Source organism: Lissotriton vulgaris, chromosome 9, assembly GCF_964263255.1.
Source record: "Lissotriton vulgaris chromosome 9, aLisVul1.2, whole genome shotgun sequence".
In the NCBI taxonomy this organism is placed as follows: Eukaryota; Metazoa; Chordata; class Amphibia; order Caudata; family Salamandridae; genus Lissotriton; species Lissotriton vulgaris.
The window spans coordinates 295,185,329-295,257,417 of NC_141697.1; positions in this window are offsets into that span (position 1 = coordinate 295,185,329).

Here is a 72,089-nt window from a genome sequence, read left to right on the forward strand (position 1 = left end):
TATTTTTCCTCGACCTTGGATCCCTGTAGCTAGAGCATTGCCGAGTTGCCTCAGAGCAACAGCGGCAGCTGCGGTGTCCATCCGACAATCAGCAGGCTTGGTCATGGATAATATGCTTACGGTGATGGTTCCGCATGCAGTTGACACTCTTTTGAATCGTACGAAAACTCAGCACTTGACGAGTGCGAGGTTGTCTGGGTACGAGTTGACGCTTTTGGCAAGTCATATTCAGATAAAACGTTGCAATGTTCTGAACCCGGCGACTTTGTTACCAATTAGCACGGAGTCAGATGAAGTAGCAGAACATGACTGTTATTTAAGGACTGAGGAGGAAACAAAAGGTTGAGTGGACCTTAAAAACACTCCTTTGGAAGATCCAGATGGAACTTTGTATGTGGATGGTTCATGTTTTAAATTGCCAAATGGTGATGTGACTACTGCGTATGCTGTTGTAACTTTGAATACTGTTGTGGAAGCTGCAAGATTAAATCAGAACTCTGCCCAAGCTGCAGAACTGATTGCCCTAACTAGAGCGTGCGTGTTGGCGAAAGGGAAACGTGTGAATGTGTTTACCGACAGCCAATATGCTTTTGGCGTCGCTCATAGCTTTGGACGATTGTGGAGAGAGAGAGGTTTTATGACGTCGCATGGCACGAAGATTCAGCATGGCCAGCTTGTGAATGATCTTTTGGATGCACTTACGTTGCCTAAGCAGGTAGCGATTGTTAAATGTAGTGCACATCGCAAGGTGACGGATGATGTTGGTCGTGGTAATGCATTTACGGATGAGACTGCTAAGGAGACTGCCCGGAACCTTAGCACTAGAATGTATGTGACGAGTTCGGTTAGGTGGCCTACAGAGACTGGTATGTGTGAGGACACTATCGAGAGTGTGAAGGCAATTCAGAATGAGGCCACTGAGACTGAAAAGACGAAGTGGAAAGAGAGTACGGGAAAGTTGGATGCGAATGGTTGTTGGGTTGATTTGTTGGAGCATAAAAGATGGATGTTGCCAGATGCGTATGTGCTAGCTGTTGTGACGATGGCACATGGGTTAGCACATATTAGTGCGAAAGGTATTTGTAAGTTACTGTCCCCTGTGTGGAAGAATGATGGTATCACGAAATGTGCTGAAAGATTGGTTAAAAATTGCATGGTATGTATGTTGTACAATCCTGGTAAGGGAACCCCAACACCTCCTGGCCATTTTGCTCCCCCTTCATGTCCTTTTGAGGTGATTCAACTAGACTTCATCCATATGGAGCGATGCAATAACCTGAAATACGTTTTAGTTGTGGTTTGCGCGTTCTCCCGATGGATTGAAGCCTACCCTCTCAAAGACAACACTGCCCTGTCGACTGCGAAAATCCTACTGAAGGAATACTTTCCTCGGTATGGAATGCCTCGGATTGTATGGTCTGATAACGGAAGTGAGTTTGTGGGGAGTGTGATGAAGAGTGTGTGTAAGGGCCTTGGAATTAATCAAAAATTCCATAGCGCCAATCATCCCCAGTCAGCAGGTTTGGTTGAAGGGTATAATGGCACCCTTAAACTTAAGTTAGCGAAGATCCAGGCTACGACTGGTCTTTCGTGGCCTGACGCCTTACCCTTAGCTTTACTGTCAACAAGGGCGACCGTACACTCCCGAGTAGGGCTCAGTCCCTATGAAATAGTGTTCGGCCGTCCTGCGAATGTTTGGGGGGTCCCTAGACCGGGTGTGTTTTCTAATCTTGAGTACCCAATGTTGATTGATTATCTTCATGATCTGACTGCTAAACTGAGGTTAATTCACCAACAGGTTTACGAAGCACTGCCGACGCAGACGGAGGGTCCAGGCCACCAGCTCCAACCGGGAGACTGGGTGGTTACTCGCAATTTTGCCCGCAAGAAGAACCTTGAAGCCCGGTTTTCTGGACCCTTCCAGGTCCTCCTTGCCACGAGAACTGCCGTTCGTTTGGAAGGGCGTAAAAATTGGGTGCATGCCACTCATACTAAAAAGGTTCCTATACCTTTACCGGCAGACTCGTGGGTGAGGAAGGGCATTGCTTCAGCTGAAACCGAAGGATTGCAGGCTTTCGTACCTTTTAGTGACGCACAACCTGTCGGAGAATCCTCAGTGCAGCAGAAAGACATTGTTGAACATTTGTCATCACAAGACTCAAGACTTGAACATTCGACTGATCAGCAGAACTCTGTTCCCCCATCGGATCCTTTGTTTGACGAACAGACACGTCCTGGGAAAACTCAATACTTTTTGCGATCCAGCACCAGAGACTAATAAAGAAAATTTCGTTTTGTCCCTCGACAATTGCATTATCCCGTTTGCCACGATCAGTCTGAACACCCGTATCATTGTGATTATTTTTGTAAATATTGAGTTTCGTTCCACATGTGTTTTTGCTTCCACAGCTGAGAGACTTTTGTATATACATTGTGAATAAGACCGCGTGTACTTCCTTCTGGTTAGTAGGTCTTGACGCTAGGTTAAAGACCGTCGGTTCCTGGGAACTCCTAGGGATTGACTACTGCTACACAGAACGAAGTGCGTCAAGAAACGTTGCGGACGGTCATAGGGGATGGCGTTTTCAAAGCTGATGGACTTGGAAGAAGCTCAGGCGCAAAGATTCAAACTGCAACAACTTATTCGTACCAAATGTTTTTTGTTTCAAGTGTTCCTATTGTTTTTGACTGTTTCTGCATTATTGGCAGTTGGGGTGTATTACATGATGTCGTACTTCTCACCTTCTGCCATACCTACTCCTACTTCTGACCCTAAACTTACCTCCACTGCATCCCCTCATTCTTTCCATATCCTACCTGAACACGAACAGGCTAGACGTGCAGAATTCCGAAATAATTCCTTTATTCAGCTCCTTCATCAGCACCAGTTAGTGGTTAACACTACAAATTGTTGGGTGTGTGGGTTAATGCCACATACCACGGATAAGGGAATTCCATATCTGGTCCTACCTTATAGTTCCCAGGGTTCAGCTCGAGCATTCCAAACAATGTTTCGAAGCGCACTAGATTCTTACCCCAGTCGAGAGCCACGTTCTCCCTAATTTGGTCCCGGCTCGTATCAAAAGCCTTTGTCTATAGCGATAGAGGATCTAGATAGAGATATCTATGAGCCGTCGCTCATCCCAGAGGAAGAGGTAAAAGCCTATAGGGTCCTGAGTAAGGTCGAGTATAGTGCGCTCACGAGTGAAAAACAGCTTAGAAGCTCGCCCCCGATATGGGTCGTACCCCACCTTGGTAATTTCTGTTTATTGGGTCGTGGCCGAAGATCGAGAGCTCGTCTTGGAGAGAGTGCTTGCTCCGAGACTTATATCTTGCCAATGCTCTCGTCCCCTGTGTTTCTGGCTGCCAAGGGTACATACTTTGTCTGCCATGATCGTGCGTATACATGGTTGCCCTCCGACTTTGTGGGCTCATGTTTTATCGCAAATCTGTTGCCTCCGACGTTCACTGTAGACGCAGACTATCACAAGACTAGAGTTGTGAGAGGCGTAATTAGTGAAGAGGACACTGCCGGTCAAGAGGCAGGAGACTTTTTCAAGGGTTTCCTCCCGTTTTGGGGACCTATGGTTAATAGTAGGAACCTGAGACAGTTGACTCGAGTGGTGGAATCAACAGCTAATATTACTGCCAGTGCCCTTGGTAATATCACCACAGAACTTCAGGCGGATAGGCTTATGACGTTACAAAACCGTATGGTTTTAGACGTGGTCTTAGCAGATCGAGGTGGAGTATGTAAGGTGATCCATTCGAGCTGCTGTATTTTCATTCCAGATAACGCTCCGACTGTCTATCAAGCCATCTCAAAGTTGCATAAGATCTCTGAATCCATACACGTGGATGTAGGGGATTGGACGCTACTTGGGTGGTTTTGGGGCCTGATGTCGACTTGGGGTTGGAAGATTCTGATGATCATCGGAGTTGTTGTGGCGTTCCTGTTCACGTGTTGCCTTTGTGTGCAGTGTGGTCCTGCCTTATGTGGCCTCTGTGCTACGACGTGTATAAGACAGCCGCCTGTTACCAAAGGAGCTCGGTTGGACAGAGCTATTTTACAGCAACATCTAGATGGTCTGATGAATATCGAGTATGATTCTGACTAGTGCTTGCCTACATGAGGGCAAAAGGAGCGTCTGAGGTTCCGTGACGATTGTAAGTGGTGTTTTCGACTCGCACGAATATGGTCGAGTCTGGTATCTATGAAACGCAAATGACGAGTTTAGTGGGTGTACGCAGTTTCGCTGTACTAGCCTAAACCGTTCGTTTGTTTCGTGGGTTTATCTATCTGTACCCACGGGTTCCATCTTAGATACGGCATCCATTTTGTCTCTTGCCCTCAAGTAGTCAGCGAACAGACGTTGTCCGCTTCGCGACCCTGGGATTCCCAAGACATTTGCGGAAGACACATTTCCTTTGAAAGTGTCTTTATGATGAGGGGGATGATACAGTAAGGCAGATGGCCCCGCTCGAGGCGCATCTTGCCGTGCCGGTCTATTGTCTTAGCCGTGCATCTCATTAGGCACGTCCCTTTGATGCCTGTAGCTCGTGTTTCCCGATACCTCCCCCTTTACACCCTTTCCGATCTCCCCACTGTTTCCATCTTCCTCTGCACCTGTCCTTGTTCCTTCTTCGATCTGTTTACTGCCGATTGGAATGTACTAATGGTGGGAAGATGGGTTTTTACAGTTGGGAACCGCCAAATGTTTCTGTACTTATGTTCCGGACCTTGAATACATCAAAGCAACCCCTCTCAGGGATAATTATGGGAACCAAATCGTAAACCTTTGTGTACCATGTTAGGCTATGAGAGAAATGTGTATAAAAGGAGCGATCCACAGTAGCAAATTGAATCAGATCCCGCGAACTTGCATTCTATGTACTTCACGTGACTTCTGTGTTCCCTGCAGTAAATAAACCTCGAATCTTTGACGCCGAAGGAAGTGTCCCGTGTCTCTGTCACTTGTACACCGGAACAGGTTACCCACGAAGGTTTCAGGTGTTGTCCCCTGGCACCGCTGGGTCTTAAATAACCCAGTCCTTCAAAACCTTCCCTTTCTGTACACATTGGTCACCCCTATGGAAGACCCAAGGTACCCCCTTGGGCAAGGTGCAGTGTATGTGAAAGGTAGAGCATGTACTAGTGCAGGTGACCTGCTCTGGTAGTGAATTACAGCCATTTACGTTTTTCACTATTGTAAGGCTATCTTGCCCATAGGCTATCATGGGGCATGCTGGCTACAGTGGCTACCTGCATATCTCCCCATAGGAGCAAGATAGGACATACAAGTCTGGTATCCCTGTACTCAGATTTTAGTACCACATCTTTTAGGAAAGGTGCTTTTTTAAATCCTGTGTTTGAGAACAGCACTTTTAGAGAGTTGCATCTAGAGTGGTGGCAGGGGGTAGCACCTGTGCCTGAATAGGGATGTTCCTGCCTTCCAGAATGCTGGCTCCACCTCCTGCTGGGCGGCTGATGACCCTGCCCCTCTCTCTGAAAGGTAAAGGAGAGGCCAGGAAAACAAAGTGCTCAAGGAACACCCAGAACTGGTTCAGACCAGGCTCAGAGCCTGCACTGGAGATCGTCGCCACCCCGAAGATTCTCGCATCGTACCTTTTGCGAGCTGCTTCTACTGAATCCTGTGCACCGGAATCCACGCAAGGTATCGTATCCCTCCCCGTACAGACCGGAGTCACCGCAACACGCCCGCTATATCGAGCGGGGTTGTCGCGTCGCCTCGCCAGGGTCTCAGGCATGACGCATCCCTTGCTTTTCACCGCTACAGCTTTTCACTGGGAAGTTTTGTCGCAACTAAAGGTACTGTGAGCTAAAGCGTGACGCAACTTTGAACAATTTTTACGCAACCTTGAGAACTTTTTTGAAACCACATTCTTGAACTGGCGACGCTTTGCTGAGACTGCTCTGAGAGGACGCTGGGCTACGAGGCTTTGTGTTTTAATCCGCCACTTCTCGCGGAACCTGCTGCGCGGGTCCCGCTTCGCTGGATTGCCAGCTCAACTACCTGGACTCCTGTGTGATTGCTCCTGGGGTTTGCCGAGGGTAAGGCAGGGCTGCGAGCAGAGTGCTAGCGCCGGCCAGGGACTACCTGTCCCAGAAGCACCGGCGGCCGGATCAACTGCACCTGGGCTGCTCTCCCCGCCTGCCCCTCCCCATCTGGTTTAAAACCTGTGCAGTTCATTCTTCGTTGGGACGCTTTGCTGAGACTGCTCTGAGAGGACGCTGGGCTGCGAGGCTTTGTGTTTTAATCCGCCACTTCTCGCGGAACCCGCTGCGCGGGTCCCGCTTCGCTGGATTGCCAGCTCAACTACCTGGACTCCTGTGTGATTGCTCCTGGGGTTTGCCGAGGGTAAGGCAGGGCTGCGAGCAGAGTGTTAGCACCGGCCAGGGACTACCTGTCCCAGAAGCACCGGCGGCCGGATCAACTGCACCTGGGCTGCTCTCCCCGCCTGCCCCTCCCCATCTGGTTTAAAACCTGTGCAGTTCATGCTTCGTTGGGACGCTTTGCTGAGACTGCTCTGAGAGGACGCTGGGCTGCGAGGCTTTGTGTTTTAATCCGCCATTTCTCGCGGAACCCGCTGCGCGGGTCCCGCTTCGCTGGATTGCCAGCTCAACTACCTGGACTCCTGTGTGATTGCTCCTGGGGTTTGCCGAGGGTAAGGCAGGGCTGCGAGCAGAGTGCTAGCGCCGGCCAGGGACTACCTGTCCCAGAAGCACCGGCGGCCGGATCAACTGCACCTGGGCTGCTCTCCCCGCCTGCCCCTCCCCATTACCCATAGTCCTATAAATTCCTTAGAGTAACCCCGCTGCGCGGGAGCGAGCAGGAGCGACCGGAAGAAGCCCGGGACAAGGGCGGGACAGTCTGCGACTGGCAGAGACTGGACTGGGCCAAGAACGCTGTTAAAAATACTTGTGAGTTAATCCGTTATTAACGGTAGCTCATGACATCTCAGTAATTACTGAAGGATATAAGGGGAGGTTCCATACACTTTTGATAGTAGCAGCTCCTGGAACATAGGCTTGTTGTACATCTTGGGTCATTGTGTGTATCCATAGTCGTTACCAGTATGTCTAAACAAAAACAAAGTACACTACCTGCAAACACAATAGATAATTACTTATTTCAAGTGGTCACCAAGATTAATAACGATAGAAGGTCCTCTCTGGGACTGAGCCCAACCTCTAGCACCAATCCAATCGAACTATCTCGAACTAACCTCATTGATTCAGAAAATATTAGTGAAACATTGGTGCTCTCCCAAAACATGTCTGACAGCCCCGCTGATAATGTGACTCCACCTACCACTTCTAGTAATACTGATGAGGTTGTTCAAGCTGGTGTTGACCTGGACCTACAAATTGTGGAGGATAATACCTTAACTCTGGTACCTGTCCCTGCGCCCAGGGTGACCAAAGGGCCCACTAAGGGCCAACCCAGGCGCGGTGGACTCCGTTCTAGTAAGAATAGACCCGCAACTCCACCTCGGAAGAATAGTGCAGAGGACACAGGGGGTGAGGACGAAGGCACTATGCTATGGGACGAAGCCAATATTAAGAAACTATTGGGAATGTTTGATCAAAAAATGAGGGGCATAATAAAGCCACTCTTATCTAAGATTGACCATCTTACAGATAAGGTTAATAAGCTTGAGGGCCTCTTGTTGAATACTAATGAATGCTTGGGGGAACTGCCAAACAAGGTAATAGATAAAATAGAGCAAACAAATCATAGGGAAGATGGAACTAGAGGAAATGGGGATACCCTGGTCCTGACTCAACCACTCATCCCTACCTCTTGCTTGGCAACGAACAGCAACCTCCCTACAGACCCATTAATTAGTACCGAGACTAACGAAGATCCTCTTGCGGAATCTGGACCAATGGAACTAGTTGTTGAAGCTTCCCCATTGATCCTTGTCCTAGCTAATGTACCAACTTTGAAGTACGGACAGATAGAGTCTCCCCAATCACTCTTAAGTAAAGCCCTATACTGGCTAACTAACAATATGCATATCTCCAACTGGGGCAAACAAAAACTGTCAGAGGAACTACTAACTGCCAGAAGGGTAAAAAGGATAGGTAATAGCCCAAAAAGATTTGCAGGCGACTGTGTTGTACTTAATTTTAGAGGACCGGAAGTGTTGCCTGAAATCCTACCCAATCTTCCGCCCCCACAACGTAGAACAGCGGAAATTATCCCTCTTACTCTTGACTTCTTCTATAGTAGGAGAGGTTTTATTGCTAGACCCAGTGTCCTGAGGACCAAATGGACCACAGTGTCACATAGAAGGGGTGGGGGTGGGAGCGGGGGCGGGGTTGGAGATGCCCGAAGATGTGACTGGGGTACAAACCTCGAAAACAGATTCACCGCCCTATCAAACTTAAACGAGTGCGATTGACTCATTCATCAACATAATATGTTAGGACACCCCAACCCTGTGAAAATAGATAATGGTAACATTAGTAAGGAGGGTCCTTTAGCTCTGATACATTTAGACAATAGTAAGCTAACATCTGATAGTAGGAAAAGTGTGGGGAGATTATTAAATCTGGAAGGGCATACTAAATCAGCCCGGGGTAACGACAGTGATCCAACAATTGTATTGCACCTGGATGAAGCACGGGTTGGCCCCTTAAAATCGCCAGCCACAAATATCTCATCACGGAATCCAACTGTAAGCGATCTCCCAAGATCTGTCCAAACAGGGTCTACAGGAGATAATCAATCACTGTCCTTCATTTCCTGGAATATTGCAGGGATAGCGAGCAAAGTTACATCACCTGATTGGTGTGCCTTCACTGACCTGTATGATATTATATTACTCCAAGAAACATGGTCACTAAGTCCTGTGCACCGGGTGGGGTACCTCAACTTTTTCATCCCTGCAGTGGCAAATGGTAAAGGTAGACCTTCAGGTGGTATGCTGATCTGGATTCGTCAATCATTGAATTGTACGATTAAAAAAAAATGCTTCCTACTGGGGATATTCTGTCAGTCATCATTAGATGGAACAATGGTGAAGGCCTAGCCCTTTTTAATATATATGCTAGGGGGGTTAAAGGGGAAAGACCTCAGAAGTAATAAAGGTCCTTGAACAGGAGCTGGAATCCCTGCCTATAGAACAGTTTATTATCATTGGGGGGATCTAAACACTACTTTCGAACCCCTGGGACAGGAGGATAAATTTCTCGCTGAGGAAGAGGACAGTAAATGGGGCATCCCCCAGCTTGAGATTGCTGCAGTCAAAAGATGGAGTACGGTGGCTATTCAAGTGAAGAGCCTCTGTCTAGCCAGAGGGCGCAGAGCCGCAAATGGTTGCACACTCTCTGATCGTGCTGGAAACAACACGTTTGATAATGGGCGGGCATGCAGTAGAATTGATTATTTCCTGATAGATATCAGGGCTTGGAATAAACTGATAGACATGTCCGTAGTGAAAAGAATGGAAAGCGATCATAATCCGCTGTGCATGATCTTCAAGCCCTACATAGAGGAAAGGGGGAAAGTCCAGAAGATGAAAGGGTGACCCTGGATCTAGTAAGTTCAAATAATCAGCGCCATCTAAAATGGGGAAAGCTAGTAGAGGATGAGGGGAAGCTAGATGAACTTAAGAAAGTAGTAGGAGAGGAAGTAAACAGCCTAAACTCACTCTCACGTAACACCAACTTCCGAGACATTGTGATGGAGGCCCACAACAAACTTTTTCTTACACTTCAAACATTCTTTTTAAAACCAGCAAGTAGTAACAAGGGTAAAAAACACCAAAGTTGTCAGGGGTGGTATGATAAAAGCTGTAGACAGGCACGGCACAAACTTAGTAGAGCACTCAAATTGGGGAATGCTGCTGCTAGGGACGTCTACAGATGTACACAAAAGCAAACAAAGAAGCGGTGGGACGAGGAATTATGGTGCGAGCTTAAACTTGCATGTGCGGCCAAAGACTCAAAGGTATTTTGTCTAAGGTAAAGTGGGGTAGGGGAGGGTCGGCTGCCTCTCCCCAAAACCATGTTGCTGTCGATGATTGGTTAGAATTTTTTAAACCACAATATGCTCGTAATCAATCGCTAGCTTGTGAAGCCCTGCCACCAACTGTTTATTTCAAGTATAATGTATTTAATGAAGAGGATGTAAGCCTTGCCCTTGACTGTGTAACGGGGGGAAGAGCGCCTGGCATGGATGGTATACCGGCAGATGTTTACTTAAATGATAGAAATGCATGGTGTAAATACTTTTCTTGGCTTGCCAATGCTTTGGCAATGGGTGGTGAAGTTCCCCTGTCCTGGAAGGGAGCGGAAATTATACCTGTTTTTAAAAAAGGGGATAAATCCCTTCCCTGTAACTATAGACCTATCAGTCTTATAGATTCTGGCCAGAAACTGATGGGTCGTATGGTTCAGAACAAGCTTCAAGTATGGATTGATGAAAATAATATTCTGTCTCCATACCAAGCAGGGTTCCATCCTTTGACAAGCTCCATAGACCAGGTTTTTTACTTTATTGCTTTGTATTGGAGGAATGTCACCCTAAAAAATGGTCCTTTGTATGCTGTCTTTGTGGACCTAAAGTCAGCTTTTCACTTGGTCCCTAGGGACAAGCTTTGGAAAGTCTTAGCCGACGCAGGGATTAGCCAGGAACTCCTCACACTCATTATTCGATTGCATGAAAACAACTATGCCAAAATTAGATGGGGGTCGCAGGGAGAAGTAACTGAGCCCTTCCCGGTAGAGCGCGGGGGTGAGGCAAGGTTGCGTACTAGCGCCCACACTGTTCTCGATATACATAAATGGCATAGTGGACTTTCTGAGAATGTCCCCCTCTGATGCCCCAACAATAGCTGGCTTGTGTGTTCCCGTCCTTATGTTTGCGGACGACACGCTTATTTTATCACGCACACCAAGCGGTCTCCAAAAGGCGGTAAATGCATTTGGGGAGTTCTGTGACTTGTGAGGTTTAGAATTAAACACTAGCAAGACAAAGTTTATGTGCATGAACTGCCGGACACTATTTAAGGGTACAATTACCTATAAAGGCACACCCCTTGAGCAAGTAGATGCTTTTACCTACCTTGGAATAACTATTCAGGGGAACATGAAATGGAAGACTCACACTGATACTACAGTACTAAAGTTTAGTCAAATAGTAGGAGCATTACTTTTAAAACACAGAGCTTCTCTAACTAAACCGGTAAATTGTGTGCTTGAGATCTATCAAATGAAAGCAATAAGTGCCAGTTTATACGGTTCAGAGTTATGGGGATTTAGTAACCTAGAAAACCTGACTACAGCAGAAAATAAGTTTCTTAGGGGTTTGATAGGGGTGCCACAAAGTACGCCTACTATTCCCTTAAAACTGGATCTTGGTAGGAAAAATATTGCGGACCTAGCAAGGTTGCGTCCACTGTTATATTGGAGGCGGTTAATGGTGACCCCAGAGCTAGCCCACTATGCCACAGCGTTGACAGATGTGGATTCATTTGACCAGTTTCATAAAATAGCCTGGTTGAAAGAACTACGAGGGTTATTGACAGAGCTAAAACTAGACCACCTGTGGGGTAACCAAGATGTGTCTTGTTTTCCCTCAAAGACCGAGCTAAAACAGATGTATTGGGAGATGGTGAATTTTAGAACTTTTGCCAAAGGTACTAGCTGTTCGATGTCGAGACTTTTTTCTGGACTTAAAAATGTCTCCTCTGTGTGAAGCATATTGGGACTTGATTGAGAAGCCCCATGACAGAAAACTGTACTTTCAGTTTAGAGGTGGATCTCTCCCAGTTAACGTGTTTAAAAAGAAATGGTCTACATCTTGGGATGAGCATTGTTACCACTGCAAAGATAAAGTTGAGCATGTCTCCCATATATTGTTTTGTTGTCCTTTATATGCAAACCCACGGCATAAATGGATAAGACCGGTCTGCCTTAATATGGGGACACGTAACCAAGCGACAGCACTTAGAATTCTGGAGACTGATTGTTCTCCATTGTTCGTAATTGCTGTTGCAAAGTTCTTGTCCTGGGCTTGGATGATCCGAACACGCACTTTACTAGGAAAAAAACCGTGATGTATTGTATTGATGACTATATTTTTTAATAGAGTTTTTATTTGTGAGTAAAGATCAATGTTGAACTTAATAATGTTCAAAAGCATATTGTATTCGACTTATAAACGTTTAATTCTTGTTTTAATTCTTTTGTATGTAGATTAGTATTTATTGTATAGTGATAGGGTGCAAACGCTTTTATGACTGATGTTGAATAAAGCTTTGAAATTTGAATTTGTGTATGTTGGATTTTTGTCATTTTTGTCTTGTGCAGTTTAGAATAAATACCTTTATTTTTCTAAACTGTTGTGAAGTCAGTTTGTGGAGTTTTCACTGTGTTTACTGAGAGTGTTGGTACAAATACGTTGCACATTGCCTTCAATAAGCCTGACTGCCCATGCCAAGCTACCAAAGGGGGCAGCAGGGGATATCTGAAGAGTGTTTTCCCCTTACCCTGACTAGAAGCAAGGGTCCTTATTTGGACAGTGATACCTACCTCCGCCAACTAGAGACCCCCAGTTCTAACAGCCTCCTAATCTTTCAACAAATCCAAAATTCGTTTTTCCATGTTAGTGGCTTACTTCCTTAACGAGGACTCGATTGGCGCACAGGAAAACCATTTCTCATACTTATCTGTATTACAAATTATTGGGTCATTCACAAAGGCCTTCCTGAGTATGTGAAGTAGTTCTCCAATGTTTCTGCTTCACTGTACTCATAAAGAACTTTGTGAATTGGTCAAAGCTTTCTTGATGGATGCATTTGTATCTGAAGCTGGCAGCCTGGTGAAGTAAAAGTCTCATATATTAAATGAACCAACTTGAATTTGGAACAATTTTTCCCTTCCAAAAACCAAAACGTGCTATGTAAATTCAATATTTACCATACTGGTGAAAATTACCTATTTATTTTTAAATCCAAGCAATTCAAATCACCATTCATAGTCAACGGACTATGTTGGGTAATAGTGGGCATGTTTCATTGTGGTATCAGAAATAATACCCAGAATATTATCTGACGTAAATATGGTATCCTAAATATTGCGTACAATATAGTCCCATTGGAGTTAGCAATAGAACAATTACATGCAATGCTCCTATATTTTTGAGAATAATATTTAGGGCAGAATATTTATGTCTGACTATATGCCTAACAACAATATTCTGAAATACAACCCATTTTAATCAGAGACACATCAAGATTCTCTGATATAGGACCACAAGCCACTAAGGGCCAGATGTAGGTAATCACATATTACCGATAATCGGTAAATGTGATGTAGTTAATGATTCGGTAAATGTTAACGAATCGGTAATATTCGGTACTTACTGATTCGGTATTTACCGAATCAGTACTTCCCATTTATTCCTATGAGCCTGGAGGCCCATAGGAATGAATGGGAATTACCAATTCGGTAAATACTGAATCGGAAATAGGGGGAAGACTTACAAGGGTGGCAGGGTGTTACATTGAGACCCTGTTGCACCCCTGAATAGTGCATGGGTGACCATGTGGCACACATACATGCCCTAAGGGCATGTATGTCTGCCACATGGCACTTTTAAAAAAGCACAAAATTGCTTTTTTAAAGGTTTTTGATATTTACCACCAACTTGTAGTTGGCTGTAAATAACGAATCCTTAAATGAAAAATGCACACACTTGAGTGCTCCCTACATTAAGGATTCTGTATTTTACCGAATCGGTATTTAAATTACCGTTCGTTAAATTACTGAATCCTTGAACCTGCCTCCTACATCTCAAACCCTAAATACCGGTCCGTAACGGCCGAAATTCGGTAATTTCGGCTGTTACCGGCCGGATTGTCCTACCTACATATGGCTCAATAATCTGTGAGCAGTTTTGTCTGAAAACAGGTCAAGAGCATTGGGGCATATAAGCAAGGGCGATAAAGCCAATTTAGCAGGACTTTTCCCCTCGAAAGCGGCAATATTTTTATCACCCTATTAGCAAGCTGTCGCTAACAGCAGTTAGCGACAGCTTGTAGGCGATAGCTACAGGTTTGGGACCCGCTTTGCATGTCAGCGATATTTATCTCTAATGACATGCAACGTGGGAGTACCCAACCTGTTAGCGACTGAAAGTAGTCGCTAACACCGCTATCGCCTATGAGCAAGGCAGGCGAAGCGATAAGAAAACTCACGCTACGCGCGATTATCGCCGAAACCTAACGCCTGCTCAGACCACTAGTTAACCTGTATATCCAACTGGAGGTGGATATTCAGGTTAAGTCCCCATTAGCGATGATGCCTGAATATCGCTGGATTTCCAGCGATATTCACGCATTGAGCCGCTATCGCCGGATATTTTATCGCTTTGGAGATAAACGTTGCTAATAGCATGTTATCTGTGCGATAATATCCGGCGATAGCCGGAGATAAAAAAAATGCGCTAAGCACATTTAGCGATAATTATCGCTATTTGTTGCTAATATGCCCCATTCTTTCCTAAGCAGGTACCTAACATCGCCAAAAGGAGCATACAACTGGTTACACTCTAATTTCACAGAAAACTCTAAATGATTTCTGAACTGTACACCATGCTCAATTTAATTCAATATTTTCCTACATATGAGCTAAATGGAAACATACATGTCTTTTAATTTTTATAATTCGTTGCATAAATACAGTAGAAATGTGAGACATATACAAGAAATTAAAAGAGAGAAAAGTGAAGGCTTTCACCTCTGTAGAGTATGAGCACAAATACTTCATAAGTGCATCTTCAAATATTGAACACAGTCTCAAAATCATTATACATAATTTGAAATTTACTTTGCTAAAGGAGATGTATTTTCTCTCAATTTAATTACATCACAGTTATTTCATGCCCTTAGTGATCTGTCATACCTCGAAATTTCATTCATCATTCGTGTTTCAAAATGTTATATGATGATCATTTCTGTTCTCCAATCAATATATTCTGAGGGATTTGGGTAGTTTGGATTCCTCGCCCTTAGCATTCTTCCATTATTATTATTGCAAAATAATATTGTGACAATATAGACTACTGTACATGTTATTTCTGTTTAATAAACGCATGTTGGAAGTGGTAGTAAATTCAACCACATCCAAATCTGCCACTTCCTTAGAATATGATGAGATTATTTTCTTGCAGAAATCCATACGACTTGATCAAGTGGCAAACATATGAGCTTTGTCTTCATCAATTTGCCCACAAATAAGATAACTCACCTTTGTATTGCTGCAGTTTATTCCACTGAGGCATTATCTGGAAGTTCATGTATAAAATAGTCGATTCTTAAAGGTTTGATTTTTGCACTATTCTACGATGTACCCTAAATGCACTAGGTTAATTGAGTAATTAATAATATGTTCATTAACTATATTTCCCAACCAGATTGTCCATTTCACTGTGCAGTGAGAAATATCACCTTGAATGGTTTCTGAATACAGTAGGTAATAATCTTTAATTCTAATCAGTTTGGTGCATAGTAAAATCCAATCCAGCCTTTCTAGAAACACATCCCTTTATATCCCTCATCAGCAGGTTTTTGTGAAGAAATCCTGAAGTAGTAGATATCTGCACACTTGCTGATTGATAACAACAAATACATGTTTCAGATTGTCACAATTCATAAGTTTGGAATATTTGATGACATGAGCCCAAACCATTGCAGGAGAAAATTACATATTGGGGTTCATGTCATGCTCCTCAAGTGCTGGTCGTTTTTCTTTCTGTTCAATAGTGGCAGCGCAGCATCCCCCTTCCATTAATATTCATTCTTAACTCCTCGTGCTTGTTTTTGAGGAAAATGTGAATGAGATTTTTTCAGCAATCTGATGTCCCTCAACTCTGATTGCTGGAGGACATCAGGTCTAATGGGTTTCTAGAGTTGGTTTAATCTTTGAAATGTAAACTACTGGGTGAATCTTCAGTGGTTTAGGCAACCTCAGCTACACTTCAGCAGAGCCTACCAATCATTCAATTAAGTTTGAAGCCACAAATATAGGGACAATCTAGGGATGAGTTACCAGGATGAATAAATGTACATTAGAAAACCAAACCAAATTCTCATGACATAAACAGGTGAAGGTATTTTGAGTCTAACTGCACATTTCTTGTGGCATTGCAGCTATTGGGTATCCATAGGTATGATATAAGGGCAGTTACAGTGCTATATGGGCCATTATTGGACACCTGTGCTGCACCCTTGACTGCACGAAAGAACAAATGGGCCATCCTTATCAATCAATCAATCAATCAATCAATCAGTGACACTTATAGGGTCTCAAGGCGCTGGGGGGGGGGGGGGGGGGTGCCGCTACTGCTCGAACAGCCAGGTCTTCAGCTTCTTCCTGAAGGAGAGGTGGTCTTGGGTCAGGCGCAGGTCGGGAGGGAGGGAGTTCCAGGTCTTGGCGGCCAGGTAGGAGAAGGACCTTCCTCCTGTAGTCGCTCTTCGGATGCGGGGGACGGCGGCGAGGGCGTGGTTGGCTGATCGGAGGTGGCATTTGGGAGCGTAGAAGTTGATCCGGCTGTTGAGGTAGCTCGGGCCTTGGTCGTGTAGGGCTTTGTGTGCGTGGGTGAGGAGGCGGAAGGTGATTCTTTTGTTGACGGGGAGCCAGTGAAGGTCTCTCAGATGTCCGGCGATGTGGCTGGTTCGTGGGATGTCGAGGATGAGTCTGGCTGAGGCGTTCTGGATCCGCTGGAGTCTCTTCTGGAGCTTGGCGGTGGTACCGGCGTAGAGGGCGTTGCAGTAGTCCAGTCAGCTGGTGACGAGGGCCTGGGTGACGGTCTTCCTGGTCTCGGTGGGGATCCACCAGAAGATCTTCCGTAGCATGCGTAGGATGTTGAAGCACGCCGAGGAGACGTTGTTGACTTGCCTGGTCATGGAGAGGGAGGAGTCCAGGATGAAGCCCAGGTTGCGTGCATGGTCTGTCGGTTTGGGTGCGGTGCCAAGGGCAGGAGGCCACCAGGAGTCGTCCCAGGCGGAGGGTGAGGAGCCCAGGATGAGGACCTCCGTCTTGTCCGAGTTCAGTTTCAGGCGGCTGGTCGTCATCCACTCGGCTACCTCTTTCATCCCTTCGTGCAGGTTGGCTCTGGCGGAGGCGGGGTCGTTGGTCAGGGAGAGGATCAGCTGGGTGTCGTCGGCGTAGGAGATTATGCTGAGGTTGTGTTTGCGTACGATGGCCGCGAGGGGGCTCATGTAGACGTTGAAGAGGGTGGGGCTCAGAGATGATCCTTGAGGGACGCCGCAGATGACTTCGGAGGCCTCTGACTTGTACGGTGGTAGGCGGACTCTCTGTGTTCTTCCGTCGAGGAAGGAGATGATCCATTCCAGCGCCTTGTCCTGGATTCCGATGTTGCTGAGGCGCTGTACTAGGGTGCGGTGGCAGACCGTGTCGAATGCCGCGGAGAGGTCTAGGAGGATGAGGGCCGCTGTTTCTCCATTGTCCATCAGGGCTCGGATGTCATCGGTGGCGGCAATGAGGGCAGTCTCGGTGCTGTGATTGGCTCGGAAGCTGGACTGTGAGGGGTCGAGGGATCCGTTCGTCTCGAGGAAGGCGGCCATCTGCTTGTTGACGGTCTTCTCGATGACTTTGGCTGGAAACGGGAGGAGCGAGATGGGGCGGTAGTTCTTGAGTTCGGTGGGGTCCGCTGTTGGTTTCTTGAGTAGAGCGCTGAGTTCGGCGTGTTTCCAGCTCTCAGGGAAGGTGGCGGTGTCGAAGGATGTGTTGATGATGTCTCGCAGTTGGGGTGCGATGACAGCGTCGGCCTTGTTGAAGACTTGGTGAGGGCAGGGGTCGGTCGGTGATCCGGAGTGGATGGAGTTCATCGTGCGGATGGTGTCATCGGTGCTGATCGGGGTCCAGGCGTGGAGGGTGGTGGTGGGGGGTGGATGTTTGGTCATGGTGTGCGTTGGTTGGTTGTTGAAGCTGTTGTGTATGTCCGCGATCTTGTTGTGGAAGTATGAAGCGAGGGAGTTGCAGAGGTCTTGCGATGGGGTGATGTCGTTGTTTCCTGCGCTGGGGTTGGAAAGCTCTTTAACGATGTTGAAGAGTTCCTTGCAGTTGTGTGCGTTGTTGTCCAACCGGTCCTTGAATGCTGTTTTCTTGGCGGCGCGGATCAGCTGGTGGTGCTTCCGGGTGGCAAGCTTGAAGGAGGTCCTGTTGTCCGGTGTAGGTTCCCTTCTCCAGGCTTTCTCGAGGGCTCAGCAGTTCTTCTTGGAGCTCTTGAGTTCGTCGGTGAACCACGGGGCTTTCTTGCTGCCGGGTCTGCTGGGCGGGGTCCTCAGCGGGGCGAGCTCGTCCGCGCAGATGCTGATCCACTTCGTGAGGTTGTCGGCGGCTTGGCTGGGGTTCGCTGAGCTGGCAGGAGGGTGCTGGCTCAGGGAGGTGGCGAGCTGGTCTGCTGTGATCTTGTTCCAGCTTCTGCGGGCGGCCTGTTGCTGGTGGTGGTGGGTCGTCGTTCTCTTGAAGGTGAAGTGGACGCAGCTGTGGTCCGTCCATTGAAGCTCTGTGGCGTGGCTGAAGTCGATGTCTGTGCTGGAAGAGAAGACTGCGTTGAGTGTGTGTCCGGCGAGGTGGGTGGGGGTGGACACCAGCTGCTTGAGTCCAAGATTGGCGAGGTTGTCGTACAAGACTTCACAGACAGGCAATGAACTTTAGCATTAGAACAAGTCCATAGAGTGTTCTAAAATCCCAGTCTGTAATATACCCAATTCAATTGCTTGCATTAGAAATGTCTTACTCCTTGACAGGTATACTGGATGTTCCCTGGATTGATTTCAAAAGGCCCAAAATGCATGTGTCAGGAAGTGCACTTTTGCACATGGTGTGGGCCAGCCCAGAGATCAGGATCCTGTCAATGGAGGCTGTACCTAGTTTATCAGAAATCACAGGTCAACACTTACCCGGGTAAGAATAAATACACTAGGGGCGTGGCTACGGCGCTCAGATAAGATGGCGGACCCAGTGTGAACTCCGCCGCTTTGCGGGACTCGCTTTCACTTTTAAAGCCTCGTATCCCGTTGTTGCAAGCGTTGAGTGACAGCAATGTTCATTTGAAGATGCAGTGATTCTGACAACAGCTTCCTGAATCCTGTCATACCTCCGCTGACTCACTTTCACTTTTCAGTGATTTTGTCATGTCAGAAACGCGAGCTACGCTCACGTCTCACGTCTCACTGGAGGTCACAATTCTGCCGTTTATTTTCCTTTTTTGCTGACGAGCATGATAAATTGTAATTTACTGTTGATTTTTCAATCCTCTTTGTTTATAATGAATGAAGCAACATTCTCCTGGCCTTTTCTAGCGGATTTGGACCACTAATGACACTATATATATGTTTTTCTCTCCTCATTTTTCCCCAGGCTATCTTCTTTGTTCATAATGACTGAGGCAACCTTTTCCTGCATTTTCAAGCAGATTTGGACCACTAATGACACTTTATATATTTTTCTCTACTCAATCGTCCCTACTCTACAGCTTTTTTCATGTGCTAGAAGGGAAGAAGTCTCCCTGCTAATACTTATTTTCTGAGGTTATTTTTATGTTGTTCATTCATTCTTATTGCATTTTTGGAGGAATCTTTCAGTATGACTTCACACAGCCCATAAGGGTCATCATAACTATACTTATTTTGGGCTTTTCTTTGGCAATTGTTGCAAATATTTTATTTGTACTTCAGCACATGATTTGCTGTGCAAATTATAATGGCTTGTGACGTTCACACCGTTTGATCTTCTATATCTGGGACAAAACCAAAAAGACATAAAAATGACCCCCCTTCACCCATTCACTCTTCTCAGAATCCTGTTTTGGACTCTATATTAGACGAAGTCCGTGGTCTTCAATCAATTATGTCCATGACTAATGAAAAGTTAAAACAGATTGAGGAGAGATGGATTATTATGGAAGGTAAGGTTCTGGAACTGGAACAACGTGTTAGCAACCCACAGGATATTTCTTCAAAGGTCCCTATGCTAGAACAGGAAATTCATAAGCTAAAAATCCATACTGATGACCTTGAAAATCGAAACCGTGGAAATAATTTACCCCTTTATGGACTTCCGTAAAATATTGAGTTTCCAGATATGGTATCGTTTTTACAGAAACTCCTTCCAGAGCTTCTAGATCTTCAAGTGACAACAAATTCCTTCGACATACAAAGAGTTCATCGTCTGGGACCTCTAAACCCTAACGCTATCAAGCCACGTGGAATCATAATGCTTTTTCTAAAATTTACTGAGCTGATTCATGTGTTGAAGGCTGTAAGACTTAAACGTCGTCTCATCTGGTCTGGCCACAATCTATTTGTATTTCAGGATATCTCCAATGCAAAAAATGCACATCGGAAAGAATTTCTTGCTTTACATCCTCAAATGAGACATCTCAATATTCAATATGGAATACTCCATCCTTGTCTTTGCAAGATTACACATGGTGGTCGCTCACGCTCATTTGATCACCCGGAAAAACTCAAAATCTATCTTCAGAATTTTTCTTCTAATGGAATGGATACCAATACTTGACTTTTCTCTTCCTTAGGAATACTGCTTTAAATCCAAATGTATATGTTCATTTAATGTTCTCAAGTTATTCGTTTTTCCTGATCTTCTAGAGGCTCTTTATTCTCTCCATTTCCTTTATACCTATTACTGTGGTCCGTGCTCTATGGCGTCACTATGCTCCTCTTTTTTTTACTTCTTTCCCTTATAGAGATCTGGCTGTTATGCCTTGATTTGCTTGCTTGCTTCGTTCCTCTGCTTCTTTTTTCTTCTCTCTTCTTGCTCCTCTTTTCTTTTTTTCTCCATCTCACTTTTTGTTTCCATCTTTGATAAATATGTTACTTCAAGACATACGTCACATTATATCTCAGTCTTTCTCTTGTTATTTAATACCTTTTTTATATTTCACTTTATGTCCTTTTTTCACATATTGAACATTGTCTTTCCATTTTCTTTTCTGTTATTTATGCAGTTTTGTATCCCTGTTTCCATGTCTACCTTTTTCTCACACATCATGGTTAATGTGGTCTCGTGGAATTCCGTGGTCTTGGTCATCCAGTCAAGTGTCAAAAGGTATTGTCTCATTTAGCTAAACTTAATATTCAAATAGCTTTTTTACAGGAAACCCTTCGTAATGATAAAGAATCTCTTAAACTCAAACGCCAATGGGTTAATCAAATTGTTTTTTCTCCTGCGATTGATCGTCATGGTGGTGTTGCTATATTGTTTCATAAATCTACTAATGCACAGATTTTATTATCAGACTGTGATCCTTCAGGTCGTTGGGTAATGGTTGACACTGTCATTAATAAAAGACAAATTACCTTTTTGAATATCTGTGGGCCTTGTAAACCGGATCCAGGTTTTTGGCATTCTATTAAATTAAAACTACTATCTATCTCCAATTCTGATATTGTGATTGGTGGTGATTTTAACAACTGGTTGGATCCGTTTTCTGACAGACAAACCAAATTTAAATTTAAACCAGATAACACTCACAAATCATTTCAATCAGCCATTTCCTCCCGTCCCCTGTTTGATACATGGAAAACGTGTAATCCAGATACCACAGAATGTACTTTCTTTTCTCTTGTGCACCATACCAGATCTCGTAATGATTATATATTAGTTTCCAAATCATTGTTACCTTGTCTACAATCATCTGAAATCGGTTGTATTTTTATTTCTGACCATGCTACTGTCTCTACCCTTATTGACTTGTCTATCACCCCTTGCAAACAAGGCCGATGGCGATTTAATAATCACCTCTTAACCTCTTCGCCGCTAATGACAAGGGTAACTCGTCATGGAGTTTCCATTGATTTCAATGGAAATTACATTGAAGTTCAAGCAGAAGCATAGCATCGAAGTGGTTAACAGACCGTACCTTCATATCAGAAGCCAGAGCTTTCATCAAGGAGTTTTATGTATTTAATATTTCATCAGACACCTCATTACAAAATAATTGGGTTGCTTTTAATGCATTCTTTAGAGCCTTCACTATTGCTTACTCCTCTAGGAAAAAAAAGTTGCTAAATGCTAAATATAAAGAAACATTAACTCTTCTTAAAACATTAGAACATAATTACTACTCATCCAAATCCCCATCCTCATTTCAAGAGCTCATTAAAGCTAAGTCCACCCTTAATAAAATAGTTACTACGGATGCTTGCAGCATTCTCCTCAAGATTAAATCAAAATACCACGGAGGCCAAAATAAAGCAGGAAAAATGCTAGCAAGCTATTTAAAGATCAAATCAGAATGTAAAACTGTCTTCCCTATCCATTCAGAATTGAATACTACCCTCCTTACTTCTGATTCTGATATTATTACTACATTTTAATCATATTATAATCTTTTATACACAGAAACTACTAAACCTTCTGAAGAAGACTTTACATCTTTTTTCAAAATATTCCCAAACCCACAACTTCCCCGGATATTTTTAAACACATGGAGGAGGATATTTCTCTTCAAGAATTATCTGATGCTCTCAAATCCTTGAAAAAAGCAAAGGCTCCTGGCCCTGATGACTTTTCAGTTGAACTATTGTTAGCCTTCTCTTCAATTATTACCCCTAAATTGCTAGAACTTTTTAATTCTTTTATATCCAATTCCAAAGCCTGCGGTTCTTTTTTGGAAGCTCTTATTATTGTAATCCCTAAACCAGATAAAGACGCCTCCTTTTGCAAAAATTTCCGTCCTATATCACTAATCAACTATGACTGTAAGATTTTTCAAAAATATTAGCATCTTGCCTTGACAAAGTTATACCCTGTATTATTAATCCTGACCAAGTTGGTTTCATTAAAGGTCGTCTGGCTTCTGATAATGCCAGCATGTTTTCTAATATTCTTGCTCTTAGCAAATGATACTCCTCCCCATTAACTGCATTATCTTTAGATGCTGAAAAAGCAATTGACCGAATTAATTGTGACTATAATGGTTTGGTTTTGGTCCAAAGTGTATTTCTTTTGTTAAATTATTATATACAAATCCAAAAGCTTGTGTTTTTGTTAATGGTCTTTTTTCTCCATATTTTTCTCTCCAAAGAGGTACTCGTCAAGGTTATCCTCTTTCCCCTCTACTTTTTTTGTTATGCTTAGAACCTTTATTGGAATGCATTAGAAATAATCCTCCAATTTCTGGTTTTAAAATAAATTAAATTATATGCATATGCTGATGATGTTCTTATTTATATGTCAGATCCTGTGTCCTCATTACCCCCTTTTCTACAAGAGATTTCTGCATTCTTTAAAGTTTCTGGCTATAAATTACGTTTTTTCAAAAACTGAGATTTTACCTTTACATTCTTCATGTTATAAATATATGTTTGATTCAACCAACTTTACGTGGTGTCCCAAAAAAATTCATTATCTTGGTACATGGTTCTCATCCAACATACGTGATACATTAACCTACAAATTTCTTTGGAATAATAAACATGGATGTATTGCTATATCCAAATTGAGTTGTCCCAAGAGTGAGGGGGGTGTGAGATTTCCTGATTTTAAACTGTATCATAATGCTTTTCGAATTTGTCAAGTTTATGCTCTATCCAAAGATTATCATGATTTACTGGAACCATCATGGGTTAATGTTGAATGTTCATTGTTAAATGATTTTTCAATACTTGACACTGCATACATGACCAACTGTACTTTCATTTCCAAATATCCAATTTTTAAACACTCCCAGTAGCTGTTACAATTACTCTTCTTTAAACATTTTGACAAATATCAAGTTTTTCTAGCCTCTTCACTATGGTTTAACAAATATATTAAGTTTCGTCACAAATCATTTTACTACAAACAATGGAAAGAAAAGGGCCTTTTCTATGTCTACCAAATGGTTATTAATAATGTGATGTTACCCTTTTCTCAATTGCAAGAGACCTTTCATTTATCTGACTCCTGTATTTAGCAATATCAAATTTTAGCACCCATATTGCAAGAGTGTGTACAGAACTTTATAGCTTTTCTAACTCCTACCTCTTTCACTCCTAATACTCCCTTTAATCAACTTTCTACTGATACTATACCTAGTGCCTCATTTATATATAAACTTCTACTACAACTGCTGACACACGGAGTAAATCAAATATTGAACTACAGTGGGAACAAGATCTGTCCCTGACAATATCTGTATCCCAGTGGGATAAGTTCTGGCATAAGCTATTTAAGACATCTAAAGCTGCGATTATCACACAGTCCCTATATTTTATTTATAATAGAATTGTTATTACTCCCATCCTCTTACATAAATTCAATAGTTCTGTCACTTCATCTTGTTGGTCATGCCTTAATGTTGAAGGCTCTTTAATACATTTACTGTTTTATTGTCCTAAGGTGCGGCTTTTTTGGAAATATATGGTCTAAATGTAACCTGATTTTTTTCTTTCCAGATTCAATTTAATATTAAAAATGTAGTTTTAGGTACTTTTTCACCTGATTTTGATCAAGTTGCCTCCAAATCTATTTTATTTGATCTATTTCTTGCTATCGCATTTAAAGTTATACTATCCTGCTGGAAAAACAATTACAAATTATATTTCTTACACTGGTGGAATATGTGATGAACATAGAATTGCTTTGGTCTCTCAATCTTCTATTCATTTACAAATGAAAACTGATGTATTATGGTTACCTTTCACCACTTTTCTCTCATCATCATCTTAATCTATAGAGGGTTAAAAAAAAATATTTAGCAGTGCCATAAGGAAACATCATTTCTTTACACATTATAAAAGACACAAGAGGAAAAAAAACATTTTACACTGAAAGGAGATCCCATCCAAATTAAACAGATAAGATCAACAAAAAAATGAATAAAAACTCATTATCAGCAGAAATGATCCCAAACCCTTGAAAATGTCTTTGTTGCCCCATCCGCTTCGCATAGCCTTCTTCAAAACATTTTGTTCGTTTCATTTTACTCATCCATTTCTCAAACAGCTGTATTGTCCCTGATCTCCAGTTTTGTAAGATCAATGAACGAGCAACTAACATCGTACTAGCAGGAAAACACCCCTGAGAGTCAGAAAGTATCATCTCCTTGTTACCTATACCAGACACAGCAGCTTCTGGAGAGGGTTTATACGTTTTCCCAATCACACTTCTAAAGTATAGAAATATTTGTTCCCCAAAAACTTGTAGCTTTGGGCAGGAAAAGAAAATATGATGCCATCTCCCTGCTGCTAAAGTATCACAACGAAAGCAAATATTAAGCACATCTGGATACATTTTAATTAATGCTTCTGGAGTATAATTCACTCTCCAATTGGCAAAGAATGCCATTATTTTATAATTAGCAGCTCTCAGAGCCTTATTGCCTAGAGATGAGATCCTTTGGCATGCCTGACAGGAAAAAACACATTGTGTATGTGCTTCGACTTTCTCCAGCGTCTTTAATACCAAAGGGGATTAATCCTGATGATTCAGTATGCAATACCAGTTACCCACTCCAGTTAATCTCGCAGCGTAAAGTGCAGAATCAATTTTGCCAGGGGTGATGCTGTAAATAAAGTTATACTTTTTTTTTAATTAATAATTTGAATAAATTAAAAAAAGACTGTAATTACCCTGCCAAATTGGAGTCATTCCATTTTTTTAGTTGAGCAGAGTTCATATATTATCCTAAGGCACAAAACTCAGTTAATTTACGCAAAAAAAAGAGAAAAGTCTTTTTGTTTAAAAACCATATGAAAGCGATTTGAGACGTTTACTAAAGTTTTATAGCATGTTTTTGGGGGAAATTTTGAAGTCTTTAAAAAAGTGGCAAGTTGCATTCCGGCCTCTTGAATCATCTTACTGAATATTTGGGAGTGAAAGCCCCCCAGCATAATGTCTAATTGCAGAATTGGGAGCTTCACTCTAGCAATCTTTTTATTCCACACAAAAGTTCTAATCATAACATCAATTTGTTTAAGTCGACTTTAATCAGGATATTTATAAAACAACAAAATCAAAAGGGGTAAAATAGACATCTTAAATAATGCCACTCATCCTATCAACGTCAGGGGAAGATTAGACCATTTATTCAAAAGATTAAAAATCTTAATACTAGTGGTTTCATAATTATTCTTAAATAAATCCCTATAATGTGCTGTAACGTACTTCCCTAAATATCTGACAGGATCAGTTTTCATTGCCTGATTTCTTAATTCTTCCGGCAGACATGCCAACTCAGAATGTGACATCAAAATCTCAGTTTTGGAAGGATTTATTTTATAGCCCCCTATTTGTTCGAACTTGCGATATTCTGCCAATGTAGACTGTATATTTAATTTTTCCGGATCTAAATATAAAATGGCGTCATCAGCAAAGAGGTTTAGTTTTGCCATCCCTTCAATAGGGGCTCTAATATTACTATTCGTGCGTATTCTAATCGCGAGGAGTTCAATAAAAAAAGTGAACAAAAGAGGTGATAAAGGGCAACGTTGCCTGGTTCCACGATTTATCTTTATTAGAACGGCTTGATCCCCGTTAATTATAATCTGAGCCTGTGCCCCCTCATAAATATTTTTTATCATAGTTATTACAAGTGATTAAAAGCCAAACCTAGAAAGTGCATAAAATAATGAGTCCCAATCAGAAGGCCTTTTCCGCGTCTACCATCGCAATACAGGCAGGGGTCCTATTCACATTAAAAAAATTGAGAGCTTTGGTCAAAAAGCAGGTATTAGTTGACATCATTCTGCCCACGATAAACCGAGTTTGATCGCCATGGATCACTTCCTTAGCTGCAGGGGTCAGACGCAGGGCCCAAATCTTCATAAAAATATTATAATATGTGTTCAATAAGCTAATTGGACGATAGGAATTCAAATTATTAGATGGTTTACCTTTTTCACAAAGCCAACTACAATAGCTTTTTTCAATTCTAAAGGTACTACTCCCCCATTTTAATATAATCAAATAATTTAACCAAAAAAGGGGTCAACTCTTTTATAAAACATTTATATAATTCACTTGGGAGCCTGTCCTCACCACAAGCTTAGGCTCCCGCCAGAAATTTTATCGCTATCGCTATCTCTATCTCAGCTGCAGTTACTCGCATTTGCAGCGGTATCACCAAACTGTATGATAATTTGGGGACTTGAAGTTAATCAAAATAACCCTCAATCAGCTCTTTATCAACTGAATATTTGGTGGCATAAATTTGTTGATAATGATTAAAATAAATTGAGAAATATCCGCTCTCTCAGTAACTATTGAATTAGTTTGATGATCTAAAATTTCAACAATACAAGCGGATTCTTGTCGAACCCGAGTAGACCAAGAGAGCATCTTCCCCACCATTTGGCTCTCCTCATAAACTTTCTGAGAGTAAGTCTGGGAGCTATTTATTTCTTCTAAAATAAAGAAATCTCTTAAAGCCTTCCTACTCTGTTCCAGCATGGTGCAATTTAAAGAACCCACCGGATTAGCAGCATTAATTAATGACTGCTGAAGTTGTGCTATCTTATCGAGATGTTCCCTTGATTTCTTGGCGGTGGTGGCAATCATCCTCCCACAAGCTGCCGCCTTAATGCCCCCCAAACTGAAAAAAGATCAGGGGTCCCTTCATTAATAAGAAAATACTCTGTTATCCAGTCTCTAAATTCGTTCATCCATACTGGATCTTGTAAAAGGAGTCGGTCCATCTGCCACTTGGAATTAAACCCCTTAACAAGACTCAGTTCTATACGTACTTGCACGTAAGAATGATCGGAGAAAGCATTAGCGCCAATACTTGCATCTTTAAAACTCAGGGAGCGCGAAATCAATAGAAAATCTATACAAGATGCGGTTTGATGCTGCTGTGAAAAGCAAGTGTATTTACAATGAGTTTGATTTAAAACTCCCCAAGGATCCATTAACTGAAGATCGTCTATCAAAGCATTGAAAAGCTTCTTTGTTTTGGGTTTCAATTGTTTTTTTCCCTCTATTAGAGGTATCCATCTTCAAATCCTGAATATAATTAAAGTCGCCTCCTAGAACAATTTGGCCCGTAACCCTTATCAATAGTTTATAAAGTGAGTGCAGTGCTGATTCATCGTCTAATATTGGCCCATAATAATTTACAATGTTTAGAATCTGGTTATTTAGTGACACTTGTACCCATAACCATATCCCTTGAGGATCTCTTTGATCCTGAAGAAATGCCCAATCAAATTCACGAGAAAATTAAATCACTGCCCCCCGCATTGCGACCCCAGCAGAAGCAAAACAAAACTTTAAAAACACTCCTGGGATATAACATTTTGGAGTATTGGATTTCAGGTGAGCTTCCTGTAAAAAAAGAATTTGAGTTTTTTTTTTGTAACTCTTTTTATTGAAATAAGAAAAAACAAACAAGGCAAATATACAACACAATTGGATATCAGTCCAGACGAGAGGGAGGAATAGAATATCATACAGTAGGATGCTCAAGTCAAATTAGGGGACGGGAGCAGGGGAGAAACAAATATAAAATCAATCACTTCATGTAGTTTACAAGGAATGGCAGGTTAGGGGGAAAGAGGAACTTCAGGGACCTCCGCGAGGGGAGGAGTACAAATGTCTCCACGGTAAGTATTCCAGTGGCCCAACACCTTACCCCATTTCCTGGGTCTTCCTCGTGATATATAGACTGTTTTCTCCCTGAACATGCACCAGTCCAAGCCTCAATCATGGGAGACCTGGTAGAGCCCCACAACTGCGCTACATCGCTCTTTGCTACCATATTTCCTAGGGTTGCCCATTGTGTCTGTGGGACATTATAGTCATTTGGTTCCCAAATATTGAGGAGACGTCTGGCCTTGGGCAACAAATCAACTCCGGTTGCCTCCTTCATGTTATCGTGTATACCCATCCAAAAGGCGGCTATTACTGGACACTCCCAGATTATATGCAGGAACGTCCCAAGCAGCCCACAACCTCGTTTACAAAGATCATCCTTTGAGTAACCCATTTTAACCAAGCGTGGGCCAGTAACATAGACTCTATGCAAAATCTTCAGTTGTACAAATCGGAAACGGGCCGGAATCGCGACCTCCCTGCGAGAAGAGATAGCTGATTGCCAATCTTCGTCGTCTAACTCGAGACCGTCTCGGGTCCATAGCTCCCGGAGGGACACCAACAAGTCAGTCCTCCCATTAATTAGCTTTTTATAAATCAAGGAAATCGTACTATCTGGCACATGACCATCCAATAATCTATCCTCCAGTGGAGAAGACTCCGGAATACCGCCGCTATCAGGGAAAAGCGAAGTCAAGGCATGATGAACCTGTGCGTATTGAAAAAATTCCCTGTCACTCAGGTCGTACTCCGCCTTCAATTCCTCAAAAGTCATAAACTTGCCTTTCACCCAGAGGTTACCTACAGTACTAATACCAATCATGTCCCATTTTTTTAATCCCTTCGTTTTCCACAGGTTACCTAGGTTCTCGGAGGCAAAAAGCGGGGTGGCACGGATCAGTCGATCCCTCCACCACATTGCGTCATTAGCACTGTGACAGGCCCGAACCGCAATCTTTGTGGGCCCGGAAAGTTTCCTTCTACCCAAACGAGAATAAAGCGCTCTATAGTAATCACCCCACGGCAATTCCCACTTATCCAGAGCAAACGCTGGGTTTATTCCGGAGCCGTACATACCGTGGTTGATGGCCCCCAGATGGGACGCCCAATAGTACCGCTTAATATCAGGGAGGGCGATGCCACCGTCGTACCATGGAGGCGTCAACTTTGCGAGGGCGATACGCGAACGCCCATCCCAGATCAACTTTCTCTGAAGACCCTCAATGGTACGAAAATAGCTCGCAGGAATCACATCAAAAGTGTTCTGGAGGGCATACAAAAATCTCGGTAGCGATATCATCTTAAAAAGCGCAATACGGCCGAGCGGCAAGAGCGGCAGCTTACGCCAGCGCTCTACATCTGATTTTAATCGGGTTAACGGTGGGAGCAAATTTTGCTCATATCGAGAAGCCGGGTTTAACGAAACATAGACCCCGAGATACTTAAAACCTGTCTGTACGACCTGGATGGGGCACCCACGTGGCAGCAAAGGGACGTCTCCCGATAGGACATATAAGCAAGACTTAGTCCAATTAATAACCAGACCTGAATTTTTCTGGAAGGAGGCGAGGACATCGAACAAAACAATCAAAGACTTCCGGGGGGGAAGTCAGGTACAACAATATGTTGTCCGCGTAAAGTTAAATACGGTCCTCAAGGTCAGGAGTCCACTGGATACCCTTCATCGACGGTTCCAATCTAATCCATGCAGCCAGAGGCTCAAGTGCCAAGGCAAACAAGAGCGGAGATAATGGACAACCTTGTCTCGTGCCCCTGCCGAGAACGAAGGTCTCCGAGACCCTACCATTCACAACCACTTGCACCAACAGTTCCTCATATAGGAGTCTCACCCAGCCTATGAAGCCAGGGCCAAACCCAAACTTGGCAAGTACAGCCCACAAATATGGCCACTCCACCGTATCAAAAGCCATCGTGGCATCCAGGAAGGCCAAGATGGCCGGCTCAAGCAACAATGGAGCCCTCGCAAGAACACCATGTAGCCGTCGCAGGTTCAGGGCCGTATTCCGATGCGGAATGAAACCGGACTGGTCCGGGTGAATCAAGTCACCAATTACCTTTATCACTCGGTTGGCCAGTATTTTAGCAAGGATCTTGGGTTCCGCGTTAAGGAGCGATATAGGTCTATAAGAGGCACATTGGTCTCTTGGTTTCCCTTCCTTGTGTATCATCACGATGGTTGCAAGACGCTGATCACGAGGGAGGGAGCCACCCTCTTGCGATTCCAGGAACATGTCACGGAGATATGGCGCGATCTTATCGGGGCGTAGTTTGTAAAGTTCAATGGGGAGACCATTAGGTCCCATCGCTTTACCTGAACGGATAGAACGAATAGCAAGAGCCACCTCATCCACCGTTATTACAGCATCTAGCAATTCTCTGTCTGAATCAGATAAGCTGGGCAATGCGATGTCGCGTAGCAATAAATGGGAATCTTCTTCCGGCCTATCAGATACGAACGTATACACTTCTTGGAAATGTTCCGCGAAACTCTGAACGATCTCCACGGGTTCAGTCACAAGCACACCATTTAATGTCTCTATCACAGGAACCACACGACTGGCCCTCTCTTTCTTATCTAGCCATGCAATCAATTTGCCAGCTTTATCCCCAACATCGTACAATCGACCTTGTTGTTCCCTGCCCATAACTTTTGCGGCATCTGTAACCAGCGCCCTATAGTCAAGCTGCTTAAGACGCATGACATGTATCCTCCCACGGGTGACACCTGATTCCAATTGACTCTCCAGTGCGGAGATCTCTGCCTCAAGCTTAACTACCTCCTTGCGGCTACTCTTCTTCGATCCAGATATCAATGATAACGCCTGACCTCGGATAACATCTTAAAGGCCTCCCAGAGCGACACTGCAGAAGTGACCAAACCCAAATTTTCAACAAAATACTGGTCAAGTGCCTTGATCAACTCCGAACGAGTCTTAGGGTTACGAAGATACCACGGATTATTCAGAGCCACTCGCCCCTCTGACCCGACATTCACTTCTATCCCAATCCACAATGGAGTGTGGTCGGATATTCCTCGCGCCAGGTGTTTTACTTCATTTATGGAGGAGGCATGTGCTGCCGGAACTGAAAGGTAGTCAATCCTAGAAAGGCTACCATGTTCACCTGAGTGGAAAGTGTATTGGTTCTGAGCTGGGTGCAACAATCTCCAACAGTCTACTAATCCCAGTGTATCAATAAAACTACTAAGCCAATTCTGTGACCCCAAAAGGTCCCTGGGTGGGTGACGATTCTCCCTGCCAGAGACAACCGAGTTGAAATCCCCACCCACGATCAGAATCCCCTCAGGAAATCCCAAAACTAAACGACCCAGGTCAGCAAAAGTTGTTGACTGTAGTCCCAGGGGGACGTAAACTGAGACCAGGGATATGGTTTTACCCTCCCATCGTCCAGTGAGGGCAGCATAATGCCCCCTATCATCTAAATCTGTTACGTCTATTTCTAAGGGGAGGGACTTCCTAACTAAAATACCCACTCCTCGGGAGCCAGAGGTGAACCCCGCATGGGCGACCATATGATATCCCCTCCGGTTCATGGCACGACAGGTGTTACCGATCAAATGCGTTTCTTGTAATAATACAACATCGGGAGACAACCTTTTCAACAATTGTAAAACAACCCCTCTTTTTATCTTATCCTACAACCCATTCACATTCCAGCTCAGTAGTCTCAATCCCCTACCCCCATCCCAGAAGCTGTGGCAGATCCACCTCCCCTCCGAAACCAACACCCACATCAAAAAATAAAACAATACGTTGCCTTGTAGTGAACTCAAACACACCCACTGAAACAACCCCCCAACCCCAAACCATAAACCCGTTACAACTCCCACCACCCTGCACCCCTGCGGAAGTTCAAATAACCACCCCAACTTGCAGTGTGCCTGTCGCCCTTATATCAAACAAGTCTACAAAAAGAAAACCCCTTAGGAGGAAGAGAGTCAACCCATCTCCCCGTCACTCCCAGACATAACACATTAATTCCTACATCCAATGTCTTCGAGCCATTGCAGTGTCTTCAGTAAAGTTCAGTAGCCGGATACCATGTTCCTATTCCTGCTCCATCGGGCCGCCCTCCACTCCTCTAGAATGTTCCTCCTGATCGCGTTGATGTAGTAGAGTGTCAAGCCAGTCTCCCGCATTTTCTGGTCGATCAAAGAAATATGTACTCCTCTAGAATGTTCCTCCTGATCGCGTTGATGTGGTAGAGTGTCAAGCCATTCTCCCGCATTTTCTGGTCGATCAAAGAAATATGTTCCATGTCTCTCAACCGACTTATGATGCCCAGAAATACAAGTCTTTGTTTTTGAACTGCCTGTGTAAAATCCGGGTAGAAACTCACAGTGGTGTTCTCATATTTTGTAGGTCCATTCAGCCGTGAGGCCTGCAGGATAGCGTCCCTATCCCGGAAATTAAAGATTCTGTCGATGAGAGGCCTCTGCAGGGGACCCACCTTCGATTTACCACCCGGGACTCTGTGAGCTCGCTCAACTGCGAAGAATTTGCTCAAACTCCGGGGAGCGAGGTGTTTAGTGATAAGCTCTTCCACGAACAGGTCGGCAGCCGGATCTTCTGACTTTTCCGGGACCCCAATAATGCGTATGTTGTTACGTCGGGCCCTACTTTCAAAGTCTTACAACCGGCGCGCAAAATGATCATTTCAGGTCTGTAATTTGTGAACCTCGGTCTGCAAGTCAGCTACGTCGCCCGTTAGGCTGGTCGTTTCTAGATCTAAGCATTTGACCCTTTCGTTAGTTTTTGATAAATCCGTGCGGATCAAATTTACATCGATCGAAACTGTGTCCAGCTTGTGGGCGAGAGTCTTGAATTTCTGGCCGATGGACGCCTTCATGCCATCAATGGTGCCCATGACGTCTTGCAATGTCAATTCCGCCGATGAGGAGGGATCTTTCCTAGTACCAGTGATCTGTTCGGGCCACCAGGGGATCCTTTAGTGTGGGCATACCGATCCATATTGTTTGCTTGAGTATAGGCACCCCGCCGAGTGGTCTTAGATTTTGATTTGTCGCCATTAGGTTTGGTCGCCATTGCAGACAAGAAGACCTTCCACAGTATGTTCACTCGATAGAAATGGCTGCGATCAGATCCTCCTTAGGAACCAGAGGCCACAGTCTGTCAGGGCCCTGCATCCAATGGATAGCGCCTTATGATTGTCAAACCAGAAACAGAGGCGTCCGCTGGTGTCAGACTGCGCTTTCAGAGAGGGTCTGTCTCGAGCCATGGAAAACGAAAGTGAAAGTACGAGTCTGTGGTTCCTCAGGCCGGTGTTGTTCAACTACTGCCCGGGTAGCATGCCAACTCGAGCTCCGGGCATCTCGGAGGGGCAGGCCGCAACTTTCAAATCGATGTTATTCCGCTTCCCGAAGTCCGTTTCAAATTTGGATAACGATGTCCATCTCAGCCAAGGCTCGTCTTCAATTACCCGCCGATGTAATCAGGATAATTTTCAGGATAGATGCGGGAGGTTGCGAGGGTCTCGGGAGCCCTGTGCTCACGCGACCATCTTGGTTGCGCGCGAAGCTCCTCCACGAGAGAATTTGAGGTTTTAAAGTTACTAATCAATCCTCCATATTTACGTTTGCTCAAAATACCATTTACATTCACAGAAAGTATTCGACAATTACTGAATAAACTCCTTTTTTGTAGAATACGAAAAAGAAATCAAGAAGCTCAACATACTGCAGTACTATTCTCAGTAAATTCCCCCACCATTTCACGAATTCCCTACAACACCTGCAAATTTTTTCATACACCCTTAACCACCCTAACCCTCCCTCAAAAAACCCACCTAGCACCCCTAAGGAAATGTGGATGTTCCCTCTGTCCACATATTTCATCCCTCCAACACATACAGGTGCCCTGATATATCACCTCAAAGTGATCGCCCAACCCCTCGGGCAAAAAAAACCAAAAAAAAACCTTGAGAGTAAATTCTTCAAGACAGAAGATTCTGCTAATCCTAAAGTCTTCGAGTAATCTATACAGGTTCATGTTTTTTTATACTCCTTTTTCTCTCATTTTCCTTTTTTTCTCTCTTTCTTTCATCTCTCCTTTTTCCTTCTCTTTCTTCTTCCTTTTTCCCTATTTATCCTCCTTTCTTCCTTTCTCTTTTCCCCTTCTAAACAAAATATATATTTTCTTATCTATTTATGATAGTTACTTTTGTATTTACACAGGTTCTTATTCTTCTTAATATACTTTGCCATACATGCTTGGTACTATATGTTCTTGTATCTTCATAGTTTCGGTTATGTACTTCTTTTACAAATGCTATATGTATCTTATATTTTTACATATACTGTATGCAATTTATGGTTGGTACTTTTTCCTTTTATATGCCTATATCATTATTTATTTATTAAACATAATGATTGTACATCTTTACTCCTGTGTTCTTTATATTCAATAAAAATTATTTATCAAAAAAAAAGAAGTACACTACTGAATTCATAGACCTAGTCTAGGTCCTCCTCAAACACCGTATAGCGGATGGTGTGGAAATCCGTGACCACTCCACCCCTACTTCTCTGTCTACCCGACCTAACTAAGTGGGCCAAGACGGAAATCTCAACATGGTGCTCTTTGCTACTACAGCGGGGGCGAATCCCCAGTGGGATGTATGGGACACATAACTAGAAAAAGGATGGAAGCCCATTTGATTTAAACTACACCTTCCAGCTAGTCTACCTTCTTTTGGGTAACTGGTTGAAGCTTTGGTATTTCACAAGTGAATACTTGAAGACACAATAGGACTGCCATTTCCATAAGCTCCCACCTGGCCATATGCATATACATGAGATATATGCCACTTGGCACGAGCTGTTCCCACCGGCCTGCCTAAAACAGGAAAACCCAGGACATGAATAGAATATGCTCTGACTAATTAAAATGCTTAGTTAGGTTCCATGTGTACTATTAGACAGTTACACCCCTGTTGGGCATTGTTTATTTCACCTAGGATGACACAAGTAATATACGTGAACATGTGGAGTAGATTTAAAGTGCCTGTTTTTCTACCTCCCGCATGCTAGATATTATATATGTTGTTCTGCACATTGATTCTCTGAGGCACACAAGCATGTGTGCCCAGCCCTTCTCCAGTCCTTATGCAGTGCAAACATTATAGCTGATGTATTGCAGCATTTTTATGTAACGTGTTGATGTCTTGTATGGCACTATGTACAGACTATTTGTAAAACCAAACAAAGATCAACAGGGAAAAAAACCTGCACATTTCTTTGATGCCTTAGAAACTACTTGATTTCTGACGACATATTTGTGAGTTTTTGATAAGGACAGAAGTAGGTTCTGTACGGATGGTTTTGCTCTCATCAAGCAGTAACAATGCCCTGCGGATCTGTGTACCACATTTTGCCACTAGAGAGCAGCAGAGAGTCGTCGGACCGAGCAGCAGTTGAAGCAAGCAAGCAATCGGGCGGGCAGGACGCCGAACGCCATCACCTTCGACAAACAACTTGCACCAGCAGCAGCAGTACTGTTCAAAAGTCCGGCTTAAACCGATCGTCTCGTTATTGGCAGAGGGACCCCTGACATCGAGCCGGGACTGCGACGCAGCAGCAAGGCGAGGTGAGGCGAGGCGTGGTGAACGCGGTGAGTGCGCATGGAATTGGCGTGCTGAGACGCTCTGCCTCTGCCTCTTTGCCTCTTTGCCACTGGGCTCCTCCCGGCACACGGCACACGGCATACGGCCTCCCGTCCACGAATGAGGGAGGGCGAGGGAGAGGCCCGGCGGACCGCTGCATGCCATGAATGATCACCGCGGACCATTGATGACTCCAAGCGGTGAGCAGTGAGCGTTGTGGGGGTAATCAGCAATCAGGCATTGAGTTTCATCAGCACTAGCAGGCCCTCCTGCGGATTTTTACCTGCAATTCATGTAAAGTACACAAAGTACATAAAGCACTACAAAGCAAAGCAAATAGAGGCGCTTTATTGCTAATAACAGCTGATATCATTCTCCTATCTAGAGGGCTCCAGAGGTTGTGATAGTGAACGAGACCCATAAGTCTAATAGCATTAAGGAGACACAAGATCATCTGTCTCTGGGCAGGGCTCTTGCTCTATTGCTTGCTGCTTTATTGTTTAGCTGTTGCAGCGCCAGCCAACCTCCCTGCCCTTGATTCTGTTCCCTTCCTGACAGCAGCTGCCCCTTATCGATAGGGCAGACGGGCTTGGGAGGGTGTGTTCACAGGGAGTGGGAGGAAAGGCAAGGAAGTGCAAGGACGTGCAGCAAGGCAAGGGCATAAGCCCACCCAGAGAGTGGACAACAAAAAAAGAACAAGGAATTGTGGGTTTGAGGGCTAGAACAATTGTTGTACCCTTGTACCCTTGTACCCTTGTACTTTGGCATGAGTGTGGAGACACGCGGAGAACTGTGGTTTCCCTGAGCTTGAGGACCCGGAAAGGGAAAATAGACAGTGGGCACTAAGGATTAAATAGTATAAAACTCAAGTAAGAATGCGTTCAGGCAAATTGAGAACAACAGGGACAACTACCAGACGTATAAAAAAACTCCAGCAGCCAAATGTGAAAGCCAATACTTCAAGATCAAATCAAACCTTAATCTCTCCAATAGCCAGAATGTTTGCAAAATCAGGAAAAATACCGGATAAATTTGAGTTTTTGAAAGACCCAGCTGGTGCTCTCATTTTCATGCATAAGGATATGGAAAAGGACAATTTACAAACGCCAATAAATACAGTGTTAGCCGAAAAACATATGAGGCAAATTACTGAAAGTACCCCCCTAAAAATAGATTGTGACCTACAAAGGAATGACCACGAGTTTCAAATTAATGATCATGATATCCTAAATGTAACCATCACTGAGGATTCAAATAATGTCGAGCAAGCTAACTTAAATGACCCAGAAATGCAGGAAAAAGAAAATCTACTAAGTGCCAACAGCATGATGGAGTCAAAACAGACAGTAATACTATTGGAAGTAAATGTAGAAATTAGGAAGAAACCTCAGGCATACAAGGATGATAGTCATACCGGACATAATAAACCACTTGAGCACAATAATGATTATGGAAATCAAGAAAAGCTGAAAATATGGCAAAATAACTCCACAAGAGAGGAATTGCTCCCAAAGGCAAATATCATCCAGAATACAGATTCTTCTTGTGTAACAGATACTATAAATGAAACTCCACTGGAAAACAACCCAATTGGAACAAAAATGCCAACGGTTGGAATAAAATGGGATCTATTCTATCAAACATCAACGCTAACCCTAGAGGCACTAAAATACCAATCAAACAAGATGGACATTCAGATTGATCTTCTCACTATGATGGCAACATCAGTTGCAGGGATAGACAATAAACTCACGCAGCTTAATAATCTGATAATCAGAGTCCAAAATGATAAACAAAAAACAGACATGGAATGTATCTGCTCGCCCCTATTGGAGAAACTTGTAGCAATACCTGAGGTCCTGCACTCTATAATAGAGGACACAAAAAATGCTCTAAAGAAAGAGACTGGGCAGGATCTGGGTATAAGGAAAAATAAAGATAGGGATCTAGTTAATATGGAGGAGGTCAAAATTTCCCCTAAAACGAACAAAGAAGAAAAAGCAGTAGTAAGGTTGTTAGAGGACAAAGAAGAAACACATGATGTAGTCAACCAACGGAATGTAATGCACAAAAAAGATATAAATACAGCAGAAATAGGAGAATATGATTGTAAGAGACAAGACTCAAACGGTTATACTATGACAAAAAGTCAAAGGAAAAAATTACGTAAGGCAAGAAAAAATCAAAAGTCTAACCACCAGAAAAATGAAGACACAATAGAGTCTAATCACCAGGAACACGAAGAAACAATAAAATCTGATGGTCCAATAAAAAATAGAGTACTGAAACAAGAAGAAACAAGTAAGGAAAGAAAAAGTCTGTTGCCCATCAAGGAGCCTAAGAAAGTATTCTCAATATTCATACAAGAGCCTCCACAGGAACAACTATTACACAATGTGGATAAAAAAAGCCAAAATGAAATAAAATTAAATGAGATGGCTAGAATGAACCCTCCTGTTATAAAACAAAACAGAATGGAGAAAGTTGAAGCCCAGGGGAACGACTCTAAACAGGATCATATGAATGGAATTTTTCAGTCACAAAAAACAATGAGTAAATCCTGCGACCAACAAGACTGGCTTTATAATGGTAATATAGAGCCATGTCTGATGAGAATCAAGAATGACGTACCTAGAAGGAACTCTGAAACAATAGTAGAGCATAAAATTAAATCTCCGTTTTGGGATCAATTAGTAATTGAAAAACGAGAAGGAGAAAAAATAATTAGATATAAAACAAACCAAACAACGGATTCACCACATAAAGGAAATCAACTGATAGCGGAGAAAATTCAACTGATATTTAACCCTGAATATGAATCCAGAGGCAGATACGACACACTGAATAGAGGGAATATTCTCAGATTATTCAAATCAATCCCAGCATTAAACAATATCAAGAATGATGACATTAACTCCATTGAATTTATTGCTGATAAGAACAGTTCCAAAGAAATTACACTGGTCACGGCTAATTCGATGACAATAGCAGATCAAATACTAAAAGAAATTCCAACATTTAAGGCCTGGGGAATAGTTATTACAAAGCAGGCCCCGAAAGTGTATCCAATTCCATTCATCAAAGAGGCAAACTTGGTCCAAACAGAGCAAAATACCAAACAAAAAGGAACGGTACCTAGGAATGCTTGGGGTAGATCCATTAGTTCATCAAGAGTGGCATCGCCACATTCCATGAAAGTTATTACATCAGGAATAAATGAAAAATGGATTGTGCAAGCCCTGCATAACAAGGATGAACAATGAAGGATTAAAAATCCAATTTCCGAATCAAAAACAGCTAAGTTGGGAATGTGTTCTTGGAATATAAATGGAGTAGGGTCCAAACTTTCTAACTCGCAAATAAGATGTATACCCACAACATTTTCAAATCCTATTTTTACAAGAAACTTGGGAACTCCACCCATTTGCACTGAATAGATATGTAGGTTACTACAAAAATGCAGGAAAGAATCACAGACATGGTCGAGCAAGTGGGGGGCTAGCAATCTTTGTCTCCTGCAGCTTGCAAGCAGAACATGAAAAAATTGCAACTAATAGCAAAAATATCCTCATAGTAAAAATGAAATACAAAAATACTGAGCAAAACAATAGGTCAATAATTCTGATCAATGTATACATCCAACCAACAAAAGCGAGCAGAATGGAAATATGTGCTACCATTAACATTATACTGTTGGAAAAAATGTTAAATAACCCATTAGTAGACTATGTGATGACTGGGGATTTTAATTTGAACCTATTAATACCATTTATAAGGGATGATGTAACACAATCCCAGGACCAACAATGGTTAATACCGCAGCAAGAGCAGCATGGCGTTCCGAGCATTAAGGGACAAAATCATATTGGGACAGCATTCGGTAAGGATATGGAAGCGCTGGGTTTGCGAGTCCTTAATGGTCGATTTAAAGATGATAGTCCGCCTGCATATACATATATAGCCCAAAATGCAAGCTCCAGGATTGATTATACAATGGTCTCACTGAATATATTTCAAAACATAATCTCCTATAGGTTGGTTAAAGTCGAAGACAGTGATCATTGCCAGCAGATAATAACCACCAATATTACAAACAATATGAATCAACAATATCATACTATGCCAGGACTTACTGGAACGATAAATTATAAAAAATTAATTTGGACCAATCTCAATAAGGACAGCATGAATGAAAAAGTTGAAAATATTATAAAGAGTTGCTTCATTGAAAATAGGAAGGAGTCAGCCGTTAATCAATGGGTGGAATTTACCAGAAAATTAGTGAAACCCCAATCCCGGAGTAACCCAAGTAATATGAGTTTGAATAAGGAAGCAGACGAAAAAGACTCTTACATGAATCTCCCATATACAATAACAAAGTTAAAAAGAGCACGGAATAGGATAAGAAGACAACAAAATTCCAAAAAGACTAGTGAGGAGACTCTGACTAACTTAAAAACTTTGAACCAGCACCTCAAGAAACTTATATGGAATGAGAAATATCAAGCAAAACAGGAATTATGGTCCAAACTATTACATGCAAGTAAACAGGCTAATGCGAGAGAATTCTGGAAAATTATAAACAGATTAGTACGGCCAAGCAAACGGGTAGTCTCGTCATCAATAACTGAACAAGAATGGGTAACTTTCCTAGAAAAACATCTAAACAACAATAGCGCACTAAAAATCGCTGTGAGTATGCAAAACAGCTTTACAGCCAGTGATGAGATACAAGAACAATTTGTAATAACTAAAGTGCATTTGATAAGATTGATTAAGAAGCAGAAAGATGGGGCGCCTGGTCCAAACGGGATTTCATTTGCGCTATATAAAGAAAATCCTGATTTTTGGTCGACGTACCTAGTAAAGGTATTTAATGAAGTGATAGAGACGGGAAAAATCCCTGATTCGTGGTGAGGATCTTTAATCTCTCCTATATATAAGAAAGGTAATTGGTCTCTTGCAGAGAACTATAGACCTATTACCTTACAAGATACTGATGCTAAACTGTTTGCTGGAGTGCTCTTAAACAAACTAAATGAATGGGTAACAGAAAATAATATCTTACCAATGAATCAAACTGGATTCATTAAAGGGCTTGGAACAATGACAAACATCATGGCATTATCGCTAATAATTGAAAAATCACTGAGAATAAAATTGCCCTTATATCTATGTTTTGTAGATTTTAAGTCTACTTTTGATTGTGTGCAAAGAAACTTATTGTGGAAAAAACTTTTGGAAAAAGGCATCCCGGCCGTGCTACTAAAACTTATACAATTGCTGCACAACAAAACCTGGGTGAGAGTAAGGATGGGAGATGGTCAGTCATTATCAAAGGAAATTCCTGCATTGGAAGGGCTGAAACAGAGATGTGTTCTGGCCCCCCCCCCTCTTTAATCTATTTCTAGGAGACCTATCGGTCAACCTGAATGACGTTAATGCACATCCCCCTAAGTTGGGGGGTAAACTGATATCCAACTTGATGTATGCGGACGATGCGATCCTATTAAGCCACACTAAAATAGGTCTCCAGCGCTTAATCAACAGTACACTTTTGTATGCAAACGAAAATGAAATGGTTATTAACGAAACCAAAACAAAAATCATGGTGGTATCCAGGAATAAAAATATGAGACAAAAAAACAAATGGTACATGGGAATCAATCAACTTGAACAAATAGAGGTGTACAAATACCTGGGGGTACTGTTTGACCAGAAGGGAAATTATCTCCTACTGAAACAGGATATCCAAAGGAAAGCCAACTCACTAACAGCAGCATTCAAGATAGCACAAAAATCCCTTGGAAGTTTAACTTATGGCCCACTATTGAAAATCATAGGTGCTAAATTGCTCTCAACTATTACATATGGAAGTGAGGCATTAATGGGTAAGGATGCGGCACTAATTAATAAGGCACTTTCTAAAATATATAGATCTCTCTTCCACCTTCCAAAGAATGCTTCGCCAGCACAAATAAGACTGGAATTCGGTTTGACCAATCAAGAGTTAGCAAGAAAAGGTCAGTTTATTAAAATGTGGTATAGGTTTAAGAATGACCATGATAATCAAATTTCACAAATATTTATTTATTTATCTTATTTTGCGTGTTTATAGAGCGCTAGAATAGACTCCCAGGGGAGTATCTCCGCGCTTTATGACTGCCGAACCTACAGGAGAACAAGTTACATAACTGCAATCCAATTCTGAGACTGTAAAGTTAGACCTGGAACAGAAACGTCTTCAGCTTTTTCCTGAAGGCCAGATGATTTTCAAGCTGCCTAAGCTGGAGGGGGAGGCCATTCCAAATCTTCGGTCCCCTTACCGACAGAGCCTTACCCCCTTGCCTTGCCCGCTTGATCCTAGGAATCATAAGAAGCAATTGATCACTGGACCGTAGAGCACGGGAAGGGACATACGGCACAAACTTGTCTGCGAGATAAGAGGGACCCAAACCATGAAGACCTTTATGTACCGTACAACAGATCTTAAAGGTGACTCTCTGACGGATGGAGAGCCAATGAAGCCTGGCAAGAAGTGGTTTTGATGGTGTTCTGGGAGGAGCATTTACCACCAGCCTAGCTGCAGTATTCTGCACAACCTGCAACCTGTCCAGATCCTCCTCATTAGCTGACAACAAGAGGCCATTACAATAGTCGAGACGATATACTGTGGCAAGAAGTAAATAATAATAAAAAATCACTTGCTGGGAGATATCTTCATGACGCACTTGAGGAGTTTTCACTTTGATGCCTATATGGAACAATACAATAAACAATGGATCGTTTAAAAAAATAGTGCATCGAACAACCATTTATTTATCACTATTACATGATAAAAACATGCTGGCAAAAAGAAAACACTCGTGGACAGTAATAAATGGATATGAAAAAAAGAAAGTGCAAGAATATTTGGAGATACCATGGTCTGAAAAAAGTAAACAATGTTTCATGAATGCAAGATTTGGAATTCTGCCAGGCCTTAGTCACGCTCTGCCATGGAAAAAAACGAACTCCAGTCTATTGTGTAGACTTTGCAAAGGTGGAGAAGAAAATATTGTCCATCTCCTATGTATCTGTCCTGGCCTTCGCAGGGAAAGATGTGCATTACTCAAACCTCATTTTAATCTTCGGGCCATAAGAACATGGAGGCAGGCATTGAAAATTTGTCTTGATCCAAATGATATAGTTATGAACGTTGCCTTTGTAACATTTTTAAAAATCATAACTACCGAATTAGAAAAGTAGATGAGGAAAAAAGTTTTTATGAAATCATAAACAAATAAATAGATAATTTTTAAAATTTTATTATTTTTTCTTAAGTCCAATCATCTCAATTTTAAGGATAAAAGAAATGCCTTCTTTTTTTATTGTATTGTATTGTATTGTACTATATAAATTGAAAATGTTTTTATAATGGAAAAGTATTGTAAGATTTTAATTAATCAAACAATAAAGAATTACTTACACAAAGAAATAGGTTCTGTACGGATGGTACTTTGATTAGTGAGAAAGTAGTAGATCTTACTCTATGGTGAAACTTATCAGTAAAGAAAAATTGCTAATATTCTAATGAACTGTGTAGTGATTTTAAGGTAAGCCAATTCGGCCAAGGGAAACCAAGAGGTTCATCCTTCCTGATATTCTGATATGAAGCACTGTAAACATTGCTGAAAATGTTGATTGAGTCTCTCAGTCTGCCAAGTTGACTGTGGATGACAACCTGTTGATTTGAAATTGATAGTGGCTAATTGTTCCAACATTGTATTTAAAATCGAGATCTGAACTAGGCCCCTCCTTCAGTCACAGTGACTTTAAAAGGTCCATCAGACCTCACTATTCCTATCAGGAAGTTCTGGACAAAATCTATAGTAGAAGGAACCTTTAGTAATGGGGAAAGATGGGCTAATGTGGTGAAATATTACATTATGACCCCTAGCATCATCAAACTATGAGAACATTGAAGTTCAACAATAATGTCCATGGACATTTGTTAAGAGGGTTGTCTTAGAGTTTGTAAAGATTGTTACATCACACCAGTCTTTCTTTAAAATGCCTTATTCTGACTACATCAATGCAATTGGACACATGTGCTTTAACAGAATATTTCGCCTTCAGTCACCATAAGGAGTCATAGAAAACAATTATTGTGTCATCTAAATATCAGGACGGCTAGAACCAGGATTATTATTTTAACAAAGTTAGATTAATGTGATCTGTAATTATTTATCAGGCATAAACACCGTATTGTCTTGGAATAGTATCCTCTAAAATTCCGATCTAAACGATGGGCCATTTTGTAATCATACCCTGATATCAATGCAAATGGAATTATACAATTCTGTGGCATTTTTGCAGTATTATGGATTTTCTGCATTTGCCACATAATCCATCATTTGCTGCCTAATCTGATGATTTTAACAAAAAGAAAGTAATTTTTCTAGATCAAATGGATCAAAAGTTACAGAAAACTAAGCCTGGGTGGCGAACTCTGCTCCACCAGTGGAGTTTGTGAAGTTTTGCCCGTTGGTAACGCAGAGTTCAGGCAAAACTCTGATTCCTCGGTGGAGCGGAGTAAGCCCCTGTCCACACTCTAGCCAACAAAAACAGAATAAAAAAATCACTTACCTGCTCTAGCGTCTCCGGGCTTCTCTCCTCCTCGTCATCCTCATCCTTGCTGGTCACAAACCCCTATATTGTACGTCTTGGGAATCAGTGCATGTGCATGTGTGCGCAGGCCTCCCCAGTCTTACAACGTAGGGGTTTGCGACTGGCTAGGACAAGGACGACAAGGAGGAGAGAAAGGATGTTGGCAGGATTTTGGCAGCCCGGTGACGCCACAGCAGGTAAGTGATTCTTTTCTGTTTTTTATTGTTAGGGAGGGTGGAGCGGAGTTCCAAAGAGTTTTTTAAAAGTCTGTGAAACTCCACGTAGTGGCACTCCATGTACTCCACCCAGGGTTAAAAAAAACTTGGCAACATGAAGCGGAATGCCATTATCAAAGGTTAATCTTGGAAGACGGTGGAACGCCGGGCATTTTTGGGGATACTGGGTCTGCCTGAGTGGGCATGTGTGACCAGTGGGTCAATGGCAGCGAGTAAGGGTACTCAACAGGACCTGGAGCCTGAAACAGTTGCCCAGGTGCCTGCCAGAAAGAGGAGAGGCAGAAGAAGCGGGAGCGGGACACCCACCCCAGACTTTCCCATGGTACAGGAGGAAGCAGACCTTGATGGGGATGCCCAGTAACCTACATGTGAGCAAGTGTCTGAACTAGGAGACCTGCCTGAGCTGACCCATTGGCAGCAGGAAGGGGTTCCCAGCAAGGAGGAATTCTGCAAGATGGAGTACTCTACTCTTGGTGTGTGGCAGCAGGGTGCAGATCAGTCATTAAATGATCAGTCTGGATCACAATGGAGTTATTGGGAGAATGGTCTCCTATATAATGAGCTTATAGTTGCTGAGCCAGGGTCAGCCCATGTGCTGGTGGTACCCGAGCGCTTCTGGACCTTTCTTCAGGGTCTTGCTCATGATGTGCCTTTGGCAGGACATTTGGGGCGCGACAAGACCTTTAACAGGCTTGCCACCCACTTCTTTTGGCCCCAAATGTGAAGGCACACTGACACTCATTGTAGGTCTTGCCAGACTTGCCAGGCAAGCAGCATGAGTGGACGGAAGTGGAAGGCTCCCCTCCAGACTTTTCCTGTGGTGAGCACCCCTTTGGAGCTGTGGGCATTGATAATGTAGGGCCACTGGAACACATGACAGCCTTAGGCAACACATATATCTTGGTCTTGGTAGACCTTGCCACCTGGAACCCAGAAGCTGTCTCTCTCAGAACAATCACATCCCCTGTGGTGTGCTGTGCATTGATGGAGATTTTTTCCCATGTGGGGTTTCCCAGTGAGGTGGTATCTGACAGAGATGCAACCTTCATATCTAGTTATATGGCATCCTTAAGGGAGGAGTGTTGTGTAGTATACACATTCACCACTCCTTACCATCTCCAAGAAAATGGGTTGGTTGAGAGATCAACCAAACCCCGAAAGGCATGATAAAGTGCCTTACAGAACTCATAAGGCATAAATGGGATGTCTTCCTACCATGCCTGATGTTTGCCTACAGGGAGGTACCACATAAATCCATAGGGTTCAGTCCATTTTAATTGTTCCAGGGGCACCCGGTGAGAGGGTCTCTCAGTCTGGTGAAGTCCTAGTAAGACTCCTCACGATGTGCTCAGCTACATGCTGATCTTCAGGAACCAGACTCAGCACTTCAAGAAGCTCATGCAAACCTGAAAACTAGCCACGAGGAGATGAAACGTTGGTACAACCAGAATGCCACTCGGGTAGAGTTTCAGCCTGGTCAGAAATTGTTGGTGATAGCACCAATGGATCCTTGTGCACTCCAAGATAAGTGGGCTGGGTCATTTGAGGTGGTAGAGCACAATAGTGAAGTAACTTACCTGGTGAGCTTGCAGACTCATAGGAACCCTTTGAGGGTCCTGCACATGAACTAACTCAAACTTAACTTTGAGAGGTATAAAGTAACAATGCTCCTGCCTACAGATGATGGAATTGGAAGAGGAGGGTGAACCTCTTCCTGACCTTCTATCTGCCAAGGAATGTGATGGGTAATTGGTTGGAGTTAACCTCTCTCCCACCCTTACCCCAGAGCAGCAGAGGGGCTGTCGGCAGGTGCTGGGGCAGTTCTCCTCCATGTTCTCCCTGACCCCAGGAATCACCAATTGGTGTGTCCTTGATGTGGACACTGGAGACAGTATAAGTGTAACCCACAAGATTTACTCGTTGGCTGACAAGGTCAGAGCTAGTATCAAGGAAGAAGTTTCCAAGATGTTGCGTTAGGGGTGATAGAGCCTTCCAGCAGCTCCTGGGCTAGCCCAGTGGTCTTGGTTCAAATAGCTGTTGCACCCGGTGCCACTCTTGAACTGGGCTTCTGTGTGGACTACCATGGGCCCAATGCCATCACCAGGACTGACGCGCATCCCATCCCCAGAGCTGTTGAGCTGATTGATTGGTTGGGAGCTGCCCAGTACCTCATTACATTTGATCTAACTCGTTCTGTGTCATGCCCTTTGGATTGAAGAATGCCCTTACCACATTCCAGAGACTGGTCAACCAGGTACTGTCCAGGCTGGAGGAATTCAGCTCTGCCCACCTGGATGATATTGCTGTAATTAGCTCCAGCTGAGAGGAACACCTGCAAAACCTCTGTATAGTGTTGAAGACTCTGCAGAAGGCAGACCTCACTATCAAGGCTAATAAGTGCCAGATAGGGCAGGGGTTTGTGGTAAACTTAGGGCACCAGGTAGGAAGCGGCCAGGTGGCACCCCTACAACCTAAGATTGACACCATTCTGGGTTGGGAGACCCCAAGACCCAGACAGAGGTGAGAACCTTCTTAGGTCTCACCAGCTAGTACAGACGGTTGTCAAAGCAAATGGCTCCATTGTTGCCCCTTGACAGAGCTGACTTAAAGGAATCAGCCAAGGAAAGTGATCTGGACTGATGCCTGTCAGATTGCTTTTGATGCCCTGAATTCTGCCATGTGCATTGCGCTCGTGCTCGAGACACCCAATTTCTCCCAAGAATTTGTTGTGCAGACAGATGCTTCAGAGCATGGTATAGGTACAGTTGTCTGACAACTGAATGACAAATGCTTGGACCAACCTGTAGCTTTCCTTAGTGGGAGACTACTTCCCAGGGAACAGAGGTAGAGTGCAATTAAGCAAGTAGCTTTTGCTGGGGTCTTGGCATTGAAGAAGCTAAGGCACTACTTGTTTGGGGCTCACTTCCGGGTACAAACAGACTACAGACCACTCAGATGGTTGATGGAGGTGAGGGGTGAGATTCCAAAATGGTTGAGGTGGTCCATCTCCCTAAAGGGAATGGACTTTATGGTGGAACGCCGCCCTGGCACAGAAGACGTCAATGCTGATGGTCTGTCCAGATTCTTCCTCCTTAGTGATGAGAACTCCCAAGAGGGTGGGTAGTTCTTCCCACTTTTCAGCCTGAGGAGACATGTGTTAGACTTGGCATCTTTGGTGTGGTTTCCCCATGACTTTCTACCTTTACCTCCTGTATTTCTGATGCTGTACTGGATTTTGTTTTTGCAGGCTTAGATTCCTTGGGCAATTTGTCACTGCTATCAGTGCCAAAGTGCAAGTGCTCCCAGTGTAAATTGTTATCAAGATTATTTACCCATGATTGGCATATTTGATTTACTAGCAAGTTCCTAGTAGGGAAACAGCCTTTACAATGAGGTAAATACATTGCATGCCATTGCCTCCCATTTTTAGCATGCATATTTTTACCACGAATATGCATTTACAATGCATGCCAATACCATGTATTTAAGGTAAGTTGAGGGGGCGGTCGGTCTTCCACCACAAATACATTGTTTTTCAATCTAAAAACAATGTGTGGGTATTAGCATGCAATGTAAATGCATAATCATGGTAAAAACATGCATACTAAAAAAATATGAGGCAAAGGCATGCTAGTAAAGGGTACTGAGTGTGCCAGGGCCTATAAAATCAAATGCTGCTAGTGGGCTTTCAGCACAGATTGTACCACCCACCCAAGTAGCCTTTTCAAATGTGACTCAGACCTGCCACTGCAGTATCTGTGTGCACTTTTAAACTGCCATATTAACCTGGCAAGTACACCCACTTCTTCATCAAAGGTGGTAGAATGCACACCCAGGTAGTAAAGCTGAATTGATGCTCAAAGGCTTATTTCAATGTTGAAGCATGCTCAGCCTAAATCCATCCTTTTTTTGCTCCCCATGCCTTTCCAGATCAAACTCAGCAATCTGCAAATCGGTCCCAAGATGCTTGTTTCTGGTCGAGGGAGGAACAGGCCTGGCAGTTCGGGCTGATCTGTTCCTGTGGGAAACAGGATCAAGACTGATTTGCATATGGCTGGGTCTAAACTGGAACTGCATGGGGGGCAAAAACATGTTGTATTTAGGCCCAGACCTCTATACTACATGAATGTTTGACATTTTGCAGCATTCTGTTCATCCATTGTTCATATTTTGCACTTTTAGAAAGTATGCAGTTTCTTAATTAACCATTCTAAGTGCCTCTGTTGGTTTGTGCATTGACTGTCTGGTTTTAAAGTGACAGTGGCTGAGGATGTGCATTCATGAAGACAGCTACAACAGAGGGGCTGAGGTTTGTCCTGACTTTCTAGAGTGACTCAGAGCTGAGCTGAATAGACCTTGCCTCCATTTAGAGTGGTGGGAGGAGTTTCACTCACACCTGAATAGGCAGTGTTGTCTCCTCTGCACAATGCTGTCTCCACCTCCTGTAATGCTGCTGCACGAGAGACTGGGCTCAGAGACCCTTGCACAAAGAGAATAAAGACAAAATGGGGTATAACTAGTGGACCTTAATCCCCATAGAATAGATCACTTCTAGACTCAAGAGGAACCTTTTTCCCAAAGAGAAGAGCTGGAGAGATGTAAGGAGGAGTACTGTTCCTTTGCTGTGTGCTCTGCTGGGTTGGACTGCAGTTGCTGCTTCTGCCAAGGAGGAGGTCAAAGATACTGCTGAGAACCTGCTTGAAGAAGAATCTCCTAGGGCTTGCATATGCTAGCCTCCTTTTCTGAAGTCTCAGGGACACAAAGACATCACCACCCGCTCCCCTGACCTCCACTGCTGGGTTTCTGACTTGCCATGAGGTGCCTAATCCAGTTTTGGGCCTCTGGAGGTTGTTCCTGTGGTTGTAAGCTGGAAGAAAGTCAAAGAAAAACAACTCTGATGCCATCAGCGATGCCACCAATGACATTGTGACCTGCACCAAGGCCAGGGGCACCACTCGTGAAGTGCACAACCCACTGTCTGCCTGCCCCACAGCTCCAACTCTCTTGAACGCCTTCCGACATCTGCAGTTATCGGCCTTCCCGACGCCATCACTCGCACCGATGCCATCACCGCCAGCATCCCATTATCATGTGCTGCAGATCACATACAACAAAAGGAAACAACCAGATTGCCTCTTTCAGCCTGGGTACTCACTCCACAAAAAAAGAAAGAGGAATCAATGCATCTGAGCAACCGTTGGGGAAGATTTACAAACAACTGACGCATCTGCATAGTTGAGTCCGTTTCCTTGCGTCACCTTCAAATGTCCTTGCGCCACCATGGACAGTGCACCATGGTGCAAGGAATTACAGATGCGTCAGAAATTCTGACTTATCTGTTGGAGGAAAAGTGACGCATTGTTGGAGTTCGTCACAAAAGTGACGCAACTCCAGCAATGCGCCAGAAAACATAGTACGGTCCCACGTAAAATGCCCTGCGTCAATCCTTACGCCTGGTCTGAGCAGGCGTAGGGATTTTGATGCAGTGAAGGCATAGAGCGAGGCACTGAAATCTTGTAAATTGCACTGCACCAGTTCTACGTAGCTTTTGGCATGGGAAGGCCTACCCTGCATACATTACACCTGGCGCAGGTTTAATGTGGCGCATGGCTTTACAACGTGACACATCTCCTTAGATGAGTCTCGTTGTAAATGGGTTGCAACTTTTACACTGCATCACAAAAATGACGCAACAGCGGCGCAAAAGTGACTCAAGGGACTTGTAAATCTGCCCTTATGTGTCTTTTCAGTGGTTCTCTGGTCCGTTTCACCCCTTTCCCTTGCTGCTGCGTCGGCTTCTATTAATCACAGTAGTTGAAGGTATCGGGGGGGGGGGGGGGCAGGTCAATTCATTAAATTCAGTAGAGAGTAGTGTGATATGTGGGTGCTACAGCTCCCTATAATAGTCTAGTTGATGTGTAAGTGCAAGGTACAACCGTTCAATCCTCAAGAGATGCCACAACCTATGTAGCCATTTTGTGTGAGTTTGGAGTTTCTCTGTACAACAAAAGGAAAGAAAAGCCTTGAGTGCTGCCCCCAGGGCCAGGCCAATATGGCGCCTTTTATTGGATTTTAGCAGGAACGTCAGTGCATTAGGGAGGCCTAAACTAACATAAGCTCAGAAACGGGGCAGCTGTGTCAAAATATCAGGCAGTTAGTATGGTGTCCCTGTAGCGTGTGAGCTTAGGACAACCCAACAGCAGGTGAAGTAGTTTTCCAGGGGGATCCACATCCTGCGCTGACACAGTACAGAAAAAAGTGATCCTGGTATGGCTTCTGATCGTTGTGGCTAATTTGCTTCAGGGGAATATTTGTGTCTCGAATGTTCCACATCAAGCATGAGAAATGCAACTGTTTGATTAGGGACCGTAAGCAAACAGCAGGAAGGGGCAGAGGATTTGTCTGTGCACTGGGAGAAGGGAGGAGGGATGGCTCTGTAAGAATACGAAATGAGCAGGGCCCACATTATAAACAACTTCATAACCACATAAACGGTTGTTATACTTCATCAAACAGCTCACGCTGATTGCATTCCCTGCGGCCTGAGGAGCTCCCGCTGCCTCCCGTTCCTGAATTATCCCCAGGTACACTTCATCCTGTGATCCTACAGCCCTCCCGCTGGGACCCGTTCACGCAGGCACGGCTCATGTTAATTGCCCAGCGCTGCTTGGAGAATAAGAGCGTGCCGGCTCAGGTAAACCGCAATTCTATAGATCAAGTCTTTTTTTCTAGAAATCTGATTAAACTGGAAGAATCCCATGGCACAAACATATGCGCATACACGCACATACACGTGCATGTGCACGCACTGAGCACTCATCTTATTGTTTCCCTTATTCTTCCTATTTTAGATAATACATATGTACTGCAACAGACCCACTGCCCTCTGTAATAAAGAGGGAAGATGCTATTTTACCGTGTGCGGGGAATCATAATTTGCTTATTTACTATATTAGTATACTGCCAAGCACTGTTCAATGAAGTCCATATTTGCTCTATGTAGTCACGTGGCCAGTTTATCATAATCTGTATGTCATTCTGGACTTCGTACCCCAGGAGTTTCTGGACTTAACAGTCTGTTGCTATAAGTCAATATGTTTCACATGTCCCTCAATGTGTAAGAATGTCTCCTTCAAGAAATGTGCCAAATGTTCCTGGTTACTTTGGAGCTGGAGTTTCAATATTCTTTTCTCCAATCCTTAAATTTGGTCTAGCATATTTAAACTAAATTTGTAATGCCTTGTCTATGTCTAATGCACTTGGTTGTGAGGCTTTACTTGAGACAAATGGGTGCCCTGAAGTCATTATGGTGAACTGTCAGCAAAGAGTGAACAACCCAAAGGAGACGTAATTTCCCAGGATACCAAAGCACTGGCAGAAGTCAAAGAAACAAATAGTGATTTATTTGCATCCCTCCATCATGACCGCCCGCACTCTTGCTGCCTTGGCTTCCCATCACCCCTATCCCTTGCACCTATGTTTTGCTTCCCTGCTCGGAAACCTCACAGTAAGGAGTGGGGAAAATGGTATCTTTTTTTCTATGCCTAGCGCACATGGGGGCATATTATCAATGAATGGTGTTAAAATTATCGGAAACTGCCGATAAAACGGCGATAATAGGCTTGATAATACGCTCCTGTTAATTCCCATAAAAGCCCATGTTAACACCAGAACATGGGCTTCTATGGGAATTAACAAGAGCGTATTATGAAGCCCATTACCATCGTTTTATCGGCAGTTTCCTGCCGATAAAACGGCGACAATTTTAACAGCGGTCCTTGATAATATGCCCCATAATTCTAGAGAGAAGTACGGAATTGAATGATATTTTGCATGGGCTGTTTGAATGAAAATCTTACTCAATAATAGTAACCCGCAAAAGGAAGCCATGCACAACCAGCTCAATGTATTGCACATTCAGGGCATTATTTATGAGACCCTTATGCCGCCGTTGTGTCACTTTTTGTGACACTGTCGCCACGTAAAATTTGTACCACACTGCACCATATTTACAAAGTGATACACATAGCCAGATGCATCACTTTGTAAACCCCTCGCGCAACATTATACCAGGTGTACTGTATGCAGGGTGGGCATTCCTCCGAAAAAAAGGCTCATCGTTGAGGAGTAGTGAAATCTATGAGATTCAAGGATGCCACTGCATAAAATCCTTACGTCTGCTTCAAAGCTGCAAAAGGAGTGATGCAGGCCCTTTCACATGGGACTTGCCCCATGTAAAAGGATACATTGCTGGAGTTGCGTCTGTTTTTAGACACACACCAGCAATGCACCACTGTTTCGCCCCCCTGACGTATCTGTAAAACCTTGCGACATGGAGCACCATACAGTAAATACAGAGCATTCAGGGTGCTGCAAGGATGGCGGACTGAAAAGTGCTGCATCGCTCTTTTCATGCAGCGATACAACATTTTTCATAAATGATGCCCAAAGTTTTCATAGTCACGTGGCAAGAATGCGAGACACAGCCAGTTTATCTATTCCAGAAAAACATTTTCCGCATTAACCAAGTCTACTGTGAGCGACAGTTACTCGAGCCCCATATGTGTTATTAATATGATAGCCTAATAATTGCTATTTTCACAAGATTACATGTGTAAAACAACTAGGCATACCCCTTCTCTTAGCAACATCAAGTGGCAAATGAGCAAGACTTAACCAGCACCAAAATAATTACAACTATTTTAGTTTTAAATGTCACTTTTTACACAACCATCTTAATTTTCTTTCTGTGTTTCTGTGTTTCTTTTGTCTGTTTAGCCTTCACTTTCAGACGGTCCTTAATGTCTGCCAGAACCCAAAGTTTTGCTCACAAGCCTGTGGCGGGCCTATCGAAGGTGGGGTTGCTGAATACCAAGGCTGTGCAGTCTGTATTCCACCTCAAATCACTTTAAAACCACCACTAGATACTCTCTATTTTTGTATCTTCCTTATGCATGTTCTTTTTCATCCCTGATTTCTCTGTCGCTGTTTTTCAATCTTTCTCTTCCTTTTTTCCCCTGAAGTGGAACTCTTCGCCCAAGACTAACCTAGTCCCTGTCTCTCAGCAATGCTCTGATATGGTCTTGTGTGAACATATGACTTTCCCCATGGTGATCAGATGACTGTGATGGGAGCTTTTTGATTCTTTCATTATTTTCATTAAAACATTTCAAAATTGATATCTCTGGTTCTCCTGCTTAGATTTTGTTAATTTTGGTGCCATTTTATTCAGCAAACAATATTCTATATATTATTTTGGATTTTGCTGTTGTTGTGTTTATATTTTTTTAATGTTTGAGTGCTGTATAGACATTGCCTCTAAGTTAAGCCTTCTTGCTTTGTGCCAAGTTACCAGAGGGTTAACCACAGGTTAATTTAATTACTTTTGTGTCTCAAAGCTAAGCATATTCCCTTGTGCTATGGTTGCAAACCTGCTATTACCTTCTCCAATGGACTAGGACATAGGCAATGGTTAGGCTCAAGTGCAGATCACTCAAAGGTTCTCACAAGTTAAGTATTCAACTATTTTCAATGTTTTAGTGGCTTTGGTACATAAATTACCGAGGGCAATGCTGTTACTTCTCGTACCTAGGGCTATATTTTCAAGAAAGGGTGATACATTATCGCATTTATTGGCAGGAAACTGCCGCTAAAGCGGCGATAATGGGCTTGATAATATGCCCTTGTGAATTCCCATAGAAGCCCAGGTTAACACCAGAATCTGGGCTTCTAGGGGAATTCACAAGGGCACATTATCAATCCCATTATCGTCGCTTTAGCGGCAGGTTCTTGCCGATAAAAGCGGCGATAATGTATCGCCCTTTCTTGATAATATGGCCCCCAGTTGTTTGTATATGGGCAAAAGCTAGAGGGAACGTGCAAGGGCACATTCAGGACATATAAAAAAGACTTTAGGAACTGTTTCCTTCTGAGAGTTACTTACAGGCAAACCACGGACTCTGCAACTATCCATTTGGCGGTAAAAAATTTTAGCAGTAAGGTGCCCACTATAAACTGGCAATACAGCTTCCTAACCATTGGCACCGTGATAATGACCCAGAGTTGCTCATATGAACAAATAGCTTTAAAATCCCAAAAATTAGCATTCAAAGAGGCACTAGAGGATTTATGGGCTACATCAGCAAGAGTTTTTGCCCAATAGATCTATTTCAAGGATGCCTTGGGAGGATTTGTGGTTTCTGAGGGGTTCTCCCAAAGCTCTGCTAGCCCTGTAGATGTAAGTTACTGTTTTATATGGTTAAGCCAATGGTATTCTATGAAAACGGTCCTAATTAATAACATCCTGGAGTGCATTAGTGTAATGACTTCTTCTCTTTTTACACCCATATCTAGAGCCAGGGGAAGGCCCAGTCACCGAGCCCATACGTGCAAAATAACTATACTAGAACAGTTACTGACACATTTTATCTATTTTACCTATTTTATATACCATGTATCCTTTACGGATTGGTGTCGTTACAACGCAGGCTATTACAACGCCTGCTGTTACAACGCGGTTTTTACATCGCATACCACTACAACGCATAGTGCTTTTAAGCGCTGGATAGTGATTTATTTAATTTACTATTCCAACTCCAGTCCCCGTGGATAGTAGGGAAGGTGTTGAATAGTAAATTAAATATATTCCCTATCCTAGAGCGCCCCCCAGCGCAATGCGTTGTAATGGTTTGCGTTGTAATGGTTGCGTTGTAATGGTAGTGCGTTGTAAGTGATGTTTCCCATCCTTTACTTAGGGTGCTGACATGGTAGAAACATTACATATTGCTGTCTTTGAAGCACAAAAAACGATGTGTTCATTGGAAGAGGGTAACTCACACTATATAAGGAGTAGCAGGGTGGCCAAGAAAGGAAGAAGGAATGTGTTAAAGGTGAGCATAACCAGTGTATGGACGAAAGCCCTCACTCACCTAAGGGTGACACGCTTCATTATTGAGTTCCTCCAACACACTGTGTCCACAAGGTACCCAGTGTGGCTACAAGTTACCCTCGGGGAAGGTGTGGGATTGTTCTGAGAAAGCACATAAATGTATAAACACTTCTTGGATGTAAATGAGGGGCAAAGTGCCACAAAAATAGTGTGTGTTTAAAACTGTCTCAGTAGGAAACAACAAATGTTATTGTAACGTCCTACAGGATAGGGTTAAAATGCAATGTGAGACAGGGTTATGGAGATCTACCCTGTGTGGTGGTCAACATGTTTCTGCCCTAGATGACAAATACATGTTCTGGGCATTCATCAGGACCATGATATCTTGTCACTCTGCATCAAAAAATGCATAAATAATACATCAAAATGAGGTACTCAGGCCAAACCTCAAGACCAAACGTGCGCAATGATAGTAGTCAAATTGGAAGGTCGGGAGGCCCTGCAGTAAAAGAAGAACAAATAAAAAAGCAATCAACGAGGTATCAGGGTGCACCCCCACTATATACACATACATGTGCTCCTCCCTAAACTAATATAAGAAGTAAAAAGTGGTCTTACCTAAGAGCACTTTATACAGGCCGACTCTACCATCTGCAGAGTCTTATCACAAGTAGAACCCTCTATTAGGGATACAACAGTCTGAAACAAAAACATGAAATAGCAGGAAAAACTGAGACCATAAACAGAAACAGAGTGAAGACTAATACATTGTAATCCCACTTGCAAAATGTGTATTGCATATATAGTCCAAAGGTATTACTGCATAGTGATTGGTCTAGGTGCCGCAATTTGGCAGTCAGCCTGGGAATGCCAGTCTGGGCATGTTCTCCACCCAGGCTGTATTACAGCCCGGATTAAGAACATGCTAAGTGTGCATGAATGTTTGGGCAGCTAGAAACTGCCGGCCAAACATTCATGCACACTTGCAAAGTCTTCTCACCACTCCCCATGCTCCTGTATCAGAGCAGCCCTGTCCTACCCAGCAAAGCTACTGCAGCAGGACAACATGAAATGCTAATAACCTCGAGCAATAATCATTTTATTTTTCCTTTATTTCACTGCTGCACAGCAGTGGGGCGACACTCCTCTGCCTTAGCGGAGGAGCCACCACTGTTCCAAGCATTGCAAATAAAGCTCTTTACACCATAGGGTTTCTGAGTTTTTTATGTTTTTGGTGTGGATTAAATAGATCTAGTTAAAAGGGAGTAACAATGCTTAATTTAAACCAAGGGGTTGTATGTGAGGCCCACCGCCACTTATTAGTGGGGACCAACACTTATTTTCCCTCAACAGATTTAGAACGGGAGTAAGGGAGAGAAATTCACACAAGAGGGAGGAGAGGGACGGCGATAAAGAACAACAGTGACAAAAAATGAAAGCAGGGATGAAAAAGAACCTGCAAGAGTGAGAAAACGTACCAGGGAAAGTCTGGTGTGGATGATAGTGAATACACAGCCTTAGAATATGTCAAATCCTACATTGCATAATGTAGGCCGCAGGCTTATGAGTGAATCTTTGAGTAAGTGTAAAACAAGTATATGTTTTGAGGAAAAAGCCCCTGAACTTTTAAAACAGTGAATTGACGAATATTGCCCATTTGACCTTTTCTTAAGATAGTCAATTGGAGGTTTGTACACTGATAGTGTAATTTATGATGATCGAAGAGCACGTAAGTGGCACATGGTTGATATGAGAGTACCAGAAGTTCATTTTAATTAGGGGAGGGCGGGATTTGCGTAATCGCGCTACGCATATCTCCGCGAAACGGTAAAAAATCTCTGCGAACGCGCAGAAATTCCGCGAACACGCGGAATTGCTTGTTCGCGGTGCTTTTTTCCTGTTCGCAATTGCTGTTTGCGTGCTCGGGGGGAAATATCTTGCGGACACGCAAAAAATTTGTGAAGTCACTTGAATGCAGGAATTTTAGGCAATTTTGCGTTCTCCGCGGAAGGCAAAATTACCCAAGTTCCGCAAATTCCGCGAGCGGAACGGAATTTACCGCCCAGGCTTAATTTTAATGACTCATAATCATTTAAATCAGAAAATAAATGATGTAGGGAGAAGATGGTGACTGAGAAGGTTATAGAAAGAACTTCAAAGAGTAATGCACTTGATCTTCGCAAAAAACTGTATAAATGTGGTAAAAGATGTAAAATTATATAAATCAGAGAAATATATAACTCAAACTTTACATTCTCAAACAGAAATAGTAGGCAGCATTAAATACATAAATACAAATAACTGAGATATGTACTGCAAATGTGCCTATCTACAGCACATTAAATTACGTACATGCAAAGAAATAATTTATTTTGTTATGTTTTTAGACCTTTAAATGTGTGAGTAATTTAGCTTGTGTATTATAGAGGATGTTGTTTCATCTACCTAAATTATTAGGTTTTCTTCTTCATGCATAAACATAAAATCAATGCCCATACCTACCACACTTTGCTGTGGCCACCCCCTTGGGGATGATTTGAGAAGGGTGGTTATGAATAGAGGTTTCAGTCACATGGTCAATTATGTTGTCATCTACATGTCAGTTGCCAGCTAGTGATGTACCTGATTGAAAGCAACACCGGCACTAGGATCCTCATTTATGAGAAACCGCTGTAGGGCAGCTTTGAAATTCCTCTTGCTGCACCAACCTATCCTAATGTGAAAGGACAGGAAGGGACTGCATTTATGAAATATGGTGCATTCCTGTCCATTCCCCCTGTGCTGGCACACAAATTGCTGCCTAGCGCCAATGTAGACACCCTTGCACCATGGTGAAAGGGTGTATCCATTGCAGGCAGGATCGCCTTGCTGCACAAAAACAATTCAGAGAGCCATTTCCCTCTTTTTATGTGTGCTGCAAAATGTAGCACACATGGAAAGAGGAAGAAATGAGGAGAAATAAAAATATTTCTCCTTGTTGCACATCCTTTGGGAGGCTAAGATTTTGGCACTGACCCAGGTTGATATGAATAAGTAAATCTGGGGCAACATCAAAATGCATGGGTGTTGCCTTGGAACACCCACTGCAATGCCCATGGAATGCCTCCTTGATGCTCAGTAAGGCAATGCAGCAACTAGTGCTGCTATGTCTTACTCGATATCTATCAGGCCATTCAAAGCCATGCAGGGTGGCTTAGCACCGCCTCATAGATATGAATGTGAGGCCGGCACCCTCCCAGCATCAAAAAACGTGTCTCTCTGGTGGGGCACACCTCTCAAAAATAAGCACATTGGTGTTCACAATCATCAAGTGCACAGCACATGTATGATCAAATTTATGAATGGTAGAACACAGTGCCAGGATTATGTGCACAATAATGTTTCTGGGGCCTGCAAAGAAGGAAAATGCCCGGAGCAAGAGTATTACTTGGTAAGTTTCCTCATAATGGATGCCTGTCATAGAAACATGGAATGGAACTGAAGGATAGGTGATCTGGAGACATGCAATTCCTTTAACTGTTTCAAACTACAAAGCACTGAAGCTGAGGTATGACTTATTAGAGATAATTATGAAGATGCTGATCATGTGATCAACCCTTTGTCAGGAATCATCTCTTGCGCCAATCGCTGGGTGACACAAATGTGCCCCTTTGCATTAAACATCTGGACTGCAATTCAAGGTAGCACAAACCTAGATCCATTGCCCAAGGGAACTTATAACAACTAATCTGTTGATTTCTTCAGCCAGCAAATTATCCTACCTATCTCTACAATTTTGTAACGAGAAGGGGCTGATATGCAGTGGCAGGTGGCTCACCCAATATCCGTGTGTAACACTACATAAATTCCTCATCACCTAATGAGAAGGATAAGGGAGTATGTTCAAAATCACATACACCAATGTATTTGATTATTTCGATTGTTTAAGACAAAAACTATATAAGTGTAAAATGTGTGTATGTTTTGAGGACAAAATTCATGAAGTTTTAAAACAGTAAATTGATGAATAATGACCACTTTACCTTTTCTTAACATAGGCAATTGAACATGTGTACATTGATTCAACAATTTCTCCATCTTGATCTCAGGAAAATATCTGGAAACAGTGTAACTTATGATGATCCATCAATAGACAAGTTGCAAATAGTTGAAATGAGTGTGCTAGGAATCAATTTTAATGACTCATAAGCCATATAAATCAGGAAATAAATGATCTAAGGAGACCTTGGTGACTAAGAAGGCTCATTACAAAAGAAAAGATGTGGGATCCACGTGAACCCCTCAGTAGAGAGAAGAGGAGATCTCCTCTCATCTGAACATCAATCATTGTGCGAACCCTGAAGACATAGATGAGTTTGAATCTACTGCTATTCAGCATCATCATCATCAAGCTGAGTTTATTTCGGATAAAAACAAGTTCATAAAACGTTCTTGCATATAGAAAGTTGAAAGTGAGCAACTATTCATGCTTGCCCCTGAATATTGAGAAGGGCAGCTTCATATGTACTACAGGAGCCACTGCTCTGTACTCGGATTGATTCAACTGAATGGACAAACGCCTACAACAAAGTTCTGCTAAAAGACAAATGACGTTCTAACTACCCTGATGACGGTTCAGCACCTTGAAATTATTTTAATACATGCCAGGCCCTAACTATTGGGCCTCTGCTACATGATTGGACCCATCCCCTAAATACTAGGTTGACAAGCTTAATCCCTGTATATAGGAAGTGGATTTTGAATTAAAATTCTTTCAGGACTAAACATAATATTTCTAACTGTTTCCAATCAAAGGTTAGCACTTATTAAATGTAATAAGGTAACCCATTGTTATCCTATGAGAGAGATAGTCCTCACAGTAGTAAAACGTGAATTTGGGAGTTTTTCCAATACCAGAACATGCAAAACTTAAACACACATGTCCTGGCTTTTAAATACAATGCACCCTACCCTATGTGCTGTTTAGGGACTATCATAGGGGTGACTTGCATGTATTACAAAACAAGGTTTAGGCCTGGCAAAAGGTTTACTTTGCCAGGTCAAACTGGCAGTATTAAAAATGCACTACAGGATGCAGGTGTATAGTGATATTAACAGTGAATTATTTCTATAGCACACAAATGCAGAGGGTGTCTTAGTGCTGTGGCAGGTCTGAGACATGTTTTAATGTGCCGCTTAATTGGATGGCACAATGAGAGCTGCAAGCCCACTAGTGACCTTTATTTTATAGGCCATGGGTGCACGTAGTACCAACTACTAGGTAATTATATGTAAATGAAATATGGCAATCAGGTGTAAGCCAATTTTCCATGTTTAAGAAGTTAATGCAAGCACTTTATCACTGGTTAGCGGTGGATAATGTTCAGAGTCCTAATGCCAACAAAAACGAAACTCAGAAAACAAGAGAGGAGAAGGCATAGGGTGTTGGGGTGACCCTACAAAAAGGGCCAAGTCCAACATCGGCATATACAAAATGTCCTTTCCGTCCCTATAGTACAAAATCCTCTCACTGCCCATGGGAGAAGACATTAACTTATGCTATAATGGGCCAATTTTATGTTTTAGTAAATCAATTTCCTAGTGAATTTTTATGTTATATGAATTCTGGCAATATATTGTTACTGCAAGCCATGCCATTTCACATCTAATTGATGATAGATGAACACATTGACCAGTCATCTCAATATGTTGAGGCTGTAAAAAAGGAAAACCAGAAAAAAGTTATCTTTTTTGCTCAAACACACATTTTTCATCAGAATTAAGATCCAAAGAAAGAAATGGTGGAGGAAATTGGTTTAGGGGAAGCTTCATAAATCAGATCATTGTTATAATTAACAATCACATGAACTTTTACATCAGCAGTTTACTCTTTTTAGGACATGAATGTTAGCCGAGGGAAAACATTTTCTCTTGGAATGTATAACTTTCTCCCTTTTGCCTCAACTAAATATGCATCAGGACCCTTTTCATATAAAATGGTGTGCTGTTCATGTGTGTTATAGGCACACCCTCAATTACAAGGAGGGGCAGTACACCATATTGCATAGAAAATGTGATAGTCATGTTGCAGGCATGAACTTGTGCCTGCTCTGTAGACAGCACAACCTTAAATGCATTACTGTTAATTTGAAACCTCCAATTTGCCTCTCAATATATAGGCACAGATAACATGTTGGTGGAGTAGAGTTTTCCCGGTAGGTGGGTGCAGTGTCTGACTAAAATGCCTTGCGGTGTTCTCAGACGGACCTTACTAACCATGTGCTCCCTCTCATCAATATACCTGTTGACAGTCCGTTTGCCACTCTTTTTTACATTACAATATGGTATAAGGACTTGGCAAAGCATTTCATAAATTGAATAGGGCCACATCCCCATTCATATGCAGCATGATCAAGATCACATGAGCACCAGATGCATGCTGGTGTGATTCTTATTACAGAGAGAGACACACACTTGTCTCGGCCCCTTCTGTAATACCAAAGTGCCAACATAGCACAAAAAAGATTCTAAAGCGTTTTGCCCTCCTGGAACATTTTCTGTGACAGTGCCTCAAGAGTCATGAGAAATGAGATACTTTTCTACGGGTTCCTACACACACAAACAGACATGCAGAGGTAACCTGATAAATTACTATATTAATGTTGCCTGGATGCCATTTCCTTAACACAGTGTCACTTCAGAATAGGAGTTTAATAATTTTAGAATAGGTCACTCAGTCCCCAGATAACACGGCTGTTCACCAGCACAAATATGACCCATGTGACCTTCAGCTAGACTCACACATTCCTGGTACTGTTCACTAGGTGCAGTCCAGCCAGAACTTAGTCAGAATGTTGTAGCATTCTAAAGGCTTGACAATAGGGGTGAAACTCTCCTCTGGCCAAAATTAACGTCAATACCTGCTCTGTACCTCTGTGAGAGGGGGGTTGACTGCATAAAAGTCAACCTGTGTTGATGTTTGCATCTGCCTCGTAATTAGGGTGAACCAACATGGGTCAAATGTCAATAGAACAGGTTCTGTGGGGAGGGATTGGTAGCAAGAAGATGGCTGAAGAAAAGAGAAGCATTATAAAAATCCAGAATGTCTTCTCCTTGACAGATCAGAACGCAAGATTGGGTACTTTGGCAGAGTCATAATAGCATATTTGTTCTAATACTATATCTCTATGTTAAACTTTAATTTACTAATATTAGGATAGCCTTTGAGGTTTTTGTAATGTATAACCCTATAATATAACATTACTTTAGTGATTACATTCTAGGACACAACCAATAATGAACAAATAATAGAAAATTAAATGGTCAACCAATAAAAATCATGAGCTGGGGAAACTGAACTAGCAAAAAATAACAATCACTTACCTGGGACATCTGCTTGTATTACTGGTATGGGGCACTGTCCTTGTTTGCAGCACAGTGTTCCTTTAAACAGGTGTGCCAGGTGCAAGTACGGACAGTGTGCTTTATTATGATCAATGTGCTGACCTTGGGCACCTACTAACTTGTAATGCCTGGGGAAGTGCACTCAGTGAAATACAGACTGGCTGCTTCAAAGCTGCTGTGCATTTTTCCGTGCAGGCTGCATCCTGGTGGCTCTTTGAAAAAGGAAGGGAGATCACACTCCAGGTGGATACTGTGAGAATCTCCACCTACCTACAAGGGGACACCTGGGGGTGGTCATTGGGACTCCCTTTACCCCATTGGGCTACTCTCAAGGAGTGGGCACTGACAGTGCGCCACCTTTTTGTGGCACTCAATCATTGTACCTCCTAGCGGCATATTTGTCTTTTTTCCCGTGTCTGTCACACAGCATAGGCAGGTAAAGTGATTCCCTCATTTGTGTGGGGCCATGACCACATGCAAATAAGGGAATGCCCTCTGAAGATAGTGCTGGTGTTTCTTGTGTGCAAGCTTTATTGGTAAAGCAGAAGGGTCCGCACAAGCATCAGCGGCCCTTCTGTAATACCATAGTGCCATGGGTGTTTAAAAATCAGGCCCACACCCCATGGCTCCCCTGGAGAACTATCTGAAATATGGCCCCTAATGTCAACCAGTGTTTTTTTTTTTTTTTTAAATATATTTTTATTGCAGGAATTAGTAAATCGTTACAGTATCGACCAGCTTTGTATCATAGGCAGTATCAACAGTAGAAAACCCCTTGGCCCCCACCTTCAATCCCATACACAGCCATCCGGCCCACAACCCTGGGGTCGGGCGGCGAAAAAAACAGAGGGGGGTCCGTAGGATGCTTGAGCTGGTCCGGATGATACACTGTCCGTCATCTGCTTTTCTAAACAAGCCTATAAACCCAAAAGAAAGGAAAGAAACCCCCCCACCCACAAAATTCTAAGCAAAGAAACCCCACCCCACCCCACCACCAGCGCTAGGGAGCCACCTATATAGGGTCTGCCTTGGGACCCACGGGGAAAGCAATAGGACCATCAGTACAATCGTTTACTGGGACTCGGGGCGAGTCGCTTCTTCACTTTCCGAGTCGCTGGGGGCACAATAATCCCTGAGGGCCTGAACCAACATTTCCCATTCCAACGCGGCCTCCTGCGCCTTCTCATTACGCTGCCTCCAAGCTAGTTGATACCTCAGCGCGCTCTCCCCCGCCGCCCACTTCAAAAGCTCACTGTGCCATCTGCTGCCTGTTGGACCAACCCGTGCCTTCCAATTCCTGGTCACCTCTCGCTTAGCCAGGAGGAGCCCTAGGTCGATAAATTTACTAGAAATTTTATTTCGGGGGGTATGGGGGAACCAGTGCAGGAGCCCCACCGCCGCGTCGGATGACAAGGCTCTCCCCGTCACCTCCTCCAGGGTCGTCTCCACTTCCCGCCAGTAAGATGACAGACCCGGACAGGCCCACAACATATGTAGGAGGTCCGCTTCCGGCGCCGGACACCTAGGGCATGCCGCCGAATTCGTGGCAAAATATCGCCGGATTTTCACCGGAGTTAGGTACGCTCTATGGAGAACGTAATAGTGCACCAGCTGGAAACGGGCGTTGCGAGTGCCCTTCCAGGCTCGTCTCACCAACTGGGACCAAGTCGTCTCTGGGATCTCCCTACCAATGTCCTCCTCCCAGCGGTGCCTGAGAGTGGTGAGAGGGGCTAACCCTTCGTTGATCAACCTGCCGTAGAGGCAAGTGACCGCCTTCACCGTGCCCGCCGACATCATCACATACTGACACACCTGAGACAAGGGGGGTTCCTCCTGCCCGTTCTTCCAGTGGGCCTGGATCGCTCTCGTAATGGCCGAGTGTAGCAGAAAGTCACCACGGGGGATCTCGAAGCGGTCAATAAGATCCTGAAAGGATAAGAGCGCTCCGTCCTCGTATAAATCCCCAACCAGCTGTAAGCCGGCATCCTCCCAGGCCGCCAAGCGCGACCAATCCCCGCCGTGGGGGAGGGCCGTCAACATCCCCAACGGTATTTCAGGCGCGTACGGGATCCTCAATTGGCCCCGGGCGTGGGCCCGGTTCCAACACAGGCGGATAGTCCGCTCCTCCATCGACAAGTCCCGAAGGGCCAGTCGCTGTCGCAGCGCTATAAAGGATAGAACATGCCTGGCCACGCCCGTTCCCCTCCCATCCTCCGGGCCCCGGAATTCCCTGGCGACCTCCTGGGTGAAGGTCTGGAGCTGCGCCGCCAGATAGTACTTTTCAAAGTCCGGCACCGCAAGCCCCCCCTCGTCTTTCGGTCTCGTCAGGGTCTTGAGGGCCACCCGCCGGCGGCCCGATCCCCAGAGGAATCCGACCACCATGGAGCGTAGCAGTTGGAACGTGGCCGGTGGGACCCAGATCGGTAGAGTCCGGAAATAGTACAATAGCCGGGGAAGCGCCACCATTTTAAGCAGGGCGATCCGTCCCGCTACCGAAAGCGGCAGCGTGGCCCAAAAGGCCATGCAGCCTCGGAGTGCCCGAATGCTGCGGGCAATGTTCCCATCTAGGAGGTCAGGCTGGTCATGATAGATAAACACCCCAAGGTATTTAAAGCAGTCGGGTTCCCACCTAATCTCCCTACTTAGAGCAGGGGCAGGATTGCCCCTGCGCACCGGAAAAAGACAGGTCTTGGGCCAATTCACATGGAGCCCCGAAACCTCCCCGAACTCCGTAAGCGCCTCCGCCGCTCCACGTAAAGCGTCGATCGGGTCCTCCAGGAACAGCAACAGGTCATCCGCATACAGTGAAACATAATGCGGGCCCGCAGGTGTCCACAAGCCCGTATAATGGGCTCCCGATCGAAGATGCAGCGCGAGTGGCTCCACCGCCAGCGCAAAGAGAAGTGGGGACAGCGAACACCCCTGCCGCGTGCCTCGTTCTACCGGATACTGCGAGGAGATCAGCGGCCCCGCTCGGACCCTGGCCGACGCGGAGGCATATAGAACCGTGGTCCATCTAATAAAGCCCTCTCCGAGGCCGAATCTCCGCAGCACCGCGCAGAGGTAGTCCCACTCCAGGCTATCAAAAGCCTTCTCTAAATCCACCGACAGGACAACCGGGGATGGGGCATCCACGAAAGGTTCCCCTAGCAAACGGAACAACCTGCGGATATTCATGGCCGTGTTCCGTCGTGGGATGAAACCAGCTTGGTCCACATGTACTAGGGAACTCATGTGTCCCAGCAGCCTCGAGGCCAGGATGCTGCTCAATATTTTATAGTCCACCGTCAGCATCGATAGAGGACGGTAAGACCCCGGGTCGGATGAGTCGCGGCCCGGCTTCAGGAGAGGAACCACCAACGCCTCACACATCGAGCTCGGGAGTCGCCCCAGCCTCTTCGCCTCCCTGTAGACCACCAATAGCCGAGGGGCTAGGAGGTCGGCGTAAGCTGCATAAAACTCTACCGGCAGGCCATCTAGGCCCGGGGTCTTGTTTCTCGCCATCCGTTTGATGGCCCCACGGATCTCTCCCAACTCAATGTCGGATCCCAGGGCTTTTGCCACCTCCTGCTCCACCGTGCAGAGCTCCAGTGGACGTAAATAATCCTCAAGACGGTCAGGGTCTCGAGTGGAGCGACTACGGTATAGACATTCGTAATAATGCCGGAAGCAGCTAAGAATCTCGGGTTGGGTGTGCACCTCGATGCCGTCCGCCTGTCGCATACCCGTCGTCGATTGGGATTGGCGGGTAGGGTTCGCCAACCACGCCAACAACGCGCTCGATCTGTCCCCCTCTGCAATGGATCGGACCGTGTAGGCCTTATAGTCAAAACAGCGGAGCCGTTCGACCTCTGCCGCCACCTTTTCCCTCGCCTCCGCCGTTGGTACTTGCAATTCCGGGTGCCCGGGGCGCCGAAGTTCAAGCTCGCGGAGTTTCCGATCCGCCGCATCTAAGTCGGCCAGGATAACCCGCCTCATGCCCACCTTTTTAGAGATACAGTAACCCCTCACCACTACCTTAAAAGCATCCCACTCTAACGCTCTGGTACTCGCGGTGCCGCCGTTGGACGCAAAAAATTCCACCACCCTGTCCCCCAGGTCCGCCCTGAAAACACTGTCCTCAAGGGTCTCGGGTTGCAGCTTCCAGGTGGGCACCGCCGGCCTCCCGGGGAACCAGCGAAGGTCCAGCAGGAGGGGGTTATGGTCCGAGATGGTCCTGGATAAGTACTCGGATCGGAGCGCCGCCGAGACCAGTTCGGGCGACCCCAGAAAGCCATCGAGTCTGACATGTAGCTCATGAAGGCTCGAGAAATATGAATAATCCCGAGCTGCGGGGTGATGCGCTCTCCAGATGTCCGTCAAACCCCAGCGAGTCTGCCAATCCTGGCGACCCTTAGCTGTGCGACGCACCGGAGAATCAGGAAGCGGTGGATGCGAGCGATCAATGTCTACATCCACTACGGAATTGAAGTCGCCGCCAAGCAGAAGGGGCCCGGAGAAGAAGTGGGCCAACGAGCCCGATAACCTGGAAAGGAAGGCAGTCTGGTCCACGTTAGGAGCATACACACAGCAAACGTTCAAGTCCCTCCCTCCCAGTGTTCCCGAGATAGCCACGTAACGCCCCTCTGGATCTACCACTGTTTTCGTGACCTGGAAGGGGACCCCCGCCCTGATCCATATTAGCGCCCCTCTGGCATAAGCGGAGTACGAGGTGGAGAAGACCTGCCCCCGCCATCTACGCTGTAGCGCCGCCCCTTCCGCCTTGTTCAGATGAGTTTCCTGCAGCAGCGCCATTTGCACTCCCCTACGCACTAAGTAAGCGTGGACCTTGTGGCGCCTGGACATAGTATGAAGCCCCCTTACGTTCCAAGTGACACATTTCAAATTAGCAACATCAGCCATTGTCCCATAATGTTCTCGCACAGTCTCCCCATCCGGGTCCCCACAATAGAAAAACATCATTCTTCCCAGCGCTGATGGCGGCCATTTCCCCCAACCAAAACCAAACCACCCAAGAACGAAACAAACCCTCACCCACCCGCCCCAGAACAGGACCCAAACTATGCCATCCAGATCCCATCCAAACCTCGCCTTCCAGCAACCCAATAACCCCAACTAATCCCACGGTCGCCACCGTGGGAAGGCCTTAAGGGCCAGGTGCGGGCTGGGCGGAGGCAGTGGGCCCTCGACGCTTAGGCCACCAGGACCACTGCAAGCCCTAAACAGTGTCGACAACCTCTCCCGGGGCAGAAGCAGGGCCCCCCCCCCCTCGTTGTCAGCAACTTATAGACGGCAACCGCCTCCCCCCTGCCGGGCCCCCACCCAAAAGAAGGCAGTAAACCCCGTTACCCTTGTCCATCCAAAAGGTCCTCCACCGATTTCGGTGTGATCACCGGAGTATGGGCGCTATCAGTTACTGAGTCCTCCGAGTCTGATGGCGCCACCTCTTCACCCGGGTGTTCCTCCTCCTCGATGGCTTCGTCCCGGGCACCCGACAACTCCGACAACACTTCCAGCACTCCCCTTCGCTCCGATGATGTCTCTGCAGTGGAGGGCCCTCCCGTGCGGCCGCGGCGATTCCTGATCCTCCTGGATCGCCGCCTCTGTTCCGGCTCATCTGCCTGTTGGGACGAGGAGCCGAAACCATCTTTCCCTGCCCTACATAGCTCGAGCCAGGCACAGACATCCTCCGGGGTGTCGAAGAACTGAGTTTTGTCGTCTATTATGATGCGGAGCCTCGCAGGGTAGAGAAGTGAGTACTGGATGCCCTCGCTCCTGAGCTCGCGCTTGACCGCCAGGAAGGAGAAACGCTTGCGTTGAGTCTCGTAGGTGTAATCCGGAAAGATGTTCACCTGACTGTTCGCTACTTTGAATGGACCATCACGCCTGGCGGCGTTGAGGATTAAATCCCTGTCCCGAAAATGTAATAAACGCGCCACCACCGGCCTCGGGGGGCGTCCCTGTTGCGGCGGCCGCGCCGGGACTCTGTGGGCACGTTCCAGAGTGTAGAAGGAGGATAGCCCCTCCGGAGCCACCGTGTCGCGGAGCCAGGCCTCCAAGTATGTCACCATATCGCCTTCTTCGATTTTTTCCGGGAGGCCCACGACACGAATGTTGTTCCGCCTGTTGCGGCCTTCCGCGTCCTCCGCCCTCTGCTCAAGGGACGCAATTCGGGACAGGGCATCCTTCATCGTCGCAGCCAAGGTTCGCTGCGCCGGCTCCAAGGTCTTCACCGAGCCCTCCACCTCTTTGACCCGGTCCGAAAGTTTGCCATGGTCCGCTCTGAGGAGACCAAGGCTCGTCGCCACCTGGGCAATGTCTTGTTGGAGGGCCGATCTCGTAGTCGTTATCGCCTCCAGGACGCGGTCAAACTGCCGTTGCATCGGCGCCCCATCAGAACTCTTTGGGTCCCCAAGCTCCTCTTTATCCTGGGCTTCCGAGTCCGAGGCGGTCGGGGTGGGCCCCTTGGCCCCCCTAGGTTTCCCCATGTCGTCGGGGGCACTCCGTGAAAGTCCCGGAGTAAGCGTCTCCGGGCGCAGGTGTCGACCACGACCCTCCCGGCTCCTGGTCCTCAGATCGACTACAGGAGATCTCCGTCTCCAGGGCCTGTGGAGACTTCTCCGCTTCGACTCACGCCACCGCCATGGCGTCCGAGGGCACCGATGAGGGGGCGGAGACAGCCGTCGCCGTGCCAGGCAAGCCCGCTCACCCGCTAGGGATCCAGGGTAAGGGTCCCCAACTCCACTGGACGATGTGTAGCGCCAAGGTGTCGCGCCTCCCATGGAAATGGGCTGGCCGGGAAGATGTAGCTAGGTGCGGAGTCGCTAGGTGGGCCACCGCCCAGAGCACAGGGCGTCCGCTCCCGGGGTCCCCTGCAACGTGGGCACCCGCCCGGCCACCCAGCCGAGTGCAAAGTCGTCGTGAGAAATCCGATCCAATAGACAGCCAGTGCACAGAGCAGTCGGGGGTGGCGAAGTCGGGCGCAAGTCGCCGCTAGCTACGCTCCTCCAAGTCAGTGGATCCGGCCAGGGGGACAAAGAAGTCCGGGCGCCATGTTGGGACGCACTCCGCGACTCCGCAAACTTCGGTTGCGCTCCGGAACAACCCTCATCTGAGCTCCACCAAGGGCCCCGGCAGGTCTCCGTCGGTCCGCTCAGCCGAGTGCGGGGTCTGGGGTGCCCCGCAGCCACCGATTTACAGGATAAATCCGGGCTCAGTCCCGGAGCCGAGCTCTCAGGCGACCATCGCCATCGGCGCCTAAGCCACGCCCCCGTCAACCAGTGTTATGAGTAGGCGGTGGGGACATTTCACTGTAATCCAACATGAGTGGTTGTGGGTAAAATCTAATCTGCAGCTCACACTGAGTTGAAAGAAATCCAAATTGTATCTAAATTGATGTACATTTTCGGAAAGGTGAACTGGCAGCAAGTAATGAGAAAGCCAATCCAATGGTCATGATTAACAGACGGGCCTATAGCCAATATAAAACACAAGAATGGAAAATGTAACTACTGTGAAGATAGATAAAGGATTTTAACAGTTTGCCAATATAGAATAGGTGAAAGGAAAATGTCCCTACTATGGAAATTCCAGTGGGTGGTATAATTCGCTTGCGATACTTGTACTCTAATGGAAATATAATAATTAGCTGAAAGTTGACTTCTTTTGCAGGTCACGTGTTTCTCATGCACTTGTATGTACATGTAGCTCACTGAACTAAACACTCGCTGCAACAAGTAGGCTGTCTTGAGATTCATGCGTTCACTTCCCAAGGCAGGCTCAGCTGTCAATCCTTCTTAAATTGGTATTGTAAGTCCCATAAATTGCATAATAGTAACATCTATTATGTACAGAGCTTAGTAATCGCAGATGTGTGGTGTAAAGTGCTATATAGGGAACACTTTAATAATGTTGAGAAATTGATATAAACAGTGAAAGACAAATTGGAGATATGTTAACAACAGCCTTCTCTTGCACTGAATATTTTATCAGGCAAAAGCTACCGAGCACAACACGTAAAGCAAATTTTACTTTTTGATTTGATGGAAATTGTTCATACTTTGTGTGATTGTATTTCCTTGGTAAATACCTTAACAGACATTTTAGGGGTAAATGGCTTGTGCACTAAAGTGCGCTGTTATCAGGTAAACAAGATTAAACTATGAATGGACCTCTTCAAAAGCTTCTGAACTTTTTTCATGAGTCGGTCAATTTCTTAGATCTTTTCCGCACAAAATTGATGCCGAATTGTCTGTTGTATTTCTATGACGTTTTTGGCATGTGTCAGTATCCAATGCTTCTTCTCTGTTTATTGCAATCTCTCTGTAGAACTCCCTTGGGCTTTAGAGAAACTCTTAAACTGCATACTTTCCGGGAACACTGAGAAACTTATCGTTCATATCATGTACTGTTTGGAAACCTAACAGCACCAGAACATTTAAAAAAAAACTTTTATTCGGTACATTTCACCCTTTCGCCTGCCCACCTCTTAAATCATCACATCGCCAGTCCCTAAACAGTTTTTGGAGGGAGTCCGGGGGCCAATGCTAGGGCTCCTCTGATTAGAGCCACTTGTTGCAACTTCACACATTACCTCTCTAAAGGTGCAGTGACTCATAAATCACTCGCCCCTTCGAGCAGCTGCTCTGTGTTTGACTAACAAGTCCTGATA